This window comes from Camellia sinensis, chromosome 11 (assembly GCF_055761805.1).
Source record: "Camellia sinensis isolate YWXY chromosome 11, ASM5576180v1, whole genome shotgun sequence".
Lineage (NCBI taxonomy): Eukaryota > Viridiplantae > Streptophyta > Magnoliopsida > Ericales > Theaceae > Camellia > Camellia sinensis.
In genome coordinates this window covers 96,180,772-96,252,860 of record NC_138971.1, presented here as the reverse complement: position 1 = coordinate 96,252,860, position 72,089 = coordinate 96,180,772, and the positions used below count along the sequence as shown (strand labels likewise).

At 36.5% G+C, this 72,089-nt stretch overlaps 2 protein-coding genes across 2 annotated transcripts; one reads left to right on the top strand and one right to left on the bottom strand.

Annotated features, from left to right (window-relative positions):
• The first annotated feature begins 22,960 nt into the window (after positions 1–22,960).
• On the top strand, positions 22,961–45,857 carry LOC114281279 (uncharacterized). The gene is made up of 4 exons (XM_028223723.2): positions 22,961–23,235; positions 25,190–26,212; positions 42,922–43,783; positions 45,430–45,857. The coding sequence occupies exons 2-4, from the start codon at positions 25,244–25,246 to the stop codon at positions 45,474–45,476; spliced, it is 1,878 nt and encodes a 625-aa protein (XP_028079524.2). The 5' UTR covers positions 22,961–23,235; positions 25,190–25,243; the 3' UTR covers positions 45,477–45,857.
• A 1,785-nt stretch (positions 45,858–47,642) lies between these two features.
• On the bottom strand, positions 47,643–49,666 carry SDG35 (SET domain protein 35). The gene has a single exon (XM_028223722.2). It carries the CDS (start codon positions 49,570–49,572, stop codon positions 47,911–47,913), a length of 1,662 nt encoding a protein of 553 aa, XP_028079523.2. The 5' UTR covers positions 49,573–49,666; the 3' UTR covers positions 47,643–47,910.
• Between the last annotated feature and the right edge of the window lie 22,423 nt (positions 49,667–72,089).

The following is a 72,089-nucleotide window of genomic DNA, read 5'->3' as shown; positions in this document are numbered from 1 at the left end:
AATACTTAAAAATGTGAGGATGTTTGGCAAAAGTAGAAGTTCCTATTCCGAAAAAGACTAAGATAGGACCAAAAACAGTGGATTATGTGTTTATTGGTTATGCACATAATAGTAGTGCATATTGGTTTTTGACTTATAAATTAGAAATACTTGATATACATGTGAACACTATTATAGAGTCAAGAAATGTTGTGTTTTTTGAACATATATTTCCTTATAAGAAAGGACAAGAATTAAGTTCACAAGAAAGGACTTATGATTTTACACAAAGTCAAGAGACTAATGACAATCAAATGTAAGAGACTAGTAATGGTCACAACCAACAGGATTTAACTAATAATGAACCAAGACGAAGTAAGAGAGCGAGAATATCAAAATCCTTTGGCTCAGATTTTCTGACTTACCTATTAGAAAAATGAGCCTCAAAGCTTTAAGAAAGCAATGTTAGGTCCTGAAGTTGTAGAAAGAGGCTGTTAATAATGAAATTGAATCCATTATACAAAATCATACTTGGGAATTGGTGGATCTTCCACCCAATTCTAAACCTCTTAGGTATAAATGGATATTCAACAGATAAATGAAAACAGATGGTTCAATAGACAAGTATAAAGTAAGGCTTATGATAAAAGGTTACAAACAAAAGGAAATCTGGACTATTTTGACACATATTCCCACGTGACAGGAATAACATCCATCTGCATAATTATTGTTATAACAGCGTTGTATAATTTAGAGATACATCAAATGAATATTAAGACATCTTTCTTAAACGGTGATCTAAATAAAGAGATCTATATGGAGCAACCCAAAGGGGTTGTAGTGCCAGGGCAAGAAAAGAAAGTTTGTTGGCTTGTAAAATCTCTTTGTGGATGAAAACAAGCTCCTAAGCAATGGCATGAAAAATTTGATCACGATATGCTTACTAACAGGTTTAAGATAAATGAATGTGACAAGTGCAACTATGTTAAAAATACTTAAATACTGACAAAGGTTATGTCATCATTTGCCTTTATGTGGATGACATACTTATCATTGGAAGCAGTCAAAATATGATCAAATCAACCAAGCAAATGCTGAACAAAAGATTTGATATGAAAGATCATTGAGTAGGTACATTAGTAACCTTGAAGAAGATAATTGGAAAGCAATCATTCGGGTTCTTAGCTATCTAAGATTTACTCGTGATCAAGGTTTGAACTTTACTCGATATCCTGCTGTGCTGGAAGGTAATTGTGATGCCAATTGGATATTCGATACTAAAGATTCAAAATTCACTAGTGGATATGTTTTTACTTTAGAGGGTGCTGCTGTTTCTTGGAAATCCACGAAACAAACATGCATCACACAATTCACAATGGAATCTGAGTTCATTACTTTAGACAAATCAGGAGAAGAAGCAGAATAGCTTCGCCACTTCTTAGAAAACATTCCAATGTGGCCAAAACCTGTGCCAGCTATTTGCATTCATTGTGATAGTCAATCTATAATAAGAAGGGCACAGAGTCATATATATAATGGTGAGTCACGACATATTCATCGTCGACATAATACCGTAAGGCAATTACTTTCAAGTGAAATAATCTCAATAGATTATATAAAATCTAAAAAGAGTATTGCAGATCCACTAATGAAAGGTTTGGTGAAAAAGCAAGTGTATAGTTCATCAAAGGGGATGGGATTAAAGCCTATTACATAAGAGTCATCATAATGGTAACTCTACTTAAATGACTGGAGATCCCAAGAACTAAGTTCAAAGGGACAACTAAGTTATGTGTGGCTCACCAGAAATCACCAAGGGAATAAAAAATCCCTACTCATTCCTATGGAGAGAGTGATATCTACAACATGTGTTGTTTGCAAGGGTTTAATGATAAGCTTTGCTTTTTATGATTACTTATATCTGGATTTTGGTATAAAAACCAAGACAAGTATAAGAGATATTCACGATAAGAATCACCTATATGAGTGTCGAACTGGGGCCTGTTCTATGAGAATGAAGAGGCTAAATTCTCTCACTAACAACCAGGAGCGTTCAAGGCCAAAATGAACACAACTGTGAGAACCACGATGTGTCAGAAGATATTTTGTGTGAAATCTATTGTCTTGGCTTACACTAACGACTAAACAATTCAAGGCATCGAGTCCATTAGTTAGCTAATAAGTCCAATAGGTTATCACTAGGGCAGGTTAAAGACCGAATGCTACCTATCTTGATGCAAGATATTTTCAATTTATACTCTTTCGATAAATTCTTCATATTGTTGTATTTCTGTTGTCATCAAATTCCATTCATGTGAGAATTGTAAGAAATAGTTTGAAAAAATTGATTAGCAAAAATAATTTTTTCTTAAACTTTGGTCTAATTTTAGGTAGGACCCATGCCCCAAAGTTGGCGGGTCCATGTGGCAACGCATTCTTTGTTGCATAATGATTCATGTCGTATATTTGGCTGTTCAAAACCATTATCGGATGAATGGGAAATCGATGCCAAATTAAGCTCCATGAAAATAGTGTTTTAGTGAAGTTTTCATAAAATGATGGAGTTAAAGGTCTATCCCACATTACTTTGGTAAGCAAACTTTGTGTGGATTTATAAGCCTTAGGTTTACATATTGGGGAAGGCCCCAAGGAGTACCCAAGTTTTGTGAAAATGTGAGGTTATGGACATAGTGGGCTAGACCCATTAGACCCAAAACAAGCAAACATGCGCGCCCACGCAGTCTCCACCCTTCATCCGATCGGTCGGGCAGGCCGGGCTGGGCTGGGCTTAGGCGCAGGTACATGGTGTGAGGTTGGGTTGGGCTTGTCCAGCCCAATGCTTATCTTTTTGGCCAAAAATATTTGAATTTTATTTTTCTGAAATTAAATTCTTACCAATTGGAATTTGAATTTCGTTTTGAAATTCAAAATTAATTTGTTTGGTCCAATGCACCTATTCCTCTTTACTGAATAGGTTCCTACCTGTTTAAGTTAAACCTGAATAGATTTTATCTGTTCAAATTTAAACCTGAACAGGTACTATACCTGTTTATATCTGTCTAAACAGGTTTGGTACTTGTTAAGACATGTTCTGAAAAGCCACAAGTTCTCCTATAAATAGCCAGTCCTTCATTTGGATTTTACACTCAATTATTTTCGTTCTTACTTCTGCTATTGCTCTCTACATTTTGCTGCATTAATTTTTCTGTGAGAAAGTGTATAAACACAAAGTGTGTTCGTTGTGTGAATAGTTTGCAGTGCTGCTATTGTTCGTTGTAGATCACTTCATCTTGTGAGATAGATGTCCATAATCTGTGAGCACCCTAGAGAGAACGAATCTGTCTTAAGAAGACAGTGTTAAACACTAAACTTGATCATTCTAAGAAAATATTTTTTGTAAGCCTTTTCCTGTTTTTTATTTTGTTTTCTTCCTCCTACTCTATTTCCATTTTTTGTTTGGTTTCTGTAATTAAATAGATTTTAGAAAATCTTTCTTTTAATTTATTCCTTGTGTGTTCTGTTCATTGTTAAGTACACAAATGGAATTTAATTTTAATACAGTGAAGATTGTCTAACACTTTTAAGCTTTCTAAGTAACCCATGTAACAAGTGTTAAGCCAATGGCTCCCTATCCAGACGAACTTAGGGCATTAGGTGTAGAGACACCCCAACAGGCTAAATAACTCAAGTTAAAAAGACTATGAACTAAAACTAATCATTTTTTTTTTTTTTTACAACCCATGTTCATATCTCAAACCCCAATTCATCTTAAACAGTTGGAAGCACACATAATCAGAACTGTCAACTTTAACTCCCACAACCAATTATGAACATGTAAGTGCACAAAGTAACAAGTGATACCAACAATTCTCATGTAATAATGCCGAATTGAATTCATATTTCATAAGTCATGAATAATCCATAAATATCTAACTCATGCACCCTCAACCCAAGACATAAGCAAACTATGATGGTCAACATGATAAAGAGTGTAGCACAACCATATTCACATATAAACTCTATACCAAGCATAAATTCCATTAATCAAGCTAGAATGAAGACATATGGCAACAAGTCACATCCCCCAACTAAACATGGCAATGCCCTCACTAGCAAATATAAAGAATTAAAGGAGCCAAGGAAACATAAGAAAGGAAAAAAAAAAAATCACCAAAGCAGTTAGCATCAATAGAAGAGGAGGCCAAAGAGACCCCCAAAATTTTGAGTACACTGACTGGCAATGGAGGACCTAATAGGCCAAGACATAATGGGGAAAACAACGATACAAGAAAATAAGAACCAGAGTTAGGAGAGTTAGCCACACAGATATATATACAGACCCAAAAAGAAAGAAGAGAGAAAAATATATATATATAAAAGAAAATAAAATAAAATACAATTAAAAAAATCAAAGGGGAGAGAGTAAGAATAATAGAGCCTGAAAACAAAAGAACACAGAAATTATGGTGTCATCGAGGGGCCCGTGGCAGTGGTAGGTGATACTCCGCAAATAGAGACCGTATAAGATCCTGCATCTCGGCAAAGGACTGCTGCATATAGGCTTGAGAGGCCTCATAGCGTTGCTGAGAGAGGTCCTGATAGGCATAAAAATCAGTCCAAAGGGTGTCCACAGACTGTTGAAGGTGAAGGTGCTCCTAATAGAGGGCCTCATAATTAGCATGAGTCATAAAGACAAGGGCTGGTAGATCAGTAGGGCCAGGAGTAACAGGGTTGGGGGTAGCATCAGCCGTGGGAGCATCATGACCCAAAAGCGTGGGGTCAACATCGGCGGCATGTAGCTGCATCAGAAGGAGAGGCATGCGAGACAAACTGTGGAGCCAAGTCTGCTCGGTATACTGCAAGAGCTCCTCTATGACTGCCTCATCAGGATCAAATCAGTAGCTTAAGTGGCGGCGAAAGAGATGAGTGATCAAGTTGGCAAAGGGGAGCGGCCAAGTCTGCGAGCTCCGAGTCTACTTGATTTGCACATCTGTCATGATCTTATGCATCTGATCCCAAATAAGCTACGGGACATCCTTCCAATAATCAAACTCAAAATAGTGAAGAGCCCGAATGAAAGCACCGCGATGCTCCTCCTTAAGCCCCAAATGAATGACATGGTAACGAAAAAGGACATCGATCAACTAGAGTCGGGGGGGCAAGTTGCGGCGACGAACAAAGGTGTAACTCGCATCACCCGTATGGTCTGGAAAATCAGTCTAGATAAGACGAGTGACTGGACGCGTGTCATCATAGTCTTGAAAGGGAGAGCGGTGGGGACGAGTGCGGTAGCAACCAAGGATAGTGGCGAAATTCTCAGGGTCGACGGTAATGGTGATGCCATCGACTGTAGTCCACAAACAATCCGCGAAACTTGGGTCGTAAATATATTCTGATAGAACAGCTGGACAAGCCGGGCATAAGTGGGAACATCCACCTAACATAAACCCAAAAGCTGACGGGCCGCCAAGTTCTAACTGGCCAATTGATGGAGGCGGTAGGCCGAAAATAGGAAAGATGAAAGGTCGTATTCCGAGCAATGGCTTTCTGGGCCTAGGCAGAGATGGGGACCTCGAGGACAGAGGCAGTGGATATAGACCCAGTGGTGGAGCGCCCTCTCTTGGCTCAGCCGCCGAGATGAGTAGACATGTCTGCAAATAAGGCAACCACAAAGATCAAAGAGACGTAAAGCATAGGCACGAAAAAATATGGAACAAAAGAGTACTTACAAGGTTCAGGAAATAATAAGGAAATGCATACAAAAGCCAAAAGGGGGCCCACGCCACCTCAACATGTCAACAGAATTAACACAACCCTTAAAATATGCAAAATATGCAACCAAGCCCAATAAATTAATTAAGAAATAGACATTAGAGAAAAGATACAACAATAGGGCATGGATAATCAGGGCTCCCATTACAATAACACACAAAGAATGTAGCATTTAGGTCCAACAAGTAAAGGACAACAAGAAGTGCAACCATGGATGATTATTATATATATATATAGATATCTATTTATTTATTTTTTATGATTAGTAGGGTAATATGGTTGGTTTTATTATTTTGGTTTTCTTTTTCTTTTTTTTCTTTTTTTTGAGTGTTTGAGTTTGGGATGACACGAAGGAGAAAACACAAGGAATGAGACAGAGATATGGATAGAGATACAAGACACACAGTCAACACAAACAAAGAATAATAATAATAATAAATAAATAAATAAATAAATAAAATAGAGAGATGGAGAGATATAGGAGACCTAAGGTAGACAGAGCCGCGAATAGGGGAGAAGGAGGAAGACGACCGATGGCGGAGGGACGCCGGAGATGGAGAAGCGACGACGGTGCAGCTGCGACAGGGCAGCAATGAAGAAAAAGATAAATGAGTGTGGTGCAATGGGGTGGTGAGAGATGGCAAGATCGCGATGCCGGCGGCAGTGCAGCAAGGGGCCAACAATGAAGGACAGACGACGGTGACGAGGTGTGGACTGGTAGTGGATTAGAACCAGCGACAGTAAGGGAGGGTGATAGGTTGGTGGATTGTAGGGTGTGTACTAGAGAGAGAGAGAGAGAGAAAGAAAGAAAGAAAGAAAGAGAAAAGCCGGAGATGGAGGAGTGGGCAACCAGTGACAGTGCTCCGGCGATGGCAGCAACGATGAATAGAAAAATGAGGAGAAGTGGTGGTGCGAGATCGATGGCTAGTGCGGACCGGCAGTGGTGAGTTGAGTGGGGTAGAGAGAGAGAGAGAGAGAGAGAGAGAGAGAGAGAGAGAGAGAAAAAAAAAAAAAAAAGACTGTGGGTTTGGGTTGGACTAGTCAAAGTGTACCTCCATGCTTGGTGGCTAGTAAATGTAGGAGTTTTCTTTAAAAAGTGAAAGGTATCCACTTACCCTACCGTGCTTGGTAGCCAGTACATATGGGGAGTGTTTGAGGTATCAAACATGGAGTTTTATTAGAAAATGAAGTTATTTGGTTATGACAAAGGTTAATGAGTTAGGTCAAGCATGGATTACGAACTATGCATTTCACAAATGAGTTTCAAAATGAAGTTAAGTACGATGCATGGCATAGCATGAGCATTATCATCTCAAACACTTATATTTGTTGTTACGTTTATTTCCTACTGAGTGTAAAAGCTCACTCCCCTTTTATGGGCTGGATATCCTCAAATTTTAGGTGATACAGATGAATCATGTTATCATGACAAATGAATGGAATTCTATATGGAGTCTTGAAGCTTCTTTGATATTGTTTGCCTACAACTATCAAGCTTATTTGTCAAGATATAACTTTATTTGTTGTAATCAAGGCCCTTAGCCTTGAAATGTGTATGCCCTTATGGCAAGTTTGATGTAACTCTATATTTTCGTTTGTTGTGAACTTTTATTAAGAATTTCAAAAGAAATCAGTGGGGAAGTATTTTGAGAATGACGCCATGTGGCCAAGGTACCTTCAAGATGTCGGCCGAGGTGCTATGTGGGTGAGTCATGTTTGCCGAGGTGATTGTGGCGTTGCCAAGGTTCGATGCTGTAATGCCGGAATCTGAGATATTCGGATAAAGAACAAAAGTCCTAGATGACATCAAGTTACCTATTTGGATTAAAGTGAGACTCTTGAGGAAGTTCATCTTAATCTGAATAGTGTGATTTGTGATAGATGTTATCCTTGTATAGGATAGAGTTCTATGAAGTAAGACTTCTAGGAGAAGTTGCACATTGATCATTATAAAAGTGAGGTACCACCATGGGTCTAAGGTATGCTTTTATTTGAGACGTTTTATTTTGTGAGTTTAGTACTTGTTTGATATCTTTGAGAGACAAGTTGACTGACTTGATCGTCGAAGTGCCCCGAGTGGACGAACCACTATGGTATTCTCATTTTCTTGTTAGCCGGTGGTTGGCTTAATCTATTTTTCCGCGTGCTCTCCAACTAAGTTTCCTGTTTGGTTGTGTGGTCAGAAATCAACACCCACAATTTGGTGTCTTCTGTGGGAACTTAGTTGGAATAGATAACCATTATCATGCAAGATCAACGTGACTATGACAACAAGTTCAGCAAAGATAGAGAATGTGTCAATATTAATGAAATGAAGACTCTTCTAGAAAGGATGAATGCAAAAATAAGGGGACATGAGTGCCCTCAAGAAGAAGAAGATGACCTTCAAGTAGAAAAAACATTGGCCTAGGTAAAGCAGATCTAAGATGAAAGAGCATGGCCTAAGTGGAGCAGATCACAGATGGAAGAGCATGGCCTAAATGAAGCAGATCCAAGATAGAAGAGCATGGCCTAGGTGGAGCAGATGCCAGATGGAAGAGCATGGCCAGGTGAAGTAGATCCAAGATGAAAGAGTATGGCCTAGGTGAAGCACATCCTAGAAGACAAGATCTCAGCCTAGATGAGTATAAGAGCTCAGCCTCGCTGAGCAGATCCCAGATCCCAGAAAACAAGATCTCAGCCTAGATAAGTAGGTCTGAGAAGACAAAAGCTCAGCCTAAGTGAATAGATCCCAGATCCCAGAAGACAAGATCTCGACCTAGATGAGTAGGTCCGAGAAGACAAGAGCCCACCATACGTGAGCAAATCTTAGAAGACAAGATCTCTACCTAGATGAGTAGGTCCGAGAAGACAAGATCTTCGTCTAGATGAGTAGGTTTGAGAACACAAGAGCTCAACCTAAGTGAGCATATCCCAGATCTAGAAGACAAGATCTCAGCCTAGATAAGTAGGTTCGAGAAGACAAGAACTCAGCCTAAGTAAGCAAATCCCAAATCCCAGATCCTAGAAGACAAGATCTCGGCCTAGATGAGTAAGTCTGAGAAGACAAGAGCTTAACCTAAGTGAGCAGATCCCAAATCTAGAAGACAAGATCTCGGCCTAGATAAGTAGGTCTGAAAAGACAAGAGCTCAACCTAAGTAAGCAGATCCCAGATCCTAGAAGACAAGATCTCAGCCTAGATGAGTAGGTCTGAGAAGACAAGAGCTCAACCTAAGTAAGTAGATCTTAGATCCCAGATCCCAGATCCTAGAAAACAAGATCTTGACCTAGATGAATAGGTCTGAAAAGCCAAGAGCTTAGCCTAAGTGAGCAGATCCCAAATCTCAAAAGACAAGATCTCAGCCTAGATTATTAGGTTTGAGAAGACAAGGGCTCAGCCTAAGCGAGCAAATCCCATATCCAAAAGACAAGATCTCGGCCTAGACGAGTAGGTCCAAAAAGACAAGAGTTCGGCCTAGGAAAATAATTTTCAAAAGCTCAGAACGTACCGAAGGTGAACAGAGTTGAGATAAAACAAAGCTTATTTAAGATTAGATGATCTTGATGGTAAGAGATTGTTGAGGCCTTGGAATGTGGCTTGGCGAAATTTGGAGCTCGACTCTAATGATGTCAATAACCTCAGCCAAAGTATTAATAAAATACTAGTATCGACTTTGTTCATTAAGGCGATGTTCCCGTGGTGAACAAGGCAATTAACTTAGACTTGCCATGATGACAAAGTTAAACTAAGTATAAGGCGATGTTCCCGTGGTGAACTAGGTGATTAACTTAGACTTGCCATGATAGCTAAGTTAAACTAAGTATGAGGCGATGTTTTAGTATGAAACAAGGCGAAACTTGCCATATTTTGGTCAATTTGTGAGAAAAGCTGAGGTAGATAGTACTCTCGGTATACTGAGGTCAAGCCTCAAGTGTTTTGTTTGGGTGAGCCAAATGCAATGACCTCGGTCATGGATGTCTAAGTTAGACTTAGGCAAGAATCAGGCGATGTTCCTATGGTGAACAAGGCGATTAACTTAGACTTGCCATATTGGTAGAGTTGAACTAAGTATAAGGCAATGTTTCAATGTGAAACGAGGCAAAAACCAGCCATGTTTTGGTCGGTTTGTGCAAAAAACTGAAGTAGATAATACTCTCGGTACACTAAGGTCAAGCCTTAAGTGTTTAGTTTGGGCGAGCCAAACACGATGACCTCAGTCATGGATGTCTAAGTCAAACTTAGACAAGATTCAGATGATGTATTCCTAATGTGAACCTAAGTTGTATTTACATTCACATTAGGGGGCAGAGAGCAAAGATGTAAGTCAGTGATTTGAAAGTGATATTTGGTGAAGTTTTAAAAAAAATTGGTTAGATGAAGGTATCTGAGATAACACTTATACCCGAGATGACATGATCCGAGATGATGGTTTTATCCAAGATGTTGACCTATTCCTTATATTAATCTCGAACAGAGTCTTGGCCTTCTTGATAGGCCTTGGTGTCTGCTTTATACTACAACTTGGTCCTTTTGCTTCATATGCTTATCTTTTGAGATGTTGAGTTGCTGAAGGCATGAGTATGTTGGATTAACTATAAGGAGATGGAGTGGATTGCACAGTTATGACATCAGGGATGTTAGCAAGAAGGTCTTGTCCGACAAGAGTTTGGCGAGACATGTTGTCATTGGTTATGGCGATGGTTACTTGCAGATAGGGTAATTGGAGGATTGTCAAGGTCTAAGGCTGGGAGCTTAGGACCTCGGTGTTTCATGTTCCTGGTTGTAGCTGCAAGATTGTCACTATATCAGTGTTTGCACTGCTATTAAGATGGTGGGTTGATGCATGGAGCAGTTGACGAAGTGCTTGGCTGCTAGTCTGGTTCAACTCGTAGAGTTGAACCTTGGGCACGAATGAACTATTCATAACAATGAATGCTTCAAGAACAACAATGATGGTTTGTAGAGACACAAAGAGAGAGAGTCTGGAGACACAGGGAAAGACTAAAAGGAAAAATGAAAAGGTTTTGTTGGAATGGAAAGAGGTGATAGATTGTAAAGATTCAAGTTTCGTGGGAGATGTGTGATAGCTGATGATGTCTAATGGGGCAGCATGTGTCAATTATATGACGTATTGGGAACTAATGAAGAGGTGACACGTCATAATGTTGGTATAACGGTTGAGATGACAGATTTTGAATCTTGACATTCTTGAATTAGTGAGTTATGACCTCGGCTAACTTGCTTTTCGTACTCCTTTCGGAAGACGAATAGCCCTACAATTCGGACTCCAGTGGTTCTGAATTTGATTTCACAAGTGTGATGTGAAACAGTGAAAACAAAAAAAAAAGAGTCTAAATCCGACAATTCTTTTGAAAAATTGATGTTTGAATCAAATGCCAAAAATGGACTGCTTTGCTAAATTTTAGAGTCGCCACCTAAATATGTTTTAGGAAATTTAGAAAACCCAAGACTCGTGCCAAAGGCCATTAGTCCGTCATCACCAAAGTGTCTTAGCTTGGGAACTTAGGTACAAGAAAGGAAGATCATAAATTGAGCACCCCACTTACCCGATCAAAGATCGGCCTCTACTAATCATGATGTGATTTTTATTTATATTATATGCCCTTATTCCGATTAGTAGCTATTTTTTTACTATGTGATGCACACACAAATATAGACTAATTTGCAAGATTTGGAACATTTGATTTCGTGTTTTATTTGAAATTGTTTCGTGAATTTGCTACTCAAAAAAGTAGACTTAAAATGGACATTAATCAAACTATTCCAATACAAGCAACTAGCCTTTATCCACAGGCATTCAAATAGTTATATCATTTAAGCAATTAACCTCATGGAAGTATGCTTTGACATGGTAACACAAACATTCGGTGCAAGATGCTAAAACACAAAATTACTCACCTAGTACTCCAAGCCAAAACAAAGAAAAATAATTAGAAAAATATGCATGCTCCTAATTAATGCAATATGACTAAATGCAACGCACACATTATGTATTTTATAGGCTCTGCTATAAGCATGGCATATGATTTCATTTAAGACATGCGATAAAGCAGATAGTCAAGTAATGAATTTGAACATTGATATTGGGTTAGTATGATGAGCAAACCTTGGATGCATGCAAGACTATGGATGCAACGTATAAAAAATGCTAATTTGAAAAATGATGTTCCTATACTAACCATCGTAAGCAAGTAAGTAAAAGGGAGAAAGACGTAGGGTTGGAAGACATACAACTTATTACACATTTGCCCTCATGCAAGAGGGTGAATCAAAGTCCAAAAGTCCAAATTAAACTAATTATTGCAAAACCAAATGAATAAATAAGCAAAGAATTAACTAGCTAACTACTCTATTACAACAAGGATAATCATGAGAAGTAAACTAACTATCTAAGTTAATTAGCTATAACAATTACAAATAAACAATAATGATAATTACAACACTAGTAATTAACAAGACTAATTGTAACAATAACAATAATAATTATAACGCTAATGATCGGAGCATTAACTTACAACATTGAGGTAAGTAAGAATGCACAAGGGTTACATGCACAATGTCCAAAAACAACTCTGTTTGTCTAGTCCTGTTCTATTTCACCTTCAGCCACTACCTTCTATTTTTTGCAAAACATACTGCTGACCAAACACTGATGGTCAGTCGTGCCTCAATGAGGCCCGATCGGGCCCCAAAAGGGCCCGGGCGTGCCTTAATTTTATGCAAAATTCTATTTTGTGCTCTAAAGTGAAACAGTGCGGACAAAGTTGTTCTAAACTCTGTTTGTTCCTCTCACACTTCTCTGTCATGGGAAAGCCTCGAGAGAATGTTGGAATTGTTTTCAAAACCATCAATGAGCAAGTTGATTGCTTGATGATTTCTGATACAATTTGGGCAGAAATTAATAAATGAAAGAAACTATAACCACCCCTCCCCCCTATCACAGAGTGAACTCAAAGAGAGAGGTAGAGACGCTTCAAGGTTCATCAAAACATCATGAATTGACGTAAGACAACCCTTGACACAATAGATTTGGCATAACGTCCGACCGAACCCAAGCAATATAACTCATTTTCTTTATGTGGGTTGGTTCATTTTAAGCCAAATTCATTAGTCTTTGCCATCCTTTAACCCATTAAGTCCAAGATGATTGTTACGTCCGCTAAAGATTACGTCCACTAAGTGAGAAACATGTCAAACAGGAGGTGATTCTCAACATAAAAATAAGACTACGCCGTTGACAATGAATCTCCGTAGAGATTAAGCCATTAAGCATATATCGCTAGTTCACGTTTTGAATAATCGTCAACCAATTGAAACAACTCTTAAATGAAAGAAATGAATAGCAAGTTGATTTATTAAAATAAAGTTCTTAAACATGGAAGTTAGTTAAAGAAAAGCTAAGAACAATATTCAACAAGCTATGTATGCAAACTTATGAGACAACAATCAAGCTAATCAAAGTATGAACTAACTAAACAACCTAGGACAGCCCTAAAATAGCCCTTAATGGATGAAAAACAGTGGCTCAAAGTACATGAAAAGAACCTACAAAACTAAACAACAAAGAGAGAAAACAAAGCTAGTAAGTAAGAACAAGAAGGGGTGGCTAATCCCTCCACTTTTGAAACCACAAAGTATGATTTTTAGCCTTTTTTAAACTCTGAAAAATAATTTAGAAAGCAAAGGAAAGGGTGTAAAAGCAAGGGTTTGAGCTATAGGTAAAGGTGTAAGAAAGAGTGTTAACTCTCTCTACCCTTTTGGTGGCTCTCCAAACCCAAACTTAAACACTTGAAAAAGAATCAAAACAACATAAAACTACAAGAACTAGATAGCCATAGATAGAACAAGAAGTAAAAAAGAGGATGACAAGCTTATACCTCTCAAAGAAGTGAGCTTTTGTTTATGAATCAAACTAAGTCCAAACACACTCTCAAGCTTGAATTATGGTGTTCAAGGCTCAACCAAGGTTCCTAGGCTCAGGGGTGAAGGTGTATATGATGTATGGATATAGGTTCAAAGTGATAGGCTTGCTCAAAGGGTTGTTTACACAAGAAGAATGAGAAGAATGAGCTCTTAAGAAGGTGTAAAGGCTTTCTAGAAATTCTTCAACCCTCAAAACGGATATACAACTTTGTTTTTATAGAATTTGAGCAACAGGGGTCATAAATATCTTCAAAAATGGACAGCTAGCAGGCTCCCGCCCAGAACAGTGTTTCTTGCTACTAAGGCACGGCTGGCCCTCAATAGCCGCGGTCGGCCCTCAATGAGGCGCGATCGGGCCTTAATGTGTTTCCTTGTTTTCCTACTTCAAACACAGCACAGGGTAGTACAATGTGTAAAAATGGATTTCTTGGGTATAATCAATGAGAATATGGGAGGTTTGGTATTGTTTCGGAGCTTAAACATGGCCCCTTCGTTGAGACCTCGAACTACACACAACACCACTTTCATCATCGAGTGTACCGGGCAAAGTGCTCGTGCCTTGCGGGCGGTCAAAAATAGGGTGTCTATAGCTAGTAATGCAATCTCAGTTAAGATGATGATCTCAGTTGAGAAGTGCGATCTTGGTCGAGATGATGATCTCGGTTAAGAAGTGAGATCTCAATAGAGATATTAATCGCGATAGAGATGACAATCTTGGTTAACATGATGATCTCAGCTAAGATGTTGATCTTGGTTGAGATTATGATTTCAATTGAGATGTCGATCTTGGTTAAGATGTTCAATTTGGCTGGGACATAACTTGTTTGTTCTTGGTTCTTAATGAGTTGATACTAAAATCTTGATGTTCTTGAACTAGCAAGTCATGACCTCTGCTAATAGTGCGATCTCTGTCGAGATGTTGGACCTGGATGAGATAGAATATGATGGTTCTTGGTTCTTGGTTCTTGATTCTTGACAAGTGGACATTTGAGTCCTTGTTTCCTTATGTCGGCGAGTCATGATCTCGGTCGAAGGAGTATTTCTAGCATGTTGTTTAGCTAACATGTTAGAAGATCAAACAATATAGATTCTATCACCTCAAGTTGTCGACGTAATAAAACCTATGGGGCAGTTGTGGAGAAGTATTTTGAGAATAACGTCACATGGCCAAGGTGCCTTCAAGATGTCGGCCGAGATGCCATGTGGGTGAGTCATGTTTGCCAAGGTGATTGTGGCATTGCTGAAGTTCAGTGCAGTAATGCCGGAATTCGAGATATTCAAATAGATGACAAGAGTCCTAGATGACATCAAGTTACCTGTTTGGATAGAGGTGGGCTCTTAAGAAAGTTCATCTTAATCTGAATAGTGTGAGTTGTGACAAATGTTATCCTTGTAACGGATAAAGTCCTATGAAGTAAGACTTCTAGGGAAAGTTGCAAATTGATCATTATAAAAGTAAGGTACCCCTATGGGTCTAAGGTATGCTTTTATTTGAGATGCTTTATTTTGTGAGTTTAGTACTAGTTTGATATCTTTGAGAGACAAGTTGACTAACTTGATCGTCAGAGTGCCCCCGGGTGGAAGAACCACCGCAGTATTCTCATTTTCTTGTTGGCAGGCTGTTGGCTTAACCTATTCTACCACGTGCTCTCCAATTAAGTTCCGTGTTTGGTTGTGTAGTCGGAAATCAATACCCACGGATTTCAATTTATAAGATTGATTCCTTTATTTCTCATTTATATTAATATTATGGAATTGGATAATAATAACAATTTGGTAATTAATAATATAGTCTAAAAGATCGAGGCGTTGTAGTAGTTCTATGATACTAACAATTAACTTTAGAATAGATTGAGTAAACTAAACGATGTACCACTTTGTAAGGTTGTTGTTGGTAAACTAATTAAGATACTTTCAGAAAATCCTTGGTACAATTTGGTTTAATACTCAATTCATTATTTGGATCAAAAAATTTCAAAACTCATAACCAAGCACACAACTCAAAACTCAATTCAAAAACTCTTGTCAAAACTCTTTTTAAAACTAAAAAAATTTATAAATATATATATATATATATTTTTTGCTCTTTAAAATTATTTTTTTTATTTTTTTCCCAAAAATATATTTTATTTATTTTTGAAGAAAAATATTTTTTATTTTTTATATTTTTGAAAAAATATTTTGTTATTTTTTTATGTATTGGCCAAATAATTTGTTATGATTTAGATATATATGAGTGATCCAAAAAATTTTAAAATTTAAAAAATAAATAATAAATATTGAAAAAAAAATTTAAAATATTTTTTAAAATATGTAAAAAAATTAAATTTAAGATAAAAATTATATGTTTAAAATAAAAAATACATTTTTAAATATTTAAAAAATATTTTCAAAATATTTTTTAAAAAATACAACGCACAAATGTATTAAATACATCACATCTAAAAAAATAAAATTAAGAAAATTTTTAAATATTTAAAAAATAAATAAACTCAAAAAATTTCAAAATATAATTCAAAACTCAAAACTCAAAACTCTTTTTAAAACTCATAATCAAATAAGTTTTCTCTTTCAAAACTCATTTCTCTTTTCAAAACTCAAAATACAATTCAAAATTCAAATAATGATTCAAAAACTAAACAAAATGAAGCCCTTATGCTCAGTTTTTGCATACACTAGAACATGTTTCATTAAATACTTTTCAAATCCATTTAAGTACATATGTCAAGTTGGATCAAAGAGCTTACAACTCACCGTCAACTGATCAGGTGGCTATAATTTGGATGGAAGGAAATAACCCAAATGTACCCCATGAATATGATATTATAGTTAACTCAAATTCGGAGAATAAGCATAGAGTACGACACTATCATGGTTGCTACTATCCATCAACACCCATTATTATATCCTAGAGGAGAGGTTGGGTGGCATCAAAATATCCTTTAAAAAATTAGAGTTGGAGTAGACAATGATATCATTAACATGCAACAAAATTCAAATAAGCATTCATTTTCATCAACTAAAGACATTTTTACTAGAGAATGAATCAATTTTGAAAAAGTACTTTTATCTTTCAATTTCTTTTACTTAATTTATAATAATAATATTACAATATTATTTGGATGTTTTATTTCTTCACCTTGACTAATAATAATATTACAATGTTATTTGAGTGTTTTATTTGTTCATCTTTTAATTACAAAATAGTTTTTAGATACATACACATAATGAAAGTAAAACAATCTGGCGAATCATATATTTAATAGTAATAAGTCCAACCATGTGGTATGGACTACAATTATTTTATGTGATTGCTTCAATCTACTTTCAAAATTTTAATGCTTAAACAAAAATACAAATGCCCCATCATATATAGGAATTAATACATTATTTTCTTGAATGGACAAAAATTTCCACATATGAAGGACATAAGTCTGGCTGGACTCCTAATCCGACCTATCAATTTTCAACCAAACAATGGGACTGTTTGTTATAACTTTTGGGGCGAGATTATAGCTTATTTTGATTAGGAGTCAGTGCTAGACTGTTTGGGGCAATTTCTGCTTATAATTTATTGGGCAAAAATAACTTAAATAAGTTGAAAAAAGCTGATTATTTAAAAGTTGGGGTAGGGATGCTTTTAGCTTCTATTTTTTTATTATCAGCTTTTAACATAAAAAAAAAGCTCCACCAAACAGGGTCAATGCACTACTTCATAGAATCGACATAGAGTTCTATCCATAGTTTGAATACCACCACACAAACAACGCCTACGTGAAAATTATCATACATAAATCTATGTATTTATGTTATTTATACTAACCATTCGCATACGCGATATGTATAATTTAAATAAATAAATAAATAAATAAATATATATATATATATATATTGTATAATAATATTAATTTCATTCTACAACCATTTTATTTAACTAAACACTACTTAAAAGTGTAAAAATATATCAACGATTAAATATTCAAAGATTCAAACACTTTGACTTTTTAGACTTCTAAATATAAACATTAAACACTAAAAAAAAATAAAAATAAAAAAGAACAAAATGGTTCAAAAGGTAAAACTATTATAAAACCTTAAATATATATATGTATATACGTATATAATTACCACATGCAACGCATGCACCTCCACTAATTATACACAAACACCATAGTAATAATCTGTGTTTTTGCTCCCCTAATATACTACGGTTAAGCCCTCAAAAAGAAATCGCATGTTCTTTGATTATATATATTGCCAACCATATTGTTTCTATGGGTGTTGATTTCTAACTATACAACCAAATAGGGAACTTAACTGGAGAGCACGCAGCAGAATAGATTAACCTGCCAACAAGAAGATGAGAATACCGTGGTGATTCGTCCACCTGGGGGCACTCCGACGATCAAGTCAATCAATTTGTCTCTTAAAGATATCAACCAAGTACTAAACTCACAAAATAAAACCTCTCAAATAAAAGCATACCTTAGACCTACGGGGTGCCTCACTTTTATAATGATCAATGTCTAACTTCTCCTAGAAGTCTTACTTCATGAGACTCTATCATTTACAAAAATAATATCTATCACAACTCACACTATTCAGATTAAGATGAACTTCCTCAAGAGTCTCATCTCTATCCAAATAGGTAGCTTGATATCATCTAGGACTCTTGTCCTCTATCCAAATATCTCAGATCCCGGCGTAACCGTACCATATCTCAATAACATGGTCCCCCCACGTGGCACCTCGGCTAACAACCTTAGCCACGCGGACTACCCAAAAAATGTGCCCACAACTGTCCCCTAGGTTATATTACCTCGGCAACTTGAGGTGATGGAACTTACATTGTTTCATCTTCCAACATGTCAGCTAAACAACATGTTAGAGATACTCTTCTAACCAAAATCATGACTCGTTGGCGTAAAAAAAACAAGGACTCAAATGTCCATTCGTCAAGAATCAAAAATCAAGAACCAAGAACTATCATGTTCTACCTCATCCAGGCCTAACATCTTGACAGAGATCACACTACTAGCAGAGATCACGAATTGCTAGTTCAAGAACATCAAGATCCTAGTATCAACTCATTAGGAACCAAGAACAAACAAATCTGGTCCCATCCAAATTGAACATATCAATTGAGATCAGCATCTCAACTAAGATCAACATCTCAACTAAAATCATCATCTCAACCAAGATCAACATCTCAACTGAAATCATCATCTCAACCGAGACCATCATCCTAACCAAGATCGTCATCTCAACCGAGATCGCACTTCTCAACATAGATCATCATCTCTATCAACATCAATATCTCAACTGAGATCGCACTTCTCAATTGAGATCATCACCTCAACTGAGATCATCATCTCAACTGAGATTAACATCTCAACCGAAATCCTTCTCTACCGAGATCATCATCTCCACTAAGATCAACATCTCAACCGAGATCGCACTTCTTAACCAAGATCACACTTCTCAATTGAGATCACCATCTCAACTGAGATCGCATTACTAGCTGAGGTAATTCATCTGGGATCTACTCACCTAGGTCGAGCTCTTCTATCTAGGATCTTCTCATTTAGGCCGAACTTTTGTCTTCTCGGACCTACTCATCTAGGCCGAGATCTTGTCTTCTGGAATTTGGGATTTGCTCACTTAGATTGAGCTCTTGTCTTCTCGAACCTACTTATCTAGGCTGAGATCTTGTCTTCTAGAATCTGGGATCTACTCACTTAAGCTAAGCTCTTATCTTCTCAAACCTGCTCATCTAGGTTGAGATCTTGTTTTCTAAGATCTGGGATCTGCTCATATAGGTTGAGCTCTTGTCTTCTCGGACTTAATCATCTAGGCCGAGATCTTGTCTTTTGGGATCTAGGATCTGCTCACATAGGTTGAGCTCTTGTCTTCTCGAACCTACTCACATAGGCTAAGATCTTGTCTTCTAGGATATGAGATCTGCTCACATAGGTTGAGCTATTGGCTTCTCAAACATATTCATCTAGGCCGAGATCTTGTCTTCTAGGATCTGGGATCTGGGATATGCTCACTTAGGCTGAGCTCTTATATTTGAGATCTGCTCCACCTAGGCCATACTCTTCCATCTTGGATTTGCTCCACCTAGGCCACGCTCTGCCATCTTGGATCTACTCCACCTAGGCCATGCTCTTCTATCTTGGATCTACTCCACCTAAGCCTTACTCTTCCATCTTAGAACTGTTTCACCTAAGGTAAGGTCATTTATCTTAGATCTATTTACCTGGGGTGATGTCTTCTCTACTAGATGGTTGTCTTCATCTCCTCGGGAGACCTCATGCCCCCTTATCTTTGCATTCATCCTTCTGGAAAGGCCTTTATTCCGTCAACGTTGGCGTATTCTACATTTTCGCTGAACTCATCATCGTCGACATGTTGATCTTGCACGATGATGGCAATCTATTCCTACTAAGTTCCCACAGACAACACCAAATTGTGGGTGTTAATTGACCACACAACTAAACAGGGAACTTAGCTAGAGAGCACGCAGCAGAATAGATTAAGCTAACCATCTACCAACAAGAAGATGAAGATACCACAGTAGTTCATCCACCTGAGGACACTTCGACGATCAAGTCAATCAACTTGTCTCTCAAAGATATTAAACAAGTACTAAACTTACAAAATAAAGCGTCTCAAATAAAATCATACCTTAGACCCACGGGGGTGCCTCACTTTTATAGTGATCAATGCCCAGCTTCCCCTAGAAGTCTCACTACGTCTATCACAACTCACACTATTCAGATTAAGATGAACTTCCTCAAGTATCCCATATTTATCCAAATAGGTAGCTTGATGTCATCTAGGACTCTTGTCCTCTATCCGAATATTTCAGATTCCGGCATAACCTCACCATATCTCGGCACCATGGTCCGCCTACGTAGCACCTCGGCTACGTGAACTACCCAAAAAATATGTCTCCACAGTTTCTTTTGTAGCACTTCCAGAGTCATTAACAATCAACCATGGTTTTACCACTAGCAACGCAATGCGTGATTGCATAATTCCACCACCAAAAAGCACAAAATGTGACTATATTTGGTTTGATTTGAAATTAGATTTAGTAATCAATACCCATGCCCCTAATCACCACATGAGAAGCAAAAAATTTTGTGAAATCATTTAACAACTCTTGATTGAACTCTTATTACCCATGAAAACCCCATAAATATTGAAACAATTGAAGGTGTATGAAAGAGAAAAGGGAAAAGGTTTGTGAAATTAAATAAAATGTAGGTATATTTTATTCATATTTCACCTACATTTTCTATTTCTTTTTTCAAATTCCTACTCAAATCTCTCAACCAAACGTAGCATAAGATCCATCTAAAATCTTCCCAGATTTGGTTTAAGCCCAAATCTATGGGGGTGTTTGTTTCAGCTTTTCAGAGCCAACTTATAGCCTTTAGCTTTGAAAAAGTTATTTTGGACTGTTTGGTTAAACTTATTTCAAACAACTTCTGATTCTAACAGCTTATTTTAACTTAAAAAAGCTGATTCTGAGAAGCTGCTCACCCCTTGCTTCCGATTATTAGCTTCTGCTGTGGACATATTAATTTATGGTTATACTCTTAAATTTTTTTATTTTTTATTTTTTTAAAAATAGAAAAAGACTCATATGGACTATAGATTATTATTATTATTTTTTATGAGAAATGTAGACAAACAAAAAATAAAAATTAATTGAAAAAACTATTTCACAGCTTATTTAACAAACACTACTCAGCAACTTAAATCTATAATCCAACAGCTACACCAAATAGATTAACAACATCTGATTAAAGTCATAATCTATAATCTGTTAAGTTATAATCTATAAGTTGTTTTAACAGTTACACCAAACGGGGCCTATGTGCGATGATGGAGGTAGCAGTGTGATGGGAGGTGCGATGGAGGTGAAAGTATGGTTGATTAGTTGCAATAGATGTAGATGGGAGGTTCGATGGAGGTGGAAGTATGGTTGATTAGTTGTAGTAGATGTAAAAAATGAGGAGGAGACCGTGGCAATGACTATTGTAGTGTGGTGTTGTGTAATGAAGGTGTTAGTAAATGAGGCGAAGGTAGAAGCGGAGACTTTGGTTGTTTTGGGATACCATGAGGTGGAGGTGGAGGTGGAGGAGGAGAGTAGCTGACAGTTGTGATGGGGTGCTATAGATGCGAATAATTGAGAGAGAAAGAGAGAGAGATAGAGAGAGAAGGATGATGGGTGTGATCAAGTATGGTAAGGAGCATGGTAGAATTGATATTGTGTGGCTTTGATGCAGTATATTGTTAATATGGTGAGATTTAGATTTGGTGTGGACAAATATAAGCTAGAATTTACATTAGGGGTGAAAGAACAACGGAGGTAGTGCCATGAACATATATATTTTTTTTTCCCTCTGGTTAAACAAAGGCTCTGTTCGGCAAGTGGGTTTTGGCTTATTTTTTGGCTAAAATTTACAAAAAAAATAAAATAGACTAAAATAGTATGTCACATCAAATTTATAATTATTTTACTTTTTCTCTCATAAACATTACATTCAACTACAAAAAAAAATCTAATCATCTTCTCAAATACAAAAATTTTAACTTGCTAAAATAGTCAAAAACTAAAATAACTTATTAAAATAGCAACTTCCCAAACACCCATTAAGTAACATACGAAAAGTGTAAATGGAGACCAATTTAAAAATATATGAAAATATTTAAAATTTAAGATTTGATTTGCTAAATTGTTTAAACCCTAAGATAGCGTTTGGTAGAGTTTTCTAAATATAATTTGAGAATATAGTTATATTTTGAATTTGTGAGTTTTGAAATTATGATTTGAGTGTAAAAAATTTGTTTGGTTATGAGTTTTGAATTAAGTTTGAAATAAATGATGTGACATATGATATTTAATTCAAAAACTTACAACTCATAAGCAAACACATAATTCAAAATCCTATTCAAAGCTTATAAAAAATTTTAAAATAATTTTGAAAATATTTTTTATTTAAAATATAAAAATAACAAGTGTCAAAAAAAAAAATCCAATCACTCTTTCGGTCAACAAGTTGGACGTCCGGGAGGACGACTGGATTAGCCAAATTTCTTGCTTGGAAAAGAGTTTTCAAAAATAGATGTGAAATTATAATTTGAAAATTTAAAATAAATACCACACTGAAATCAATGAATAAAAATATGTTTAGAGAATTTCTTCAAATAAAGCCTAATTTTTTTTTTTTTTTTATAAATTTCCCATAAAATTAAATAAAGACAATAAAATAAAGACATTCATTACATAACAAGATCTTCTCTGGCTGTCGAAACTTTGACCGTCGTAAGTGCGACGAGCATTGCCCCCCACCACTCCTACTCTCTCCTTCTACTATTTCTTTTTATTATTTATTATTTACTTTAATTCTCAACAGTATATACATATGGAGTCGTAGATTCAAAAAGCTATATATTTGCTTTTCGCAACGGAAAAAAATAATTGTTCACAACGGCTCCAGTTCAACCCATTTTTTCCTGTACGGTTCCAGATTCTTCCGAGGTATCTTCTTTGCTCTCTCTCACTCTCTCTCTCTCTCTCTGTTCTTTTTTTTTTTTTTTTTTGATTTTGTGTCTTTCTCCTTTCGTCTCAAAACTTGATTAATTGCTTGTATATCAATGTACGTAGAATCTCTCATTGATGTTCATTTTCAAAACTGATATGGGTCGAGAGTCTCTGATTAGGGTTTTTCAGGGCTTGAATTCTGAACTTGAATTTGCCTTTTCCTTTTCTCATATTTGTGTGTGTGTGTTTGCATATGTGTTGTCTTTCTTTAGATCTATTTGATTTAGAAATGTATTAGCTTATTATGTTACTAATAAAGTGATTTTGTTTGATTAGTGCTGAGATTCTCATTCTGCTCTTTTAATTGTGGTGCTGGCCATCTTCTTGCTCTATCACTGTTGATTCTTTATTTTTATTTTTATTTTTCAGTTCCTTTTCATTCCCTTTCCTTTTGTATCAATAAAGTTGATTCTGAAATTGTATACAAACAAAAGATTTCTTTTTTTTTTTTTTTCTTTTGGGTCTTGAAAGTTTGGTTTTCTGTGACTTGAAGTTGTGGTTGCTTTGATGAAGTTTGTCCAGTGAACGCTCTAGCATTTCAGCAATTTGGGTTTTTGGTTTAATATGAATTTCTGATGAATTTCAGATCTCCCCTTCCGGGGGCACACAAAACCCAGTTGGTTGCCTCACAGTTTTTATGTTAAACATTTGCACGATGAGATGTTATGTTCGATAATTGTGTTCTGTATATTCCTATATATTGACTGCAAAGCAATTGCCAACACTGTTGAGTTGTGAAGCTTTTTGGTCCTTGTGCGGGAACCCTGTACAAGGAAAGCACAGTTCATGGCGGGGATATGTTTGGAATATTACAAATCATTTGTGTCGGGAAGGTATTTGGGATTTTCAAATGATTGCAATGAAAATTTGTGTAACCATTGGCATTAATAAGATTGAGCAACAATCTTGCAAGCTACCTAGAAAGGACATGGGAGGGGAAGTGTCATGCATGACATGCAAAAGAGGCATTTGTTGTTTCTCAAAACGTCTAGAACATTTCAGGAAATAATAATTGTAATTATTTTGCAATGTTCGTATCTTTACCAATTTAGGAACATATGTCATAAAAATGAAATCAGACTTTATAAGGTAAAGGACAGGAAAATCAATGTTAAAGGACAGGAAAAGCAATATAAATTTGTTTTGTAGTGTTCATCATTTGTTTACGATCAATTCATTAGCATGTTAAAGGTGAAATTAGTCTGTGAGACGGCTAGCTAGTTGAGGTGTGGGAGAAAGGTAACTAGAGTACATGGTATTCATTGCATGTTTAGAAAATTCTGTGCATAAATGGTCAAAATTAAGTTTTGCATTCTTAATAAATGTTGATGGAAATTATACAAAAATGTAGTTACAAGCAGCAATGATGGACACTTCCCTACATGTGTCCGACACTCATCCAAACGTGTTCTATTTTTAAAAAAAAATTTAGACCTGGATGCTTGGAGGATGCATGTGGCCATCTCTTAGACACCCATAAAACTAATTATAAGTATGAGCAAAATAATTTAGGATAGCATGATAAAAGAGAAACAATTTAAATTTATAAGAATTAGTGTTATGTAGCATTACTTTATCATCTTTAAATGATATAGTATAGTCATACATATGGTGTACGATAAATATATGAAAGTATACGTTTTGTATGTGTCCTCCATGTGTCATGTTCTGCATATTTTGAAAATCGTCGCCTTGGTTTTTCGTGTCTTGTTTCCGTATTGTATCCATGTGTTGCGTGTCCGTGTTTGTATTTCTTAGATGTTATTTTATTATATTATTATTTTCTTGAATTTGTGGATATTTCCTATTTGCTGCTGCAGATGAATAGTTTTTCCATTTTGTTCTCATCTAATTTACAAATGAGTACTAAACTAATGTCATTTTAATGCAGTGTTTTGTTCTGGAAGGAATTAACTTCATTTTCTGAGTAATTAATTGTACAAACATGGATAAAGCATCGTCTGATTGTCCATACCCAGGATGTTTCTTCTGTGTCTTGAAGGAAGGAAACCCAAGTAAGCGCAGAGGAAGTATACTGAAATTCTTTCGGGAACTTCCTTCACAGGACGATGATGGACAGGTTCTCCCAATTAGCGGCCTTTGGAACACTGCCATGGCACATCCCAATGACCCCGAGTTCATCGAGCTCGGAATATTTGAATGCATGACAGCATTAATTTGGAAGGGCTTAAGGAATCGTCGTTGGCTTTCTCATGACCAAAATATATACATTCCCTATTATGCAGCACATATAATTGGATCCTACACTATGAACATGGAAGAATTTGCTGAGAGTGCAGTACATGCTGGGGTTATCCCACCCTTAGTTGAACTTTTAAGAGGGAGATTAACTTGGGTTGAACAGAGAGTGGCTGTGCGTGCTCTCGGCCATTTGGCTACATATGCCACCACTTTTCTTTCTGTAGCAAGTAATGGTGAGATTCTTGAGCTTTCCATTCAACTAGCGATGAATTCACTTGAAATTGTATACTCTCACTTTTACCAGTATGTTGATAGAAGGCCAAGTTATCATTGTGATCTACTTACGCGTGGAATGGGCGGTGTTGAAATGGAGTCGAGGAAGGCTGAGGAATGGGCTAGTCAGTTGCAATGTTGGTCCCTTCAACTTATTAATTGCTTCGCTTTCAAACCAGAATTTCTCTCTACCATATGCAAACCGGAATTTTTGATAAAACTTCCAGGCATGTGGGGTGGGCTTGTTAATGAAGCCTCACCAGCGGGTATTGGTTTATTACGAACAATTTGTCATCATAAGCTCGGTAGGGGACCCGTGGCTAGCTGTCCTGGTATTATTGAAGCTCTGTGTAATATTGCGTGCTCTTCAGATGATTGGCAATATATGGCTATTGACTGCCTTCTATGGTTGCTCCAAGATCCAATTTCCTGTCATAAGGTACTATTTGTTCAGTTCGATGATGCGTACTGCAGTCATGAGTTTTATTTATTTATTTATTTATTTTTATATATATTCCTGAAATTTATTACATTGGAATTCTTCGTAATGGGGATAGCTATGAAGCATTGATATTACTAAAAGGGAGTTGAAACCATATCATATCTGTATCGGATATCGATACTCCTCAGATAGTTGTGGATATGTATAAGAGATACTTCCTAAACGTATTACTTGATGTTAATTTTGAGAAGTATTGGATACTTTTCGGATACTCTAAGTCGTGCACCCAAACTATTATGAAATTAAAATTTCAATAATTTGTGCTTAGTATTAGAGTATAATTGTTAGAATAAACACAAGCATAGTTTTTCAATATTTTCTTGTTTCTTACGGAAGATGAAAATAGTGAAATTAAAATAGTACCCAAGTTTTTCAAATTTTATCCTCTGATAAAAAAGGTAAATAAACTATTTGCTCTTAAACTTATATCTAATTCCTAAAGAATGGTTCCTCAATATTCTTCGAGCTCATGTATAATGTAATACTAAAAATTATATATTTTTTCTCATCATGTCCTACCCATACCTGTATCTTATTCATAGTTGTCAAATCGGGATTCGTATCATGAATCGAAATGGCCTTGTACCGAATCACGAATCGAATCAAATCGTGAATCGTAAAGATTCAGTCACTTTTTCTAAATTACTTAAAAATATATATCTACACATTTAGATGTTAAATATATATCTTATGAATATAAAATATTTAGACTTAAATCAATGAAAATGTTATTTTGAATAATAATCACGTAGTTTAATAGGTAAGAAGTTAACAAAGGTTCCTATGTAAGATCACCATATTACATTTTTCCTTTTTTAGATATTTCTTATCAACCATTCTAAATAAAGATGTAATATCACCATCTTGCCTTTTTTCTTTTTTAGATATTTCTTATCAGCCATTCTTAATAAAGATAGTAACCAAATAGACAAATTATCAATTTCCAAAGTAACAATAATTAACAACAGTGTTAATATTTGGACAATAAGCATATATACTTTTCTAAGTAACAGTGAGTAAATAATAAGAAGGAATTATTTAGAATTTTTTATTTTAAAGTCTAAAACATTTTAAAAAGTATAACTAACCTCATGTAATATTCAATTTAATAAAATAGTAATAGATAATTTATAGTGTAATTTTAATCTTAAACATCTTTATAAGATAAATTATGATTTTTTAAAAGAAAAAAAATGAGAAGAAAGGTTAAAAATATGTTGGGTCTGATTGAATCTGATTGGATCCTATTGAATACTCCATGATCGCTAAAATAACAATAAATCATATGTATATGTTGGTTATTTTGGTATTAAACGCTATTAAAAGTTGTATTATGCCATTTTCACTAAAAAGATGGAGAAAAAAAGAGACGAAAATTTGTCGGACACAATAATTTCAAAAGTTGCATGAATCGTAAAAAGTGAATCGAATCGTGAATCGATTGTGAATCGTGCGATTCACTAGAGATTCACTTCCAAAATAGATTCACCAATAGATTCGTATCGATTTTACAAAAATTGCGAATCGAATCGTGAATCGTAAGATTCTGATAACAGAGATCTTATTGGTTTAGATTATGGCGAAGATTTTGTTGTGTCGCCATATCCGTATCATATGTTATCTATACCCATGTTTCATAGGTGAATAGGTAATAGGTTCACTTGATTGTTTATTGAAGATAGTGAACCTGCAGATTTGATTGTTTTGCCTGTCTTGATAACTCAAATTTAAAAACATTAAAGCTTTATAGTTGGAGATATCGCGTTAACGTGTAAATCTGATACTTGAATTGTCTGATGTATAGTTTCCTCAGGTCAGGGTATTAGTGGGGCTGTGAAAAAGTATTGAATCACTATGCGAGGCATGCTAATTCTACTGTATCAAGTAGTCAACACTAATTATACGGCTCTCATGGCGTCACTCTCCACTTATGAGTCATGTTTTTTACAATACTAGGGTACACCAAGAGTGTTAATTGAATCCTTCCCAAATTAGTGCTACAGTTTATGTGGGGGATGGATGTGCATATTTTATTGCACCATATGATTTCACAAAATTTTGGTAGACTAATGATCCTTTACAAACTTGTACTTGGTCTCTGAAAGTCGAAGGCGTTGAATATATAAAAATGTCAACATAAATGTGTAATTTTTTAAGTGAGTTTTCACATTTATCACTGACTTTAACTACGCCTATGAACGAAGTTAGATTTTGAAACATTTTTTATACATGGGGGACCAAATTAAAACACTTTATACATTGGGGACCAAATTGATATGATGTAAACATTGTGGATCAAATTGACGTGATTTAAACATTGGGACCAAAATGACACAAATCTCATATTTGGGAGACTAAAAATGTAATTAACCTTTTTTAAAATATAGGGAAACTGGAACAATTATACTGTGCCTATTTTTAAAAACTTTAAAAATATAGGGTATTTTTGCAATTATAAAAAATTCTAGTGGTTGGTTTTCGACCATTACAAAAGTACAAGTATTTTTGGATTTGATTTTTAATTGTTATATGTCATGTACTATTATAAATTACAAATATATTTTCTTATGGATGAACCGTAACTGTATCCTTTTTTGTTTTTTTTTTTTAAAAAAACATTTTGTCGTATTAGAATACCCATACCCGTATTTGTACCTGCACCCATGTTTTCTAACTGATATTTGCTTTAGCTAACTTTCCTAGTAATGGAAGGCTCATGGTTGTAATATAAGTTGAATGTATGTATGTACCCAACACCATTAAATACATTTCGACTTAGTTGAGTGCAGCTCATATTTGTCAAAGTCGAGCTGCATAATAAACTTGAGGTTAACATTCATCTGCCTTTCTTACATATTCTTGTCTAGCTAATTGTGGGCATTAAGTGCTATTTTGCTAGTTCAATAATATCCATAGGCCATACTTTCATTTTATAGATGCTCTGGCCATCTCATCTGTTTTGCCCCAGCCCTTTGCATATTATGATGTCATTTCTTTGTAACGATGTTGTCCTCATCCCAGTGTCATCTTGTTGTTATATAGTAGTTATAACCTTTTGCACTAATCGAAATATGGTAACCCCAGCTCATACCTTGAAGCACTCAGACAAAGTTCCAACCTTTGCGCGCTTGTTTTGTTATTTTATTTTCTGAGTTACTTCTTGCCATCTCTGTAAGTTTATGAATATTTCTGTATATTCGACTGAGTAATTGATACAAAGAGTACGTCACTTATATAGAATTCTAATCCCTAGCCTATAATCACTACCATTCCAAATTCCTAAAATACAATAATTCCTAAAAATATAGACAATATAGGCAAATATATTCTCACACCTCCGCTCAAACTCAAGGTGTTTTAGCGGAAAACACTAAGAGTTTGTGTTAAAATCCACCTACTCTCCACCTACTTCACCCACTTAAACCTACTCCACTAAACCTAACCAACTACACCACTTCCACCTCACCTACTCCACTAAACCTAACCCACTACACCACTACCACCTCCACTTCACCTACTCCTTACCTACTACACACTCAACCTCTTCTATATATAGGAATCATGAATCATTGTAATAAATATCAATATAAATCAATCAATAATACATTAATTTTTACATGGTATCAGAGCAAGGTTAAGAAGCTAGTAATTCTGCTTCACCGGCTTGCGGCAGCCTCGCCTTGGCCGCCCGCCGGACCTCCACACATTCCTTCACTCCGCTGCCACAAATTCCACATCTCTCTCTCAATTTCTTTTACACTCTCCTGGCATCAAACCAAGGAGACCCACGGCTCTCTCTCCCTTTCTCTAGATTTAGTATATACAGAGAGCTATGGAGTCTAAGCCAAGCTTACTGAGGAACATTCTGGTTCGACTCTTTGTCTTCGGTGTTCTCATCATCGCCGTCCGATTCGCCTACGTTGTCACCATCAGAGGCAAATCCTGCGATCTCGGAAGCTTCTGCTTCTTTTCCTCGCCGGAAAATCTCAACCTCATGATCGGCGTCCAAAATCGCAGGTCATCGGCGATCATTTCAAACGACGCCGCCCTGATTGCATCGTCAGCGACATGTTCCATCCCTGGACTGCCGACCTTGGTGCTCGCCTCGGCATTCCTAGGTTCTTGTTCTATGTTACAGAGACATTTGCTTTGCCGGGTCTCCCCGATGATAACATCATATTTACCAAGAGAAAAATCCCATACTGGTTTAAGGAGAAAGGAACTAGTTATGGACAAATAATTGACGAGGTCATGTTACTTTCCAACCCATGTGCACTTTTGTTTTTATTCTACTTTTTGACCTATCATTCCACCACCTTCCTCTTTTTTTCTAAATCATATTTTTATCACCGCCCACTCCATGATACCTATTTTTTATTATTATTATTATTCTTATTAAAACAAAAACAAAAAAACAAAAAAAAAAAAAAATACCAAACACCATTGCAAACCATTTACAAATTTGCACAACCAATCATATTTTATTTATCTCAGGGAACAACCCCGATCACACTTTTACACAAAAAAAAAAAAAAAAAAAAAAAAAAAAAAAAACAACCAAACAAACAAAACAACCACATCCACCGGCGGGATTTTTTTTTTCTTCTCTACTCTGCCGCTGGTCTTTTTTTCTTGCCTCCGTCCTGGACGGCCCTTGACGGTGTTGCCTCCGTGCTTCCTAGACCACCAAGCAAGTTGCCTCCTCTCTGCTCCTCCACTGCAGCATATGGCGGATCTCCAAATCGGAACATCACGGTGGCCTTCCGCTTCAGCTCCTTATTTTCCGCCTTTAGCACACTTAACTCTGCTCGCGCATCCTTATACATGCGTTGGAGCAGAGCCAGTTGGGCGTTTAACTGCTGCACCTCATTTGTCCTACTCTGCAGCCGGTTCGACAAATTTGTAACTGCAGTCATGGTTTCCACACATGACTTCAATGTATACTGATTGGCCTCCACATCCGACTGCACTGCCATTCTTTGCTCCACCGACCGCATCGGAAAGTTCAACGGAGCAAAACCAGAGGTGTTTGGTTGAAGTTCACTGGCCACCGCACCAGTTCTCTCTCTTGTTGACTCATTGAGGTCGGGAAAGAGAGTGAGCAGACCACGGGACGAAGAGGCCATATTCTGGGTAGCTGAACGGGAAGACGAGGCCATGTTATGGGTTGCTGAGTGTTTCAGAGAAGGGTTGGTTACAGAATGGCAACAGAGTGTTCCAGAATCTCTTTCTCAGAAACGGAAGAGTTTTTTTCAAAGGATTTTCGGCGGTTTCAGACTGGTTTGCACAGCCTCCGCCTCAACCTTGGTTAAATAGCCGAGGCAGACACGCGCATCATGCGCCTCTCGGCGCTCGCCGACAACATGGGCACTCCTTTTGATAGGCACGCCTTTTGATGGCACGCCTTTTTATGAATTGGGCACGCCTTTTGATGGCACGCCTTTTGATAGATTGGGCACACCTTTTGAGGGTGCAACTTTTTATGGGTCCGACAAGACTCTGTAAACTGTCCCGACATTGATTCCGGTTAGCTCCTTCATGGGTCCAACAAGACTCTGTAAACTGTCCCGACATTGATTCCGGTTAGCTCCTTCATGGGTCCGACAAGACTCTGTAAACTGTCCCGACATTGATTCCGGTTAGTTTCTACAAGGGTCCAGCAAGACTCCGTAAACTGTCACCACAACTGTCACAACATTGTCTGCTACAACGGTCCGACATGACCCCATAAACTGTCTTTTACATCGGTCTAACACCGCCATCCAGTGTCCTCTACACCGTTATGACACCACCATACAGTGTCCTCTACATGGTTATGACACCCCCATACAGTGTCCTCTACAACGTTATGACACCACCATCCAGTGTCTTCACCAATGGTCTGACACGACCATACAGTGTCTCTTATCCTCTTTTATTTTTATGTATTTTCTTGTTTTGTTACTCTCTCCAAACTCAAGTTGGTTAGTTCCTATCCCCCTTGAGTTTGCGGGGGGCTGTTAAAATCCACCTACTCTCCACCTACTTCACCCACTTAAACCTACTCCACTAAACCTAACCCACTACACCACTACCACCTCACCTACTCCACTAAACCTAACCCACTACACCACTACCACCTCCACTTCACCTACTCCTTACCTACTACACACTCAACCTCTTCTATATATAGGAATCATGAATCATTGTAATAAATATCAATATAAATCAATCAATAATACATTAATTTTTACAGTTTGTCAAGAAGAAACCGAAACCGAGCAGTGGTGTGAGTCTTGGTAAAGCAGTCAGCAAGTTGCAGAGTCGAAGTGACAAACGGAAGCAAGATAGAGCTAGACTGTAAATATTGGAGGACGAAGTGACAATCAATCTCATTGTGCTTCATCCGTTTATGAAAGACAGTGTTATGGACAATCTGAATAGCACGTCGGTTGTCACAATAGAGAGAGGTCGGAGAAGACTGAGAGACTCCCAATTCAAATAAGAGACTACGAAGCCAGATAATTTCAACAGTAACATGAGCCATAGCACGATACTCAGCTTTGGCAGTAGAATAGGCAACAACAGGTTGTTTCTTGCTTTTCCAAAAAATCAGGGAATCACCAAGAAACATAAAGAAATCAAAAGTGGACTTGCAATCATTAACATCACTAACCCAATCAGCATCAACATAGGTAGAAAAAGATAAGAGCAAGTCTTGAAAGATAGTATTGCGAAGATAGCAAAGAATTCGAATCAAAGCATCCTAATGTGTAGAGCGAGGAGCAGAAACAAATTGTGACTTACCACATGGACAGCATAGGTAAGATCAGGGCGAGTAATTGTCAAATAGACTAAGCAACTCACAAGTTCTCGATATAAAGTAGGATCTTCCAGAGGAACACCATCAATAGTGTTGAGCTTCACATTAAGCTCAATGGGGGAATCAGAAAGCTTAGTGTCAGTAAGACCGGCATGAATCACGATGAATAACCTCGTTGGCGTACTTGGCCTAAGATAGAAAGTAGCCTTTGGGAGAAGAAACTACCTCAATACCAAGAAAATACTGCAATGGGCCCAAATCCTTCATTTTGAAGGTGCAGAAGAGATGTTACTTAACCTCAGAGATAGCAGAAAAGTCAGAACTAATGATGATCATATCATCTACGTACAGTAAGAGGGCAACAAAACTAGTAGAGGTGTGGAGGAGAAACAAGGCAGAGTCGTGGGCACAATGATGAAATCCAAGCTCAGTAACAGCAGTTTGAAAGCGATCATACCAAACACGAGGAGATTGTTTCAAACCATACAAAGCACGTCGAAGTCGACAAACTTGTCCAAAGGAATGCGGAAGGCCAGAGGGGAGGACACATGTAAACCTCCTCAGTGAGATAGCCATTAAGAAAAGCATTCTTAACTTTCATTTGATAAAGAGGCCAATGACGAACAGCGGTGACAGATATCAAAGTGTAGACAGTAGTCATCTTAGTGACAAGGGCAAAAGTCTCCTCATAATCAATACCATACTCTTGGGAGAAACCTTTAACAACTGGGCGAGCTTTGTAGCGCTCGAGAGAACTATCAGAAATAGTCTCGACTTTATAGACCTATTTGCAACCAACCAAATTCTTACCAACAAATAAAAGTACCAGCTCCCAAGTAGTAGTTTTCTGTAATGCAGACAGCTCGTCCTCCATAGCTTGAATCTAATTCTTGATAGGCCTCCTTGTAAGACTGGGATTTTAAAAAAGAGTGAATAGCAGACAAAAAGATGCAATAGGAAGGAGAAAAACATGTCTTAGCAAAACCAAATTTAACTACCTGTTTACGGTTGCAAAGGGGATGTTGATAATCGGCAAGAGGGGATCAGCAGCAGGGGTAGAGACAACCGGTAGAGGGAGCACCTAGCGACAAGAATAGACTAATAATGGAGGAGACGAAGGAAGGAACAAGAGGGGGTAAAGGAGGAGAAGAGGGAATAGACTAATGGGGTTCAGTAGGAAGGCACTCAACATGAGGGGTGGTAGGAGGAGAAGAAGAAGGAATAAGCTCAAGGGGAACAACAGAGATGTACTCACCAGGAGGGACATCAGAGGGAAATAGATCAATGCGAACCAAATCCTCTTTGAAAACTACAGCAGTGATAGGAAGAAGATGAAAGTAAGATAAATGTTCAATAAAGGCAACATGGCGGGAGACATAAAGGTGACGAGAAACGGGATCGTAATAGCGATAGCCTTTTTGAGTAAGACTGTAACCCAAAAAGACACACATGACAGATTGGGCACTAAGTTTGGTCCTATCCTTTGGAGAAGTAGTACAAAACAAGCAAATCTAAAAACACGAAGGAGAGAATAATTGGGAAGTTGAGAAAACAAAGCCTCATAAAGGGACTGACCAGAGAGAAGTTGAGTAGGCATACAGTTGAGAAGAAAAGCAATAGTAAGAACTGTTTCACCCCAAAACGGGCCGGAACAGAGGCAGAGAGAAGAAGAGACCTAGTAGTTTCAAGGAGATAATAGTGTTTACACTCAACTCGACCATTTTGAACGGGCGTATCAGTACAAGACGTTTGGTGAATGGTACCCATGGTGGCCAAATACTCATAGAACTCAGTTTTAAAATATTCCCTACCCAAGTCAAAACGTAACAATTTAATAGTAGTCTCAAACTGTGTAGTGACTATAGACTAAAAAGCACGATATATCTAGTAGAAGTCAGATTTATGAGTCATAAGGTAAACCCAAGTATAGCGAGTGCAATCATCCATAAAAGAAATATAGTATGCAAAAGCCCCTTTTAGTGAGAACAAGAGAAGATCCCCAAACATCAGTATGCACAAGAAAATCGGGTAACAAAAATAGAAATACTTTTATTAAATGGTAAAGCTGTCATTTTGGCAAGTTTACACCCCCAACTTTTAACAATTTGACGAGGAGAAACTTTACCTAATAAGCCTGACTAAGCTAACGACCGTAAACGGTCAACACACAAATGACCTAATCTAGAATGCCATAAATAAAAAAGGCTCGACTGAGAATCTAACTGAAATGATGAAAAAGCAACTAGAGAGGGGGACAGAGGAAGGTGCAAACTTTCCACCACATAGAGATCTCCAACTCTACAACCGGTCCCAATCTACTTCTTGAACTGTCGATCCTGCACATAACAGACAGAAAAAGAAAAGATAACATCATAACTAGAAGCATCAAGTTGACTAATAAAGAGTAAACTAACAAATAACTGAGGAACATAAAGGATAAATGGTATAGTGACAGTAAACATAGTAGATGGTAGAACATACCTAACAGATAGGACAAACGTACCAAATCCATTGGCAGTGTTAACAGTAACAGTTATGGAGTAAGGAGAGATGGAGAGTTATATGATGAGAAGTACCACAGTAAAAAATCCAAACTGAATGAGAAATACTTGAAAAAGAACCAAGTAAACCTGAATGAAGAGAGGTGATGGCGGAAGCAAATGAGAATGGTTGGGCAGTAGACAAGATATGCTGAAGCTGAGCAATCTGAGCACTCAAGGAAGTCAAATCAGGATCTAGAGCCAGAGCAGATGCAGTATAAGCGGCTGGAGGGCTAAAAGGATTCTGAGTAGGAGCTCGAAACTAGGACTAAGACTGCTGAGAAGTCGCACGACCCTTCTTTGGACTTTTATACTTCCAATGGTCGTTCTGATGGCAGAAAACACACTCATCTGAAGCCAAGGACCCTTTCTTAGGTTTGGCGGAGGCCTGAAGAAGTGCGGTTGATAGCAACGGAGGTTTGGTAGGAGCCAAGAAAACAGATGGAGGCAAAGTATGACTAGCCATCTTAAGACAGGTTTCCTCAAAAAGGAGTTCACGAACAATAGCATCCACAGAGGAAAGAGGAGACTAGTGAAGGATGCCACCACGGATAGCCTTATATGGAGAGAAGAGAGCCGTTCAAAATTGCACCAAACGACCCTCTTCCCAAAATTGCAAATAGACATCTAGTACCTTAAGACTAGACGGTTCCATGAGAGCAAGTTAATCCCAAAGTCCCTGTTAGAAAAAATAGTACCAAACTATAAGGAAAATATAAATTAAAAATATATAAATGCTTTTTAGGCAAAACCAAAAACTGAAATATATCAACATAATAACGTGATAAAACTTACAGTACATAAAAGGATAAAACCTGATCGAGTCGAGTGTGTGATACTCTTTCCTTAAGACAGATTCGTCCTCCCACCGGTGCTTAGGATTCACTGGACGTCTATCTCCCAGGATACAACGATCAATGTCTTGCACTAGCAGCACTACTATTGCAAACCTAGCGAACTTTGCTGTGCATGAACTCTATTTATAGGAAAATGAGACTCAGAAAATATGAAGAATAATGCAAAGTGAAGAAGAAAATGACAATTCACTGACCAAATTGAAGTGAGGGAGATGGAATATATAGACTTCTATGTGACTCTTCAGAAAGGTTGTGAGCCTTTAAAAGGACACACCCTTCCATCTCAAGAGACACAACCATTGGAGTAAATTTAAATTCAAATTTTTTCAACAATCCCCCACATGAATGAAATTTACGGAAAGGACATGCAACAACATGCAGACAAAGAGAGAGTACATTAAGGAAATACCCTGCATCGGGATAGGTAGCTTTCGGTTTTGAACCTTCCCTAGTGAAAGCCTATCGGACTTACTAGCTAATCAGTGGACGTGATGCCTTGAACTGTTCAGCCGTTTGTGTAAGCCAAGACAATAGAATTCACACAGAATATCTCCAAACACAGTTTAGTTCTCACGATTGTGCCCATTTTGGCCTTGGGCAAGTCCTGATGTTTCATGAGTGCTTTAGAAAATTTAGCCTTATCAATTCTCATAGAAGCGGCCCCTTCATACTCATATAGGTGATCCTTATTTCGAGTCTCTTAAATACTCCTCTTGAAAGAGACCCCTCTAGGGTTTTCAAGATATAAGTGATCATTAAAAGCATAGCTTACCCTAAGTCCCCTACATACAACACATGTTGCAAATATCACTCTCATCATAGGAATGGATAGAAGTTAGACTCCTTTAGTGATTTCTGGCGAGCCACACATAACTTAGTTGTCCCTTTGAACTTAGTTCTTGGGATCTCCAGTCATCTAAGTAGGGTTACCATTATAATGACTCTGATGTAATAGGCTTTAATCACATTCCCCTCGATAAACTTTCGCTCATTTGCTTTTTAGTCAAACTTTTGTTTAGCGGCTGCTATTTTTCCGTTTGACCTTCTCAGTTATATATCATTGAGTGGTTCGTGGATCCACTATATTATCCTTGGACAATATGCACAACTAAAAGCAAATGTCTTACGGTATTAAGTCTTTGATTATATCGAGACTTACCGTTACTCTATGTCACTTCTATTTTCAAATTTAAATATTAAACATAGAGGTGTTCCTTAGGAGTAAATGAAACCATATTTGCTTCTACTCCAACTTTGACCTATAAAAAGAATTGAGATTCTTTGTGGACCTACAATCGGAACCGTTACTTAGGTAAAATTTTCCAAGCACCCGACATTTTAAGCATTCCAAGGAAACTTAATTTCTCTTGCTGGTGTATAATTACACACAAATATTAATACACCCCCACAATTCTGAGATAAATCAAAACATATCATTAATTGGCGTACTTGAACTAAATAACAAGATGTAAATTGCTTTGTGAATATAATCACAATACCAATTTGTCTAAAATACAATTAAACTTCATAACTTGCTTTTGCAGTACAAAGAAGAAATGACTAATACCGGTTGTGGCCACAACACTTTGTCAAATGATATTTCTTTAGCCATAATTAATTTCTTTTTGTTTACTGCAATCCTTAATTCCAATCTCAACATGGAATATAAATATCACTGTATAAATACATTTACATCTTATTTGTCTTATCCAGTATTGTTGACTATGTCGACAATTACCAAAGTGGCTTTCACCCATGAAATATATATATATATATATATATATTTAACTCATATAATATTTCATTACAGAGTTATCAGTCACCATACCAATTTTAGTCATTATTCCAAAGAATAATTAGAATTCCTTAGTCATTATTCCAAAGAATAATTAGAATTCCTCTTATGTCAAAACACATAAGTTCACATTTTTATCAATACTTTAATAAATAATTGACATCCATTTATAATACACCACATACCAAATTGATATTAATGACATCATAAATTGTCAACTCTACAACATATGTAGACATGGACAAGATTAACAAATCAAACATAATCATAATTGTCTAATTAATCTCTCTTCCCCCCATTGGTGATAATACATAAATTAGCACAAGCAACATGATTTATTTCTAGACAAGTGTTACTGACACAAATAATAACTCATTCAAAAATATTTGGGACAAAAATGGAATTATGTCTTCTAATTCAAAAGATAAACTTCCACATTAAGAACATGATTCATGGTTAAACCAAGTCTTCCACACAAGTGAAATAAAGACAGAAGACATCCTATCTCACAAAAATTCAAAGTTACTTTTAAAATAACTTTCAATTGATTATTAACAAATAATAATCAACACAAAAGATTCCTCAATCTATTTTCAATTTAAATGGAACAACACCAATATTTAAAATAGCATGTTTAAATTTTTCAGTGTTAATGATTACTTATATAATATTTCAAAAGAAATCCATTGGTAGTAGCACCACCACAATTTAATTAAAAGTTCACAAACTTTTAAATAAACTCTAATTAAATCCCATATATAGCACTGAAATTAAATCAATCAAAAATAACACATATCACACAATATTTAAAAATAAAATAAAATATGGCAACATGATGGCATAAAATTCATTCCAAATTAACACACCCTCAGGTAAATGACATCAATAAACCATGCACTTGGTTTTAAATTACATTCATAAATTTTTCCCAAGTATATAACATATACTTTATATTTTCTCAAGTTTCAAGAATTCACAAACCAAAAATCATACCAGATTTTAGTAATTAAAATCATATTTTGATTTTAAAACACATTCTTAAAAACTTTCACAAAATATTTGTCAAATATTTGTACCTTTCTGTAAGAGGAACTTGAGATATTAATTTATAAACAAATTTACAAAATTGAAATTCTAACAATTAAAAAATTTAAATCCATAGTATTTCTCAAATAAAAATTAATCATGTCATACCCAATGAGAACATTTATTTAAATAAGCAGACACAAGTATATATCTGAATCAAAGTGGTGTATATATATTCTTCTTCATGATTAACACAAAGGGTAGAAAAGTAGCATGCATGCTACGTGTAACATATTTTTTTTTTTTTTTCCTTTTTTTTTTTTAAAAAAAAATAACCAACCCATCTAGATGGCCATTTGATATCACTCTTCACAAATGTGACTTCGTAGGTAAAGGCCACAAGTTCATTTTTCCTTAACAGCCATAGCCACTGAACCCGATTCACACTTAAACGCAGAGGGTATTTATCATACAGTTTCAAGTTCTTCAAAGATTCAATATTGTGCTGGAAACTACAAGGGATCATTTGTTACTATGACAACATTTATAAAAACTGTATTTCCAAACCGAATCGAACCGTGCCTTTGTTCGATTTGGTTCCAAGATTTTGGTGGTTTGATTGGGTTTCAAATTTCATAGAATTTCAAAATCGAACCAAACTGAAGCCTGCTCACTCCTACCATATATAAGGAACAATAACATGACTGAATAACACCCAAAAGAGTTTGCTATATGAAAGAACACACCCATTAGTCTGAATTTTCAGAATTTGAAAATTCTGAAAACATGTCTTTCAACTTGAAAAGGTGCCTATATAATTAGAATTTCTATTAGTAACTGCCTGCAACTATTAGTAATAACCACATAAAGAGTGATAATCCAGTGTAACCCGTCTCCAATGAAATCACCATATGATCTTGATCATATATAAAACCTAATATCCTCATTCATACAGGAAGGAAATGAAATCCTCTCTTCATTTTTGGAAAATTAAACAAACAAACAGTAACAATGAATATACTGCTGGAATTCCCAGGAAATTCTCCTTTGTTTGGGTTGTGTTTCTATTTACACTAATCAAAATTTTATATTTTCCCAAAAAACGAATCTGTCTTAAGATTGTTAGAAAAAATAGTACCAAACTATAAGGAAAATATAAATTAAAAATATATAAATGCTTTTTAGGCAAAACCAAAAACTGAAATATATCAACATAATAACGTGATAAAACTTACAGTACATAAAAGGATAAAACCTGATCGAGTCGAGTGTGTGATACTCTTTCCTTAAGACAGATTCGTCCTCCCACCGGTGCTTAGGATTCACTGGACGTCTATCTCCCAGGATACAACGATCAATGTCTTGCACTAGCAGCACTACTATTGCAAACCTAGCGAACTTTGCTGTGCATGAACTCTATTTATAGGAAAATGAGACTCAGAAAATATGAAGAATAATGCAAAGTGAAGAAGAAAATGACAATTCACTGACCAAATTGAAGTGAGGGAGATGGAATATATAGACTTCTATGTGACTCTTCAGAAAGGTTGTGAGCCTTTAAAAGGACACACCCTTCCATCTCAAGAGACACAACCATTGGAGTAAATTTAAATTCAAATTTTTTCAACAGTCCCATCATCTCAATGTAGAAATTCTGAATAGACCAATCTCGTTTAGTACCTTAAGACTAGACGGTTCCGTAAGAGCAAGCTGATCCCAAAGTCCTGTCATCTCAATGTAGAAATCCTGAATAGACCAATCTCCTTGACGAGCATTCTAAATAGCTGTTTTCAACTCATAAAGTTTGGCAAAGTTGGACTGCTAATAATAAACCTCCTGTAAATAGTCTCAAACCTCCTTGGCAGTAGTATATTTGGAGAACATCATCCCCATATGCAGCATTATGAAACCAAGTCAAACTTGAGCATTATCACAATCCCAAGTGTCACGGGCAGCCTGATAACCATCCTTTTTTGGATTCGATGGACGAGAAACAAAACCAGAAACATATCTCCATTTTTTTCAACCAAGCAAAAAAAATTTCATAGCAATGGACCAATAAGCATAATTGGCTCCAGTAAGTTTGCAAGTTATAGATTGAATTTTGTCGTCTGACATGGTGACAATATTATGAAAAATTATGAAGGGCCTAAATGAAGTGTATTAGAACCAGAGTTTTAACCCAATCATCCGCAAATATCAATCAGAGAGAGAACATGAAGCCGAGACGAGAGAGAAGATCGCGAACCAGGAAAGGGCTTGATGTCGCAATGCTAAACCAAAGGGAGAGCAAGCTTGAGCAGGGGATGTCGTGACCCAGAGCAGAGGGTCGCGACTTCAAACCAGAGATCAGAAGGATGTCGCGACTTCAAAGAACCACAGAGAAGGCCTTCACGACACAGGGAGGACTTCGGCCAACGAGTTCGAATGAAACCCTAGCTCTGATACCATGTAAGTTTCTGAATATTTCTGTATATTCGATTGAATAATTGACGCAGAGTACATCACTTATAGAAAACTTTAATCCCTAAGCCTAAAAAGGAAATACCAATTACACAGAATATTTACATAATCACTACCATTCCAAATTTCTAAAATACAATAATTCCTAAAAATGTAAACAATATAGGCAAATATATTCTCACAATCTCTACCTTCTTGTTGTGGATATAATTAAAAATGAAGGAGTATGAGATTTTACAATTGAAAATGGTACACTTAGACATCGAGGGGCCATTAAACTTTATTGAAATGCAGCTATCAATTCACAGTCCAGAAGTGCTGAGGCAAAATTTTGCGATCCTTGCTTGTTTTAATTGTGTGGGTGATTTCTTTTTTGTCTCCCTTTTCATGGTTTTAATTGAAACAAAAGTGAGGAAGGTTATAGACTAGGGAGTCATCTGGGCCAGCCCATCCCTCGATGAGGCCTAAGGTGAAATCTCAATTAGAGGCTTTCTAATGTTTAAATATTAATTTAAATAATATTTATTAATTTTTTACATTGTGAATTATTTTATGTTAAATTTATATTCTTCTTAATTCTTGTAAACTAAAGTTTTTGCGCTTTATTAATAAATGCACTTGGGACGCATTCACTTGTACCTAGATGTGAGAAAATACGGTTAGAAATAGGATTATATGTAGCATTTTCTTTCTTTTTTTTAGTTGGGCGTTTGAATTTGAAGTTTCGTCTGTTAGTCTCTTAGATAAGAAGGTTTTTTGTTTACTCAAAGATGAATTTTTCTGGGGGCCTTCTTGATAAAGAGGGTTTTCTTCAATCTTTACAATAGAGGAGGGCTTTGCAAAGGGGTTTTTTGCCTGTCATAGATTTTTTTTTTTTTCTGGGCTTTTTTGGGCAAAGGGAGTATCTTTTTGGTTGGGCCTTTATAAAATAAGTTTTTTTTTTTTTTAAATAATTATTTTCAATTATTTCCGGTACTCTATCAAAGCCTAAAGCCATTACTTGAATCGCTTAGGCCTGGAGCAGGTTGTCGTTGGAACAAGACTCTGTAATGGTCTCAGGAGGTTGCATGTTATAAACTATCTTTGATTTCATAGTCAGCCGATGACTAATTTATCACTTCATTACTAATAATATATGTTCTGGAACTTGATTTGTTGTGCAGGTAATTGATAAGGCAGTACCTGCACTTGTGGACCTTGCAGAGATCTCAACCTTGGGGGATAACAAAAAGGTTGGGGATTCCATTGTTAATGTTCTTCAGGAATGTATCCAAGGAACAGGACATAACTCTCTCAGTAGCCACACAAAAGAACAGATTGAGGAAATCTTGCATTCTAGACAAAGGTTAAAATGGGAAAAGAACATTCCAAAAGAAGATCTCCATATCAAACAGGCAGCATCACTAGTGGTAAAGCTCGAAGGAAATTCCTTGTTCTCATCTGGAAATATATCTGGAGCAGCATCAAAGTACTCTGAAGCATTGACATTGTGTCCAATGCGATCCAAGAAAGAGAGAGTTGTGTTGTACAGTAATCGAGCTCAGTGTCATCTTTTATTGCAACAACCCTTGGCTGCCATAAGCGATGCTACACGTGCACTTTGTCTTCATAACCCTGTCAATCGTCATGCTAAAAGCCTTTGGAGAAGAGCTCAGGCTTATGACATGCTTGGATTAGCTAAAGAAAGCTTGTTAGATGCTATTCTTTTCATAAATGAGTGCTCTCAATCAGCCGATCCTGACCTCTCATTGAGGCAAAACAAGGTCCCCGACTATGCTGAGCGTTTAGTCAAGAAGCAGATGCGTGCGGCTTGGTTATTTAGAGAGGCCGCCATTAAACATGGGGGTGTTCACTGTGAAGGCAATGCTGGCAACATCTATGGCCAAGAGACTGATGATTCTGAATGGGAGACGGCAAGTGAAAGTGATATGGGGAATGATGGAAGGGATGAAATGGGCAATGATGATTGTGATTGGAAGAATGAGGATGAAAGAATAGACAAGTTTGATAAACCTTCTATAAAAGGTATGGTGACAAAACTTTCTAAATCCTTAGTCCAATTAGTGTAGTTTGTGAATCTGCATCTATTGACAACAATTTTCAATCCTGTCTGTATATAAATTATTTCCAACCTAGGATATTTTCTTGATTGACAATAAACCTTATTGGATGATCAATAATATTATTTGCCATTCAAGCTGAATTATATAATTACTACAAATATAGTTTTAGATTAGATGCTTTCAATCTACTGGTCATGTTAGATTTTTACACATATTTTTCCTTATCTTTCATGTTGGATGATTCTGTGTATTGCTTAGGATAGCAACAATTGACTATAATGGTCCAAACCTAAGTAGCACTGACACTCCAATATGGGTGTCGTGTCTATGTCTAACACGGTGGGGACACATGTGTCCACGTGTCCAACATGCCATTTTTAAATTATTGTTTTTGTCGTGGGACACGCATATCCTATGTTTGGATACACCTGTGGACATCTTTGTAGGTATTTTTTTTTTTTTTTTCTTTTTTTAGAAAGTTGATTTGGAATCAAAGTAAAACATATGGAAATAAAGAGGGAAAAGTAAAAAAATAAATAAATAAAATACACCCACATATACATTGATGCCTCTTATATCTATATATTCTAAATTAATATTCATATACATAATAAATCTGTATCCTTTCCGTGTCCGTATCTATGTCTATACTTCTTAAGTCCAAATTGTATTATTATTAAGTTATCCTCCCAATTCTAAGAGCTTTTACAGAGAAATTTTATGTTTGTGTATACCCATTAATTCAACTTCCTTTGTTGCATATGTGCTGTCATCCTTGAGTCTTCGCAAGTTGGGAGTAAAACTCTAGTTTGATTTGCAACCTGAGCAGCCATTAAATGCACTGTCAGTGGGTTTCATGCTTTTATTTGTTGTGGTGGGGCAGTTTTTGTTTATGGAGTTATGCTTTTCATTTCTCTTGCAGTTGCATGGGAGTGTTGTTGCAGTCTTGCACCCAGATCCATGTTATGTGCCTATATTATTTTACCTACAGTCTTATTATGGAAGACAGTTTTTGCCATTGGTAGAACACAGTTAGGTCTGGTATTAAGTAGTTCATCCAATAGACGAGACGGAACATGAAAAGAGTGAAATAACCCCATGGGATTGGCCTAGCGTTAAAGACATAAGGATAAGATCTAAGATCTCGAGTTCGAGTCTCCCAAGGGGTCATTGGAGCCTCCAAGGATTAGTTCTCAATTATCTAGATATTAGGTCCAATTGGGCTAGTCAAGGCGGGAGATACCCTGGATTATCAAAAAAAAAAGAACAAAAAAAAGCATGAAAAATGATGAAATACTGTATTAGACATTTCCACTTGTCTCTGCATATATTCCTGCTTCTTCTTCTTTCTTTTTTTTGTTATTTTTTATTATGACGTTATATAATCCGTTCGCTTTGTTTTTTCATCATGCGCTATAGTCTCTTAACTGAATTTTTTTCCACAGATTTCAAATATGAGTTATTGCTCTTTATGGTTCCATTGATTATCTGCTACCGTTCTTTACCCCACTTTTTCTTTAAAATCAGTACCAATGTTGCTCGTTTTTAATGTGTTCGTTCATAGTTTATTGATGTCCTTAATGTTTTTGGAATTTTGAGTTTACACAGACATGAAGCATGGATATAATGTGCAGCTTGTGGAGGATGAGCCGTGAATTTTGGATGATTGCATATGTCTTTAATGTGCAAGCATGCTCCAACATGGAGGATTTTGATCAATGAACAAAGCAACTATGGATTGTGTGATATTCGGTTGGTTTGGTATCTTTCAGTTCCCAGCAGCCAATATTGTCTTGTTTAGTCTTGCTTGTGGCAAAAGAGTTTTTTCTTGGTTATGTTTAAACTTGTTTTGTATTCCCAATTTTTTCATGTTAAACTAGCTGACAAATAATAGGAGAAAAGAAAAGATAGAGTTTAGAGGTTGTGAAGTTTTAAATTTTGTTTTTCATTTGAGTGATTCAAGGGGCTTGTGTACATATAAACCTTCCGGGGGGGGATTTTGATTGAATGTATGAATGATAATTATGATTTTCTTATATTATTGACCATGTCATTGCAGTGCTGATTGTTGCATAGAAACTAACACATTATCTTGCTCATCGGATGTTGCAGAGAAACTAATAATCTATAGATACTCAACACCTTATCTTGCTCATCGGATATCATTGAGAAATAAAGAGGAAGAAGTGTTATCGAACGATTTCCTGCAATTATTCCCTGTAGGGAATGAGTAAAAGAATCAAGCTACAAGTCTCCGTTTATACGAAATCCACTGGGTTTTTGGTTTTTTCTTTCAGTTTCTTTGCTAGGCAGAGCTAAGTATTTTACTTTGTAGTTATTTAAATACATATGAATTAAGCACTACAACTCTACCTGTCATCCAATCTTTCAAAAACACCTTCCTCCACCTTCTTTTATGCTGTGTTTAGTTGAGGGACTTGAGGAGGGATTCACATACCTTTTTCTTTTTCCTTTCCGAATTCCTCCTCAAATCCCCCAATCAAACACAGCATTAGTGGATGAGATGATCTCTTACTAGGCTTGATACTTAAGTTCGAGTCTTATAACAAGTGTAGTTTCCCTTCTCTTATTTTCATCATAAATTCCAAATTAAAATAGCCTTTAGAACAATCTAATGTGACTCTTTTGATTTCTAAAGAAGATAAGTGAGTACAAAATATGTGAAATTTCTGTGCTGCACATTAGATTGTGCAATAAAACATCTGACGGTCTCAATTTAGAGCACTAAATTTGAAACTCTAAAAGCACCACTAATGAGTTAGCAAATGCAAGAAAGAAAAAATAAATAAAAAATGAGTGAGACTACTAAAAAGAGGAGCGCTAATAGCTCTAAAGTGGTATGAGTTTCACATTATGGGATGTTTTGCTCTTGTGTCTTTTTTTCTTTTTCTTTTTTTTTTTGAATTTTCACATCATTAGTGGTCAATTAGTGCTCCTAATTAGTGGGATGAATCATTGTTGAAAAAAAATATATCAAAGGCCAAACTATCACTGGGATCCACGTAATGCCATGTCATTAGTGGTGTGAAGCATTTTTCAAAATCTAATTTCATGTGAGACATTCTGTTTGAAGGAATTTTAAGTTATATGATCAAATTTACAGTTGGATCATCTATTTCACTATATGCTGGCACTAAACAAGAGATTGATGTGCCAAAAGCAGCCCAATTGAATGAGGTGTTGTTCCACATTACTCTCTACAGTTGCTTCAAGAGAATGATGTGTCAAAAATCTGTTGAATTAGTTGCTCCACATAATTCTCACTTTTTTTTTTTTTTTTTGTTCACTTGTTTTTTTGAAAGTCGAATGACTAAAAATCATGTGATTTTTTGTACATTGTAAGTGACAAAAAGACGTGATGGCTATATGCTACTGGACTAATGGACATCAATAATATTACATATTTAGAAAAATTACTCAGTAAACACTCGCATACTTTAAATCTATACTATACATCTCAATTTCATGATGAAAAATGTTTGGTAGCTCGAATTTATGTGTCCTGAATGGCTCCAATGCATCAAAACGACATCATTTTGAGACATGCAAGCCATTCGGATTATAAAAATTCGAGCTACCAAGCATTGTTGTTTCATTATCAAGTTTGAAGGTAAAAATTCATAGCACATGGTATTTTTGAATGGCCGTTAGGTAAGGTCAGTATTGACACCTCAGTGTAGAATGGCTGCAAGATTCAAATCTTTTGATGTGCATGAAGAATTAATTGAATGATCACCAAGATGGAGACTATCCATTTTGATTGGACAAAGGAGGCAAGAAACGCAAGAAAGGGAAAAAAGTTTAGAGTAATTTAATACATTTTGTATTCCAAATGACAAATCACAAGTGAGAGTAAGTTAATCAAATGTGTAGCCAATAAAGCTACACATACCCACAAGATAATAAATAAAATATGGTAAAAAAAGATGACAAGTATATCATTATTATAAAATATCAGACTAATTTTGACTTCTGCTTCAGCAATGTTTACTGGTCAAAGAAACTTGAACTAATAGTGCCGAACACTGAAAAAATAGTAAGGAACTACAAGCAGCTATTAGTAAGGAACTAATAGTGCTTCTGTTCTTGAATGCAAAGCTCAAGAAGAGTCCTCATTGCTTGTTTCTTCACTACCTTCCCATAGACTCCTCTTCCTAGTTTCTTCATTGCTCTCTCCATCTCAACCATCCCAATACCACCTCCACCACTTCTCTTCAATCCTTCCATCAAGGCCTTTAAAACCCTCTCATCGCTTCCCACCGCTTCCACAACACTATCCACCACCGCCTCCATAGCCGGAATCCGCCTCCCCCACCTCCTCATTGACTTCTCACATCCAAATGCTTCAGAATAAACTGCCCAAAAAGATGCCCTCAAAAAACCTTTTTCATTTCCCCTCACCATCCATCTCCTCATACCTTCCTCCAACCTGTAAACTATGCCACCCACTTCTAGTCCCCTATCAAGACCCATCTCAATCTCTATCATCTCCTGTTTTCCACATATACCCTCCTCAAATTTGCACCTTTTACAGTTGCAACTAAAACACCAAGTCTTTGCCATTTCTCTGCGATTTCTCAAAGGCGAAAGCACATCGAAATATGCAAATGTGACCTCTTCACCTGCCTTAATATCTCTAGAAGCGTGAACCATCACATAATCACCAACGTGCACGCGCCTCGCGTTAGGATAACAAGAATGGTTGATGAAAGCGGCAAGTACCCATATCCCAACTCCATAGTAATCACTGTTTTTACCCAATACTTTTGCTGAAATCGCATCTTCAACAAGAGAATTCACATCCAATATGCTTAATATCTTACCCATATCAAGCTTCTCATTTGAAAAGCTACTCTCCTCTGTTTCAGGCCTAAATAGACTTAAATCAGGCACTTCAAGGCCATCTTCGTCTTCACCAGTGGACAACGTACAAATCAAATGATGGGTTTTGTGGCATTTTGTGGCTGATTCAACAACCTTATCAATAAAATTCTTCCACATAACTAATTGTGCATTTTTTCCCAATTCTTCACTGTTTGATTGGGGCAATATACCCCTCTCAGTGGCAATTGCCTTGGTGACAAACAACAAAGTACCAGCATCAATGTTCTTTGTTGCAAATAGGCCACGCCCACCCATCTCAGACTTCTTGATCTCCACAGTACCAATGTACTCTGCGAGTTCCGGAGGCTTTCCACGAAACCCATTTACGATCCAATTAGAGAGATCGAAAGCTCCAGTTCTAGACAAGAACTCGAGTTTCTTGCATTTGTCCAAGTACACATTAATGGTTTCAGAGTTAAGACTGGCCTGGGGATCAAGAAGAGCTGATTTGAAGCAGTCCAAAGCAGCACTGTACCTATTGAGATTGAGCAAGATCTTACCTTTGCAAAGCAGGGTCTTGAAATGAGCACTGTCAATTTTCAAAGCTTGGTAACAATCTCCCAAAGCATCAGTGAAATGTCGCAAGCGAGACAGCGCTTCGGCTCGGTTGGAGAGAGCCAAACAGAGGGATTTGTGGAGCTTGGAGAGGTGATCTGGGTCAGAGTGGTTGTGGGTGTTTGAGATTTGGTTATGGCAGAGTGAGATGAAGAGAGAATAGGCTTGTACGGACTCGTTCCATTCTTTTCTGAGAAGAAGTTCTGTGGCTTTGGACCTCAGTTGTTGCATCATCCTATCTTCTTCTTCTTCAAGATCTTCCATATCTGGCTGTTTTGATTCTCTCATCATCTTTAATGGTTGGGTGGGTTTGACTGTGTCTACTGGTTTTCTCTCATTTTCGATGCTGTTTTCTCGGGAGGTTTAAATGACGGGTATGTAACGGTCATATTTCTTGGCCGTTTTTTATTTACCTTTCCTTTTTGGGGGGGGGGGGTCTTGTTGCAGGTAGTATCTGCAACGGCTATGTTCGGGATTTTTAGTTACTATTAAAACACTCCGTTAAAAATATCAACATGAAAAATGTTAGATTTTCATAATTCCTAAACAATAATGCTAAGTATTTTTCATAATATTTAGTGGGTATTTAGTGGTTTCACACATGACTTGAGTTTTACGCTCCGTTTGTTTGTGCAATAAACATTTTTTAGTGAAAAATATTTTTTATAAAATTTTCTTTTTTAGAAAATGTTTTCTAGAAAAATAATTTTAGTGGGTGGTGAAATGAAGGTGCACGTGGTGGCAATAGTGATAGTCAATGGTGGAGGGAGCATGAGACCAGGGGGTCACGTGCCCCCTGAATTTTGAAAAATCTTCTATTTTTTTTTCAAATATAAAGAAATATTTTAAATAAAAAATTATGAAAATATTATTAAAGTAAAATGTCAATGACATTTTAAAAATTATGAAAACAATAATGGTTGTTTTGATTGAAAATGAATAGACTATTATAAATAAACCATATTAGCTATGAAAATTTTTGAATGTAACGGTGATGTCATTATTAGTGATATGCAAAAATAAGTAATCTCACTATAATGATATGAAATTTATTGAATTATTAGTTACATTTGATATGTGAGGTTCACACTCTATGTGTTTATTTACCATTAGTGGGTGATATCACATACTAATGATTACGTAGTATTACCATTATATTGAATTTTTAATCAAATTTTGTATCAAAAAATAATTTATCATTATATAATTTATTTTAAGGCTTATATCCTTCTTCTTTTTTTTGTATTGTCCATGATACACTAGTTACAAATAACATTCAGCTTGTTTGTTTCTAGTTTTCAGAAAATTCAACTTTTTTATTTTTCGTATTTTAATGTTTTGAATGAATTTTTTAATATTTTAAGCATTTTTTAAAAAAAATTTAGACACGCCTAACATAAATACACTTAAAAAGTATAATATTTGTGAAAAAAAATATTTAAAAAATACATTAAATACCAAAAAATACAAAAAAAAAAAAAGAATGTTTTTTGTATTTTTGTGTATTTATTAATTTTTTAAAATATTTTTTCATAAATATTTTATTATTTAAATACATCTAAGTAAGGTACATCTAAAAAAGTAAAAAAATTACTTAAAATTCAAAAAATACTCACTAAAAACAAAAAAATACGAAAAATAAAAAAACTCAGTTTTCAAAAAACTGAATTCAGAAAACAGAACCCAAACACACTAATTATTTTTTTTTTTATGTTTCTTAAAACCAATCGTAAAAACTTGCGTGAAATATTTTTGTAAAAATTATTGTAATTAAAGAGTGTCCCCTCTAATTTAATTTTCTGGCTCCATCACTGGTGATAGTGATGGTGTGGCAATGACCATGATAATTTTGATGGTAGTGCAGTGACATTGATAAAATTTTGATTCAAAAAATATTTTTTTCATATTTCAAAAGTGAAAAATATTTTTTGCTTGCATAAATTTGTTTTCTACTAATTATGAAAAATGTTTTCATTGACTTTTATTTTTCATTGTATCAACTACTAGATATCTTGAATATCTAACATCCTTGGCATTTTCTTTTGTTTATTGACAATCCAAAAGGTTTTTTTTTATTTTTTTATTTCTTGTAATGGGTTGTTTTAGCGTGATCATATTTTCATTTTGCACACACTTTAACACGTTTTCATAAACTTCTATCAAATTTTACAATCACACTAAACTAACAATTATGGATGTTAATGACCACCCATTAAACTGTTATTAACATCATTTCAAAATATTTGTTGTTATTTTTGTATCGCTTTTTAATTTTTTATTTGAATCTAAAAAAATTATTTTCCTATTTAACATTTGTCATATTATTGCTGGTAAGGGGAGCTTACATAGATTAAGGCAGAATGAACGAAAATCACTTTTTTATCTTTTATTTTAATCTAAAAAAGTTATTTTCCTATTTAAAATTTGTCATATTATCATTGATAAGTAAGGTTTTAAAAAGTGATCGTAACAGTTACATAACGTTGTTACATAACAATTATGATGGTTATTGCCATCCGTTATGACCGCTATAGCGATGTGACAAAAATTCACATGTATAATGATTATTTTTGTATTACGTAATAGCCGTAGCGATACCGTAACGGTCCGTTACACACGTGTACAATATTCTGAATAGTTTCATTTCTAAAAACAAAACAAAACAAACGCTTACAAAAAAAAAAAAAAAAAACAAATACTCAAGTGATCCAAACTTAAAGAGAAAATCTTATATATGAATTTTTTTTATTTCATTACATTAGCATGTAAAATAAATAAATATATATATATATAAACAGTGGTTGTACTTATTTTTATAATCATTTTATTTAATATTTAATTGTAAATATTTTTTATTTTGTTACTTTAATATGTTGTCTAAAAAATATCTTTAAAAAAATAAATAAAATCAGTAACTCAAAAATAATTTTTGTTTATGGCACTATTTTTATTTTGACAATCATTTCGTATAATACTTAATTATAAATAATTTTATTTAGTTACTTGTAAAGTACTGCCTAAAAAATAATTTTTCGTTTATAGCATAATTTTTTTATAATAATTTCATTTAATAATTGTGAATATTTTTTATTCAGTTAGTTTAGGTATTGGTCAAAAAATAATTTGTAGACATTCAAAATCAATTATTCTTAAAATCATTAACTATTGAAATAAAATGTAAAAAACTCCTTTTATAGTGATTTAAAAATATGAAATATATTGAATCATACTTAAAAACTAATAAAAATTGATCAAAATCAATTTTAAATCCTAATAAACGTGATTCTAATAATAATAATAATAATATGTTTATCGGTAAGTTTTTTTCAAATTGTATGAAACGTTAAAAAAAAAAATCACAATTCCAGTTACCACAACTATTCTGCTACAACTTTTACACCCCGTAACTGCAACTGTGCCACCGCAATCACTTTTCGAAACCTTGCAGATAAGGGAAGCTTACATAGATTAAGGCGAAATGAATTTAGAGTAATGCTACAATTATCATCGAGAGATGTTACAGTGTACACCCTAAAAAAAGTGCATAAGGTATGTCTTTCATAAATTTTTCACTACAAAAAGTTATAACTTTTTTTCATTATAAAATGTTATAACAAAAATTACAAAGTGTCATAACACAGCTTGTTATAACAAAAATCATAAACTGCCATAACATTATCATCTTCCTAACTTTAGGATTCACACCATAAATTCACTTAACTTTACCAAAAAATACCATAATACACATCACAAATAATTATAACTTTTATCACAAAAAATATAATTTTTTTTATGACGTGCACCCTTTTAAAAGGTACACGTTGTAGATTTCTACTTACCACCTGTACGAGCACGAAATAATCTTCTCGTATAATCTTTTTGATCAAGTTTGCACTCCTCCAAACGTTGTCGCTTTACTTCCTGAAAACACAAACGTGAGCTAGCCAGCGGGTGTGTGCCGGATACCTCTCCGATACCTAAGTCAGCCAATAGACAATAGACAAAAAGCTCCGTATTTTAGAGAGTTAGAATTGCGATACCTGTACATAGGTCCTGTCATGAACTTTTGTAGATTCCGCCTGGCACAATCCTACTAGGACTTCAACTCTCTTTAGTAGAGTATTCCTAGGAATCCCAAAGATAATGCTTATCTTTCTATACCCTCCTAGTGAAGAGTGTCTATCCTGATAACACTCTACTTACTACCAACCAAGTAAGATGGTTTTCTCCTTTGTCTAAGCTGGTGCAACCTAACCGAGCTAGATTATTTCGATCATGCTCTTAACTAAGCAATGATATAGATGGCATTTGACCGAGCTACACCTAGCTCGGCCTTCTTTCTTACAAACACCTTGGTCAGCCACCAGGCCTAGTTTTTAGGTAGCTCGGTCAAACCCCTCTACCCAGTTTGGTACCCAGACAACATGGGACCGAGCTACTCGAAGCCCATACCCTGGCCCTTAGTCCAGCCCAAAACAGAGATTGAAGGATCGTAGCTTGGCCCAATTTTTCTTTATAAATTACTCTCTCAATTGCCCCTTAATTCCATCTGCAAAGCATGTTTGGGATTATCTTTCTCCACCCGAGCTAAAACACTCATGCAACCGAACTAAAATAAGCAACAACATCGAGATTAAAATATTAAATCCCACCGAGCTAGGTTAGCTCGGTCCTTAGTACCGTGCCTGTCACAGCCTGTCGTTTCACGTACCTAACATCATGTCCTATCCGTAACACGTGGCACCTATCCATTGCGTCTCTATTCTGTGACAGCCGTCACATACTTACCAAAAAATATTTGAAAAGTCCAGCCGTTTTCGTGCCTCCTCAAAACCCATTACTTGAATCAAACCCTCACTGTTCACCTTTTTCCCCTCTGCACTTCTGAAACTTGCTCTTGTGCCTCCTGTGCTCCAGTCCTTTCCTCTTCACTTGCTCTCTTGTTGGCTGGATTTTGCTCTCACGCTTTAACCCGTAAGTTGCTTTAATACTTCTTTCTAATGTTCCTTTGTACTTATTTCTATATTTGTAGTATTTGACCTTCATATACGCGTGTTTAAAATGTTTGAACAAACACCATTAACTCAAAAACCTTACTCCCAAGCTTAAAGGCTCACCAACTAGTTTTCAAAAACATGTTTTTTGATCCAAAGTCGCTCTGAGACCGAACTAGGTACTTGTTTGCGACTTCTAGGTTTATTCCTGACCGAGCCATAAACCTTGAGTCGGTCCCGATTTACGACCGAACTAAAAGCTAACCGTGACCCAGATGTAGCTGAGCTAGGTTTATTTTACTCTGCTTGTTTATTTAGCCCGGTCCAGTTATCTGGGCATAACACTTTATTGTCACTTTACAGACTCAACTAGGTTGGCCAGGCACACCTTTGCACCCTACCCCTAGACGACTTTGCTCAACTGAGCCAACCAAAGCCTCAGCCATGCTGAGCTAGGCCACTGTGAACAATTTGACAAATATTAAGTTAACATGGGTAAATATTGGTTTCTAGTGGACTCCCCTGGGGCCATAGCTGAATTCCGAAGGGACTACCAAATTCCTGACAACGTCCATCTCTCTCCCTAGCGAACTAGAAACAACACCCTGGGGCAAATCGGGCTTCGTCCCGTTTACCGTGATATCGATCGTAGAAGCCGGCCTTTGGTTTCCCGTTTAACCACTCATATGTGAATTCCTTAAGCAAACAAGGCTCTGCCCGACCCAACTCTCCACAAATACTTATAGGATAATAAACGGCATCGCCGAGCTAAACCACCGGCTCGGCCTCAACCTCGGATTGGCTTCAACCTCGGATTGGCCGAGCTATTCCACCAATATTCGCTCGGCCAAAATAACGACGGTTGGGTGTACTATTTAGGGGTTAGAAGAGGCCGAGAGAAAATTATAAAAAACACGACAGATAAATACTTAAATGACGATGACTTCCTTTGGGTTTCTAGAAATTTTGAAGACCAGGAAGCCTAGATACCGGGCTACAATATAAACTGAAATAAAGGGACTGCCGGTAAGAATACCTCGGTTTAATTTTCTATTTTTGTTTTACTGTTGCAGGCTATAGTTTTACGTCGTGCTAACAGTTTCGCCTTTCTTTTGTGCAGACTTAAACTAACTTAAATCACATTACCCATACGCCAACCAAGACGCTCTTCGTGCTACGCTCTGGTGCCGTCATCGTGGTTGGGCCGAGCTGCTTAACTTCGAACCGACCTACCGGTATAGTGGAAGGAGAACGACCAGGGTGACTGACTTTCACCTGGAACCATCACCTGAATCGGACCCAAACTTGCCCCAAATCAACCTTAATCCCCTCACTGAAGAACAAGAAATGGCCAAGCGTCGTGTTGTTCGCGCCCTAATCACCAAACAAACCACAACTCCAACAGCCGAAGTTCAAACCGAGGCACCACAGGCCGGTCATGCATACGAGGTTATGGTGACCCTCCCTACAACCCGAGAGCTTCGTCATCTCGGCCAAGCAAGTGGCCATGCACATAACGCCTGAGGGATGAAGATGATACTGAGCCATCCGAAACCGGGCTTCAAAAAGTAACTCGCTCCCAAGGTCGCGACCGACCTAGCCCTTCAAATCCTCTCACACCACCGATGTGGGCACCATCTGTCACCTTCAGGGGTCGCGCCATAACGGCCTCTGACTCCGTCAGCGTTAAGAAGGATCACCTGTTGGCCTTCAATTTAGCGAAGAGTGTCTGTCTGCCTGTCGACATGGAGCGGCATGACGGTTTGATTGAGCTGAAGGCCATTCGCTCGGCCTCTAAATCGATAATACTGGTAAGCCTAAAATCTCTAAAACTTGAACAAATGACATTTGTTACGGTCCCAGTGCATTGGTTGTCCACTAACCGCTCTGAACTATGCAGGCCTTGCAAAAGAGCCAAGTGGCTCATAAACGAGTACTTGAGCTCCGGAAGATGGCTCGATCAGCCATCACCGAAGTAGAATCCAAGGGAGCCGAGCTAAAAAAAGCTCAGGCCAAGCTGGCCGAACTAGAGGCCGAAAACGCGAGGCTGGCCGAACTGGTCAGTACGGCAGAGGCTAACAAATAGAAGGCCTTAGTCGAGAAAAAAGACCGATATCTACGTGAGCTGGCCAAGCTGGAGAGGAGGAAGAATGCCGAGCTAGAGGACTTAAAGAAAAAAATACAGGACGCAAAGGACCGAGGCTTCAAGGAAGGAGAGGAGACTTATGTCCAACAGTGCAAAGCCATCAAGGATATTTTCTTCAAGTGCAGTTGGAAAGCCGCTGCTGAAAAGCTCGTTTACGAACATGACTTCAAGGTCTTCCTAAATCCCCCTCCCCACTTCATACCGGGCTATATAGCGGACTATGCTAACGCGGTCCAACAAAAGTTCCTTCAGGAGGGGGAGGAGGATGAGGTCTTTTCTCCACAAAATGCTTCTAACACTCAGCTCGGCCGCCAGTCTGCCTCTCCTACTCCAGTGGACTCCAGCCCACCCTTGTGCGGGGCAATTAATGAGGCTCCTGTGACCGAGCCCAACCAGGGGGCTGATACTGTAGTTGAGCTATCTTTGGGCGAAGTTCAGGTTAAATTGGATGCTGACTTGGATGATCTTTTCGCTTGATTTTCTTTTTCTTTTGATGTTTGCTTTCAGTGAAATTGTAACCAGGCTCAAGCCCCTCATCTGTTGGATATATTATGAAATCTACTATTTTCCCCAACTTTTTGTTCAGTTCATACCCCAATTTTTATGATTATCTTCGAATTTTAATTGCAAAAAGTTTGAACTCTTTGCTCGGTTGCTATGTTTTATTTTTTTTGCACCATGCCAAGCCAGACCAATTTAGCTAGGCCTTACCTAATCCTGCCAACCTTTTTTGGCCGAGATAATTATCCTGGTCCAAGAGCCCGGTAAAATGCTGGTAATACCTGCCTACTTTTTTCAACCTAGATCCTTATCTCTGTTGAAGAAGAGAACTCAATGTTCGTCAATCCTGCCAACCTTCTCCTGCCTAGATCCTTATCTCGGCTAAAAAAGAGAACTAAATGTTGGTCAATCCTGCCAACCCTCTTCAGCCTAGATCTTTATCTCGGCTGAAGAAGAGAACTATGTGTTGGTCAATCCTATCAACCTTTTTCAGCCTAGATCCTTATCTCGGCTGAAGAGAGCTAAATGTTGGTCATACCTGCCAACCTTCTTCAGCCTAGATCCTTATCTCGACTGAAGAGAGCTAAATGTTGGTCATACCTACCAACTTTCTTCAGCCTAGATCCTTATCTCGGTTGAAGAAGAAAATTAAATGTTGGTTAATCCTGCCAACCTTCTTCAGCCTAGATCCTTATCTCGGCTAAAGAAAGCTAAATGTTGGTCATACCTACCAACTTTCTTCAGCCTAAATCCTTATCTCGGTTGAAGAAGAAAACTAAATGTTTGTCAATCCTGCTAACCTTCTTCAACCTAGATCCTTATCTCGGCTAGAGAGAGCTAAATATTGGTCATACCTGCCAACTTTCTTCACCCTAGATCCTTATCTCGACTAAAGAAAAGAACTAAATGTTTGTCAATCCTGCCAACCTTTTTTAGCCTAGGTCCTTATCTCGGCTGAAGAAGAGAATTATGTGTTGGTCAATCCTGCCAACCTTCTTTAGCCTAGATCCTTATCTCGGCTAAAACAAGCTAAATGTTGGTCAAACCTGCCAATCTTCTTCACCCTAGATCCTTATCTTGGCTGAAGAAGAGGACTGAATGTTGGTCAAACCTGTCAACCTTCTTGATTGCCCCTAGCTGGCAATGACTAAGAACAACTTTTACAGTAGAAAGAATTATGCTAGAAAAACTACTTGCTTTATTTGAAAAAAGAAAAATTACAAGTATTTTAGGAAAAGGCTAAAAATAAAATAGTTTGAGATTGGCAATGTTCCATGGCCCGAGAATAGCTTTGTTGTCTCCATCTTCTAAGTGATATGCCCATTTTCCTACTAAACCAACCACTTTGTATGGTCATTCCCAGTTAGGTCCTAACTTGCCATCTCTGGGTACCAAAGTGTTGCCCATTACTTTGCGCAATACCCAATCTCCAATCTTGAATTGCCTCGGATGCACTGTTTTGTTATATTTTCTAAATAACTCTTGCTGGTATGAGGCAATGTGAACTAGTGCTCTTTCCTTTCTCTCTTCTGCAAGGTCGAGTTCTAAGGTTATGGCTTCTTCATTCAAGTTTAGGTCAAAATTTTCACTTCTAATAGTGGGGAGGCCTACTTCCAGTGGGATTACTACCTCCATGCCATGGGCCAAGGAAAAAGGCGTTTCTCTAGTTGACTGCCGAGGTGTGGTACGGTAAGCCCATAAAACATGAGAAAGTTCCTCAGCCCACTTGCCTTTTGCTCTCTCCAACCTCTTCTTCAAGCCTTCTAAGACGACTTTATTGGAAGCTTTCGTTTGGCCATTCGCTTGAGGGTATGCTGGTGTAGAGTTGTAGAATTCTATTTTGTATTCTTCGCAAAAGCCCCTGAAGATTTTGCCATCGAACTAAGTACCGTTGTCAGATATTAGAGCCCTGGGTATGCCAAATCGAGTGATGATGTTCTGCCAGACGAACTTCTTAACGTCTTTCTCTTTTATAGATGCGAGTGCTTCTGCCTCCACCCACTTTGTAAAATAGTCTGTTGCTACGAGAAAAAACTTTCTGTTGCCGGGGCGCAGTTGGAAGTGGTCCCACTATGTCCAGGCCCCACATTGCGAAGGACCACGGGCTAGTCAATGGTAGAAGCTCTCTAGCTGGTTGATGTATTTGGTATGCGAACTTCTGACATTTCTCGCACTTCTTGACATATTTCTCTGAATCTGCTTGCATGTATGGCCACCAATATCCTTGTGAAATTGCTCTGTAAGCCAATGATTTTCCCCCTTGGTGGCTTCCACAGATGCCTTCGTGTACCTCAAACAAAAATGCCTCGACCTTGCTGGGATTGACACATTTCAGGTAAGGTCCTATAAATGATTTTTTATGCAATGCTAGCTCTAATTTTGTTGGCTTCTTTCTTTTCTTCAAGCAAGATACCATCTTTTAAAAATACTATGATGGGATCCATCCAGGATGCGCCTAGTTCTGCACAACATGCCTCGGTTGCTTCGGGTTCTTCAATACTTGGTCTAGGTAGGAAGTCAATCAGTAATGGGTGTGGGATAGATGTATCTGTCATTGAAGCAAAACCTACCAGCTCGTCTGCTCTACTATTTTCCTCTTGGCCGATTTGCTCTATCTGGACTACATCGAACTTCATAATCTTCTTTCTGACTAACTCTTGGTACTTAGCCATCTTATCATCTTTTGCCTCGTAGTCGCTGGAAATCTGGTTGACTACCAGCTGGGAGTCACTATATACCATCAGCTCGGTGGCCTTCATGTAAAGTGCTGATTTTAAGCCTGCTAACAGTGCTCCATACTCCGCCTTGTTGTTGGATGTTGGGAAACCAAGGTTGACTGCCTATTCAATTGTTAGGCCATCCGGTAAGATGAGGACTATGCCAAGTCCTGCACTGTGCCTGTTGGATGCTCCATCCACGAAGAGTTTCCCCATCTCTCCGACGAATAGCTTGCAGCAAGTAGAGGGATCGGATGATGTCTTGGGATCATGGGTGTTGCTAATGTTTTCTTCCAGGTCGATATCCGTTGTTGGGGTTTGATCTTCACTGTCTGACTGCCTCAAGTCTTTACTCTTTGGTGAGTCCCCGCTGAGAATAGCATGGTTTGTTCCTTCTTCCCTATCCTCAAACCTATATGGCTTGCTATGTAGCTGGGCATTCTGTTTTGGGGGCTGCGCAGTTCCCTCAGCACTTTCCCCCCTTCTTTCGGTTGTATCAGTCAAATCGATTGGGCAAACATGATGACTTCCTGGCGTGAAGTCGGCCACAAAATCTACTAAAGCTTAGGCTTTTATTGTGGTTCTTGGTTGAAACTTGATATCGAACTGCCCCAACTCCACTGCCCATTTCAAGATTCGTCCAGAAAAATTCGCCCTCTCAAACAAGGCCTTTAAGGGGAAAACCGTTAGAACAATCACGGTGTGGGCATGGAAATAGTGTGACAAATTTCTTGAGGCCATCATCAAAGCTAAGGCCAGCTTTTCCAACGGTAGGTACCTTGTTTCAGCACCCAACAAGGTCTTGCTAACGTAAAAGATATGCAGGTGTTGGATTCTTTTCGCTCTGACCAACACTGCGCTGACTGCATGCTGTGAAATTGCTAAATACAAAAAGAGCTCTTCTTCTAGTACTGAGGTTACTAACAATGGAGGAGAGGTCATGTAGTCTTTCAAGCTTTCTAGGGCACGGTCACACTCTTTATCCTACTCAAATTTGGCCTTCAGTGCCTGGAAGAATGGTCGACATCTGTCTGACGACCAACTTATGAACCGGTTGAGCGCTATTACTAGACCAGTGAGATGTTATACCTCTTTGACTGTGTTGGGCCTCTCAAGATCTTGGATGGCTTTGATCTGAGAGAGATCAGCTTCTATACCTCAGTTGGTCACTAAAAAGCCCAGTAATTTGCCTGACCCTACGCCGAATGCGCACTTAGATGCGTTTAAACGTAACTTGTGGAACTTTAAAATTTGAAACATTTCATCTAGGTCCTTCAGATGGTCCTTCTCATCTCTACTTTTGACCACCATGTCATCTATGTAAGCCTCTATTGTTCTGCCTAACAATGGTTCAAACATTTTAGTGACCATTCGTTGGAATGTAGCCCCTGCGTTTTTCAGGCCAAAGGGCATGACCTTGTAACAGTATCATCCTCTGGGTGTTGTAAATGACGTGACCTCCTGGTCCAGTTCGTACGTAGTGATTTGATGGTAACCCCAATATGCATCAAGGAAGTTAAGTCGATTATGCCCTGCTGTTAGGTCCACCAGTTGGTCTGTCTATGGTATGGGAAAACTGCCTTTTGGGCATGCCTTGTTGACTGTTTTGTAGTCCACGCAAATGCGCCATTTGCTGTTCTTCTTTGGCGTTACTGTAGTGTTGGAGATCCACCTAGGATAGTGCACTTCTCTGATGGCTCCTGCCTCCAGCAAGCTTCCCACTTTCTCCACCACTATCTCCGCGTGGTGGAGTGTCAATCAGCGAGTGCACTGTATAATTGGTCTGGCAATTGGATGGACATTAAGTTGATGGCAGATGAAATTAGGGTCAATGTTAGGCATGTCGTACGGTGTCCAGGCAAACACTTCGATGTTAGAGGTTAAAAATTCCATGACCTCTACTCTCTCAATGCTGGACAAAGACGAGCCAAGCAAGAAGAACTTTTCTGGGTTCTTTTTATCTATCCTTACCTCAACCAAGTCTTCCACTACCTTCTGTTCTACTACTTTGCCGACATCTGCAAACAGTTCGTTGTTTTCTAGCTCCTCCACCATCTGTACAAACCCTTTTGCAACACAACTGCCGTTTACCGTGACGAAACACTGTTTCGACATGATTTGATCTCCTAAGACTTCTTCAATCACTCCGATTTCGTTAGAGAACTGTAATGCCTGATGGTAGGTTGAAGCCACCGAATGCATGGCGTGCAACCATGCTCTTCCCAAGATTATGTTGTAAGTGGAAGAAACCTTCAATACCCAAAGCTCTACCTATTTTGTCATTGTTCCTGCCTTGACTAGCAGAATTATCTTGCCCACTGGTCATTCCGGCATTGAGTTCAAACTGACGAGAGGAGATGTTGCAGGTGCCAAGTCTTTGTCCTCCAGTTTTAGTTGCTTGAAGGTCTCGTAGTACATTATCTCGCATGAGCTCCCTTGGTCAATCAGAATCCGTTTGATGTCGAAATTCTTTATGCTCAAAGTGACCACCGGTGCGTCATTGTGTGGGCAATGTGGCCTTGTTAGATCCCTATCTGAGAAGGATATGACGTTTATAGCCTCCGTTTTTTCCCTTTTGATGGTAGGTTGTGCACTTAGTACCTCCTTTAAGTGCTCAGCCTTTTTGATCATCCCTCTGAGCTCACATACTTGCTTAGGTTCGACAATCCCGTATATAACGTTGATTATGCCTTGGGGTGGACCGTCGACTGGCATCTTGCGTGGCCTGCTGGGGTCCTGGAGGGCTGGCTGTGTTCCCTTTTCTATATATTGGTTCAGGTGACCAACGGCCACTAACTCCTCCAGATGTTGCCTCAATGGTGTAAAATTTTCAGTTCGGTGCCCCTTTTCATCATGGAAGGTGCAGCGATACCTCTCATCGTAACCTCTTTGTGTTTCTCCCAACTTAGCTGGCCGCCGAACGAAGGGTTCATCGCGTATCTCGCTAAGAATCCGGTAGATAGGTTTATTGAATACTGTGGTAATGGTAGTGCGGACTCTTAACTTTCTTGTTTGGGGGTCCTTTCTGTTGGCTCGCCTGCCTCACCCATTCTTGCTTGGTTGTTCTACCATGTTGACTTTTGCTGTAGTCTTTTTATCCGGCATCGCTATTGTGCCAGATTTTGCTTTAGCGCCGGCACTATCTTCTTCTACCCGGATATGTTGATGCACTCTCTCCATTAGAGCTTCCATCGTGAGGGGTAGCATCATTGTCATTGAATCCCTCAACTTGTTACTGACTGGTAACCTCGTTTATACTGTGCGATGACGAGATTTGTAGGGCAATCCCCTATCTGGTTAAAAGTCTCCCAATATCGACTATTATAAGACCTCAATATTTCCTTCTCGCCCATGTCAATGGAGAGTAGCTAGTCAATCTCCACTGGTGTCTTGGTATTCGTTCTGAATCTAGTCACAAACGTCTCTGCCAACTACGCCCATAAGGCTATGCTGCCTTCTGGCAGCCTTTCGAACCTTGTTAGACCGAGGTCGCCGAGGTTAGAAGGAAACAAGATACACATAAGAGCCTCGTTTCGCCGGTATACCAGCATAACCTGGCGAAAGTGGCTTAAGTGCATGTAGAGGTCTGACTTCCCCTTATAAGTAGTGAATTTGGGCTAGTGAAAACTTGAGGGTAGCGGTGCATTCTCAATTGCCGGAATGAACGGCGAGCTCTGTAACCTTGCTAGCACTTTATCTGTTGGTTCATATGAAAAGCGCAGCATTAGCATCCCTACCTCGACACTCCCATGCGTCCTAGGAGCCAATCGTTGTAGGGCTGAAACCCTACGAGGGTCGCGAGCCCTGGTGTCCTCCTTTCATTGGGCCCTCTCCTCTAGTACCGTTCGCAGGTTTGTTGACCTAGGCAACTCCATGTGCATGGATGTCGTTTGGTGCGTGTGCGAGGGCCGATAGCTGCTTTCTTCAGTATACGACCTTTCAGTCCTCATTCTCTCAAACCTGGAGTAATGAGTCCTGGAGGTCCTTCATTGAGTGTCGCCTATTCTGAGGCTCCTACTTTTCACTTGTGATGGTGTGACTTGTCTGTCACAATCTTCCAAGTGGTAAGAGAGCGTGTTGCCTTCGCGCCCCTCTTCCGTCGCCACCCATTTTTCCTTTATCCAGCACTTCATTGTCTCCATGTCTGCGCCATCCTCCTTATTAACTTGTCTTGCTCCTTCACGCGATCCTCCAAAACTTGAGGATCCAACCTTTACCTCTGTCTTTTAGGACTTTGAGAGCGACGGGGACTGGTGCCCTGTCTCTCCCGTGTGTCCCTCCGAGAGTTCTGTCGCTAGGGTTCTAATTCTACCATGGGTGGGATAAAAGGCAAACCTTTGCGCCTCCCGCCCCCCTCCGAAGTTTGCCCATCAATAGCAAATTGCGGCAAATCTTCATTGTGCGCCATTGATTTCGACTAAAGAGGAAAACTCAATCAAAAGGTTTTGTTCTTTGTGTTTTCCCACAGACGGCGCCAATTGTACGAGCACGAAATAATCTTCTCGTATAATCCTGTTGATCAAGTTTGCACTCCTCCAAACGTTGTCGCTTTGTTTCCTGAAAACACAAACGTGAGCTAGCCGGCGGGTGTGTGCCAGATACCTCTCCGATGCCTAAGTCAGCCAATAGACAATAAACAAAAAGCTCTGTGTTTTAGAGAGTAAGAATTGTGATACTTGTACATAGGTCCTATCATGAGTTTTTATAGATTCTGCCTGGCACAATCCTACTAGGACTTTAACTCTCTTTAGTAGAGTCTTCCTAGGAATCTCAAAGATAATGTTTATCTTTCTATACCCTCCTAGTGAAGAGTGTCTATCCTGATAACACTCTACTTACTACCAACCACGTAAGATGGTTTTCTCCTTTGTCTAAACTAGTGCAACCTAACAGAGCTAGATTATTTCGGTCATGCTCTCAACTAAGCAATGATGTAGATGGAATTCGACCGAGCTACACCTAGCTCGGCCTTCTTTCTTACAAACACCTCGACCAGCCACCAGGCCTAGGTTTTAGGTAGCTCGGTCAACATGGGACCGAGCTACTCGAAGCATATACCCCGGCCCAAAATAGAGATTAAAGGATCGTAGCTCGGCCCAATTTTTCTTTACAAAGTGTCATAACAAAGCTTGTGATAACAAAAATCATAAAGTGCCATAACATTATCATCTTCCTAACTTTAGGGTTCACAACATAAATTCACTTAACTTTACCAAAAAATATCATAACACACATCACAAATAATTATAACTTTTATCACAAAAAATATAATTTTTTTATGACGTGCACTCTTTTATAAGGTACGTTGTCAATTTCTACTTACCACCTCTTTATACTACCTTCAATGTATCTCCTCTTATGTGCTACCGTATCATTTGACATAAACATGAATGGTGAGACCCATTACACTAACGGTAGGTTAACACATAAGGTGATATATAAAATGTGATATAAAAAGGTGATACGTATAATATTATTGGTGAATTTATATGGTTTAATTTATTGCTCAAATGAAAATGGGTTAATTTAAATGGGTTAAGTTTGAAAATGGTATTTAGAGAACACAGTCTTCAAACCATATGATATGACATTTCATATACGCAAGGATCAGTCATCTTGGGATTAGAAGATATTAACTAATTGAGTTGATAATTAATATTTGGTTTTTTGTTGTTGACAGTTGACTGATTGTGGAAAATTTTCTTTAGAATGTAATCTATTTGTTAATGGGTTCTTTCAGTGTATTTTTGTATGTCATTCCAATGCTATACTGAATGTTTGTCACTTTCAGTTAGGGAGTGCGGGATTGCACCGTATGAAGTTGGGGTTTACATATGTGGAGCATGTGACCAATTTATTACACGCGCAAATGGACTCAAACGTGTCAAACACCACAAAACTGGAGATTAATATGAATTTCTATGGGTGTTAATTTATGTAGTTTCGATTTGAAAAGTACAATAATGGTTGGTTTGGATGGGTGTTTGTCTAACACCACAATGAATTATAACTAATACTAAAATCAGTCATAATTAATATGACAATAAGTTACAACTATACATCACTTAATTCATAATCAAAAATCACAAAATATTAAAACCGAATATATGATACAACTTGAAAAAGGAGGTATGTATAATTTTTCTTTACTTTTTTTAGTAGAATTTTTCTTTACTCCGTTTGGTTTAGTTTTAAAATCATGATTTGAGTGTGAAGTCGTATTTTTAATAATGAGTTTTAAGTTGAGTTTTGAAAAGAAAAAGTTTGTTTGGTTATAAGTTTTAAAAAGAGTTTTGAGCTGTATTTTGATTTGAATTTTGAGTTGTATTTTAAAATTTTTTGGATTTTTTTTAAATATTTAAAAAATTTCTTAATTTTTATTTTTTTAGGATAAATATTTTTTATTGTAAATATTTATTTATTTTTTTAATGTGCTATATTTTTTTTAAATATTCAAATGAGTTATATTTTTTATCTTAAATATATATTTTTTATTTTAAATATAAATATTTTTATTTTATTTTTTTAATATTTTAAAAAATTTAAAATTTTTTAACTTTTTTTAAATATTTTTTAAAAAAAATTTAGATCACCCATAAATATCCAAATCATAACAAATTATTTGGCCAATACTTTAAAAAATAACAAAATATTTTTTTGAAAAAATAAAAAATATTTTCTTCAAAAATAAAAATAAAAAATATATTTTCTGAAAAAATATAAAATAAAAAATAATTTTAAAGAATAAAATAAAAAAATTAAATTTTTTTTTAAATAGAGTTTTTTAAAAAGTTTAGTTATGAGTTTTGAAAAAAAAATTTAAATTGAGTTTTGAATTGTTTGTTTAGTTATAAGTCTTGAAAATGATTTTTGAAATGCTTGTTTGGTTATAAGTTTTAAAAAGAATTTTAAAATTTTTTTTATTAGAATCACGATTCCAAAACTAAACCAAACACTAATGGTTGAAGATTGATCTTTGAAGAATGAATAGATTTTGGGCACGAAGCCGAATTTTTTGGTGCAAAAAAGGCAACAAAAAAATGAAAGAGAAAATTTTTCATTATATATATATATATTTTTTTTCTATATTTGTTGATTTATATGTTGAATTGGAAAGTGTTTATATTTTTCTTCTCATTAGTTTTCAATTTATTAGTAAGGGGATTGATAATAAGCGGATTGATAGTGAGGAGATTAAGGCCAAGTTTGACAAGTTGAAAAAAAGTCAAAAAGTTATTTAAAAAGTTAAAAAGTTATCACTATTCACCAAAAGTCAAAAAGTACGGTTGCACAACTCTCAATCTTAATTTTCTCTTACACACTAATTTATACAATTTTTTAATACACATTTTTCATAAAAAGTCAAAAAGTTAACCCAGACATCCATATTTTTTCCTTCAACTTTTTAGTCCAAAAAGACAAAAAGTGCACTTATTTAGGACACTCCAAACAACCCCTAAGTAAAATTGTATTTGTTTTTATGATAGTTGTTAGTGTAATGATTGTTATATTATTTTTATATAAAATAATAAAACAAATTAAAAAAATACAAAAACATTAAACATTAATGTTTTAAAAAAAATGCCCAACATGTAAAAAATTTTAAAAAAATAAAAATAAAATAAAAAATTTCCAAAAAAAAATAAAACAAAAAAAATAATGATTTTTACTTAACAAAAAACACAAAAAATTAAACATTAATGTTTAAAAAAAAAAGCCCGACATGTAAAAAAATAAAATAAATAAATAAATAAATTTCTAGTCCACCGGACTATTTTTCTAATACCAAGTCTTGGAGGCCCATCCGAATCCTCTTGGGAGGCCCATCCTAATCCGGAGCTCACTATCAATCCTCTCCCTATCTCTTAAAACAAACACAATATTACTAGGTTCTAGCTCACTACCAATCTCAATTCCCTCTTTAACTCTCCAAACAAACGGGCCATTGAGTTCTAAGGTGTTAGGATAATACAAACGTATTTCTCCCTAAATTTGTGCATTAGAATATGTTTGACACATATTCGTTTTTCTTTAAAAATAAAAAATAAAAAATTGTATATTACATAATACCCCAACTTCAATCTAATACTCAAAAAAAAATTATAAAGACCTTAATGTAGTAGAGTTACCTTTCAAAAAAAAAATTTGCAATTATGTTATGATGATCATGTTTTCTTATTATGTATTGCTTATCCTCTTATGTGTTAATACTATATTAGTATCAAATATGAGTAGTTAAGGTGATAAACAAATTATGGTAAAAAAGATGATCATTCTAACATTATTGCAGTTTCAAAAAAAATGTAAAATTATTGAAAAAATTTAATCCGATCCATGTTAAAAACAATATAGTTTATTTGTGAGTTTCTATAATCTATTTGATAGAATCACTTGTAAAACTTTATGTACCCAAGGATATTGTATAATAGATTAATTATATTAAGATTTTTTAACTATTACCAAATATTACCTTAATGTTTATCTATATATTCTTACATTTTGACCTCCTTAACCATGAAATTCATACAAATAATATTCAGTTAAGACTATTCTCTTATAACTTTATTGGTACAATTGACCTCTATTGAGTAATATTTAATAATGATTTAATCAAATAAAACTCCAACGGATCGATCGACGACTCAGTAGATTTATCCTATGCCTTCACCGGAGAAATCTTGGCTCCGCCCCTGCCTTTACCAAAGAGATCTTCCCACACTATGGAATATTTTTTTTTTTGACCAATCATGACCAACTACAAACACTACAATATACTGGGCATTAGTCTGTTTGACAATCTTCACTGTATTTAAATAAATTAAATTCTGTTGTGTACAAAACAACAACAAGAATATAAAGAAATAAAGAAAATGAGAGAATTTGTTTGATTACAAAAATCAAACTCGAAATAAAAATAAATAAATAAAAACAGATTTTATTTTGTTACAAAAACAAAATTAAAATCTGATTAAATAAACAAAAAAAAACAGAATAAAAATTAAACAGCTTACTTGGTTAATTTCTTTTGAATAACTATCTGATCAACTCCGGTGTTTAACACTGTGTCCTTAAGACAGATTCGTCCTCTCCACGGTGCTTTCAGAATCTGGACGTCTATCTCCCAGGATAAAATGATCTATCAACGAATAAAAGCAGCACTACAATTTATTCGTTCGTCGAACACACTAAGTGTTTATACTCTCTGTAACCAAAACTTAATGCAAAATGAAGAATAAATTTATAGCAGAAGATGGAGTACAAAAATTGGAGTATTTTTCCAAATGGAGGGGCTTAGTCTATTTATAGATGGATTGGTGGCTTTCTATTTTGAATTAAACAGGTACAGTACCTGTTCAATTTGAATTAAACAGATACAAAACTGTTTGGTTTGAAATTCAAACAGATTTAGAGCTGTTGGGTTCAAAAAACGGAAGGCTGTTTGGTTTGAAATTCAAACAGATTTAGAGCTGTTGGGTTCAAAAAACGGAAGGGCCCTGTTTGGATGTACAGAAAAAACCAAACTAGATTATTTCCGGCCGACCGGACGGCGGTGGTGCGCGTGTGTGGTGATTTTTGGGTCCAATGGGTCTAGCCCATTTTGCCCATAACCTCTCCCTCTAAAACACTTGGGTACCTCTTGGGACACACCCCAAGTACCAAACCCATGCCTTATAAACTCTTTCAAAACTTCCCATCAAATCAATGTGGGACAAGCCATTTTACAACCTTAAGGAATTTCTACCAAAACTCCATTTCCATAGAGCACACTTTGGCTTCAATTTTCCATTCACTCAGTAATGGTTTTGAGCAACCAAATATACCACGTGAATCACAACGCGGCATAAAACGCGTTACCACTTTGACCCGAGTAAATCGACGCTCGGGGCCCACCTAAAAAATAGACCAAACTTAAGAAAAAATTTTAATTTTACCCAAAATTTTTCTACCATTTCCAACATAATCTTCAATCCATCTTAATGCACCCATGACCCTACTCATTCTATATTATCAAATCATAGATAGCCTTACATTTGGAAAGTTTTGTGCATATTGTCAAACTTTTGTTTGTCTCTTCGTCATATTAGATTGAACAAGATTTGTATTTGTACAACTTTGAAAAGTTCAAAGAAGAAAGGGTTGAAAAAATAAATAAATAAAGATAATATTGTTTGTATTTAATTGTTTGATTTCGGACCAAATAGAAAATGTGCGTAATGAGGATTAGTAGAGCCAAACAAACACACGCCATTTTATTAATAAAAGAAATGCATTTCTTAAGATAATATATGGTAGTAAATTTTGAGTTACTTTGGAAATAATTTTGTACTAAATTTTGAAATTTCATATTGTCAAATCAAAATTGATGTCTAATTGTCTTTTTATTTGGATTTATCGCTCATATTTATTTTCAGGATTTATAAATTTACATTTTATTTACGGAGAAAATAAAAGTTGCAGATTTTTTTTCTATCTCTATTTCTGTCTCCTTTTATCAAATCCTATTAGAATATGAGGACAACAAAATCATTGTATAGTTTTTTTTTTTTTTGTTGTCCCATTGTGACATGAAGCTCACATGAAAAACATATGTGCTCATTTTTTCTTGAGTGCTTTAGTGGAGGAGGTAATAAAACTAAAATATGTAAAGAACAGGGAGCTTGGCTATGTGCATGATGGTGGTAGTGTTGCTCAATCAGGGACTAAGATACATCATAGCTACTTTTGAGAAGTTTGAAAGTTTATTATGACATTATTTGGAAATACTTAACATCAGGCATTTTTTCTTTGATTAGATTTTCTTCTTTTAATCCATCTGATCTAGCTTTATGTAGTTTATTTCTTTGTTTCAGGTATTATTATTAGCGACTGTCAACCACTATTTGAATGAAATCTTTTTAACAATTTCGATTTTAAAAGGCAAATTTAGCCAAAAGCCCCCTAGACCCAACATATTAGTGTATAAAAACACTCCAAAATATTTTACTTCCTAAATCCCCTATATAGGAGGCACGTTCTTCATAAAGGACAGACTAATATTTTTCCTTTTTTTTTATGGACAATCTTGCCCTGGATATATATTTCAGATATTTGAACCAAATTTGTTAGCGATTGACGTTGAAGCTTCGTTCAATGATCATTATTCATTAATTACTGAATAGTGATCATTGTTCACCGTTCTTTATTATTCATTGTTCTTCAGTAATCTGTATTCATTGTTCTTCGATCATCGTTCATTCTTCAATCATTGCAATCGTGAACTGATCAATAATCAATGTTCAATGATCATTGCTCTTTATTTCATTACTATTCATGTTAGAGTTAAAGCTTCATTCAATCATTGTTTGATTGTTGTTTGTTCGATCATGTACTCTGTTTTATTTTTATTTTTATGTGATATTCATATGACAATAGTTTGTGTGATTTATTTTGTACAGCAAATGTAGAATTATATATTAACAACAAATATTTTTCAAACAAAAAGTCATCATCCCTTTGTTGTTATGATCAGTAATGTTGATGAGTTGGTGCATCTTGCAACTCATCTGCATTGACTTGGTTGTTACCAACATATTCATATTGGGGTTGATTAATGGTATACTTTAGTGAGCACTATCAAACTAGAGACAGTTTCTTCAAAATTGTAGGGGAGTTTAAAAGATGATTGTGCTCAGAGACGGAACCAGAATTTCATTATTGGAGGGGCCAAAAGAAAAATAATTTTTTTCACCATATATACAAAACACACATGTATGTATATATGACATATAAATTATATATACATAAAAAAAATTAGATATCATAGAAGCAATTTCTAATAGGATGAATAAGTTTTTTTTTTTTTATGTAAAATAAAAAGAGAATTCAAGATGAAAAAAGAATGACATATATATTTTTTTATACTAGGAGCCATTTTATATATAAAATGATATATATATATATATATATATATATTTTTATAGTTCTATGACAAGCAATAATGTTGACAGAAACAAGAGGCCATGGCCTCCCATAGTCTTTTCCTAGTTCTGTCCTTGATTGTGCTTGACCACACCAGAAAATGTAGTGTATGGATGATTTTCCGACCACACTGCCCGCTTAGTAACCAGTTGGAGAGCACTGGCAGAATAGATGGCACCCGACTGACCTGCAACAGAAATATAAGAATCCCGCGGTGGTTTCGACCACCCGGGGGCACTCCGACGATCAAGTCAGTATATCTCTCAAAGATAAATCAGATACTAAACTCACAAGCTTGAGTATCAAAAGCATACCTTAGACCCATGGGGGTGCCTCTCTTTTATAGCCAACATAAACCTAGTCCCAATAAAAGCCTGACTTCTATGGACTCAGGATTACTGCTAATCTTGGACTCCCAGTGGGATTAGGATAAACTCTCTAAGAGTCTCATCTTTACCCAAACTGAAGTCTTCTCCTAATCTAGGACTCGTC

Excerpts from the sequence above, each read along its gene's own strand:
- SDG35 (XM_028223722.2), bottom strand. The coding sequence starts at position 49,572 with ATGATGAGAGAATCAAAACAGCCAGATATGGAAGATCTTGAAGAAGAA.
- LOC114281279 (XM_028223723.2), top strand. The coding sequence starts at position 25,244 with ATGGATAAAGCATCGTCTGATTGTCCATACCCAGGATGTTTCTTCTGT. Across the intron at positions 26,213-42,921 it reads ATCCAATTTCCTGTCATAAG|GTAATTGATAAGGCAGTACC; the intron begins GTACTATTTGTT and ends TTTGTTGTGCAG. Across the intron at positions 43,784-45,429 it reads TGATAAACCTTCTATAAAAG|ACATGAAGCATGGATATAAT; the intron begins GTATGGTGACAA and ends GAGTTTACACAG.